General features: G+C 49.4%; 2 protein-coding genes across 2 annotated transcripts in view; both read left to right on the top strand.

The window, feature by feature from the left end:
- The window catches only part of LOC135912081 (uncharacterized), a 19,076-nt gene extending 10,169 nt beyond the window's left edge, over positions 1-8,907 (top strand). The window contains exons 3-6 of the mRNA XM_065444462.2: positions 190-392; positions 2,351-2,652; positions 4,094-4,282; positions 8,790-8,907. Of these exons, the coding sequence (XP_065300534.2) occupies positions 190-392; positions 2,351-2,652; positions 4,094-4,247 (659 nt within the window). The 3' untranslated portion in view covers positions 4,248-4,282; positions 8,790-8,907. The remainder of the gene's footprint in view (positions 1-189; positions 393-2,350; positions 2,653-4,093; positions 4,283-8,789) is intronic.
- A 39,036-nt stretch (positions 8,908-47,943) lies between these two features.
- On the top strand, positions 47,944-67,242 carry LOC135912107 (uncharacterized). Its single transcript, XM_065444490.2, has 5 exons — positions 47,944-49,018; positions 61,162-61,236; positions 62,155-62,356; positions 64,383-64,589; positions 65,555-67,242. Exons 1-5 carry the CDS (start codon positions 48,907-48,909, stop codon positions 65,697-65,699), a joined length of 741 nt encoding a protein of 246 aa, XP_065300562.1. The 5' UTR covers positions 47,944-48,906; the 3' UTR covers positions 65,700-67,242.
- The last annotated feature ends 4,636 nt before the right edge of the window (positions 67,243-71,878 follow it).

Below are 71,878 nucleotides of genomic sequence, written 5' to 3'. Positions count from 1 at the left end.
GCTACAACCCCGAACTTCAGGAAGCTATCCTGAGGTGGGCTGAGGTGGTAGAGGAGGCCTACCGCGAGTAGGATAACCTCCCTCGCCTTCTTCCCGCACTTCCTTTCCCTTTAAGATGGGATAAATAAAGTTGTCTCTCTCTCTCTCTCTCTCTCTCGCGTCGCTTCCGACGCCATCACCTGTGTGCAGCGTACACCGATGAGCTCATCCGGGACCTGGGCGACAGCCCCGCGCTGAGACTGAGCGAGTCGCAGGCCGAAGTCGTGCGCCAGCGGCTGGGTCGTCTCTACGAGCACGTGCGCCGCCACCCGGCTCTCCACCAGCGCTACCTGTGGGTGGGACGGGACAGGCCCCGGGCCAGCCCCGACGAGCCGCCTGCCGGATACGAGCCCGTAAGTGTCCCAGGACGCGCACGCGCCCCTCGTTCAATCCGTGTTGCCACAGACCCAACGGTTCATCTCCGCTAGAATAGCAGCTTGGGCTTGTTGGTTACGGTTTGCGCTGTTAACACCAGGGTTGGTCTCCGCCTTGCCATTGCACGTTGACAGCGCGAAACGCGCAAGAGCTCGAGAGTGAACGAGCAAGCCGCCTGGCATGTACTTTGTAAAGTGAGTCGAGGATGTCAGCCTGGTTATACTCATTGTAACGTGACAGCTCATATAACAATGCATGCAGATCCAGCGGATATCTTGGTATTTATTTGAAGCTGTTAAACAAATGCTATAAGCTTTTTCCAGTTTCGTTCATGTATCTCTGACGTAAACAGTCGCGCGGGCACCCGTGCTGTGGAATGTGACACTCTCAGTACGATCGTCTCAATGGGCTAGTTGGAGTTAATTGGCACGTCCGAAGTATACGTGTGATTGTGGCCTAATGGTGAGACTATAGGGCTGCTACCATAGGGAACCTAGGTTCGATCCCACCATCGGGCAAATAATTATCGTTAATTTTCTTCAGGTGTGGGGCTATTCTGGAAGACAAAAGCACCTAGCAGCAGCCACAATCAGAAAAGTTAGCGAGGGTTCGCGAAGAAAGCTTCGCCTTCACATACGCGTAAGGAAACACTCAACGAACCGCGGTTGGTTTCTGCTTGTGTGAAATCACATCTATTCAACTTTTCAGATACGGAGGTAACATTCCTCAGAAAGTGAACCGAGAATGTGACGGGGTGATAAATAGCTGCACATACAAGTCGCTGATTATGAACTTTCTGTTTTGCAGTTTGGGCTCTCGTGCCATTTCTTCTGTGCGTCCCTGCGCTACGATTTATCATAAAAGCATGTTGACAACCTAACGTATCCACAATAATGTAGCAGATTAGGGCCTGAAACAATGGATTATTTTAGCGTAGCGTTACCGCCCTGCCGTTTCTGTTACTGACCACGGCTGCCACGATTTTACCGGGCGCATTTACCAGGCTCACGGAACTTGCGGCTATCGTCCGGGAAGTTTCCCAGCGCGATGCCCATGAAAGTAGGGGACACTTCGAGAAAATTTCGCGCACCCGTATCCAAGACGAGGCAAAGCAATGACAAACGCTGTGATGCCATCTGGTAGATAGAAATGAAAAGACTTCTTGGGCTAGATATGGCGTCCTTTCTTAGGCTTAACAGAATCAAAACAAACAGCTCAATAGCAACGACAAAAAATCTCATTGATAACGAGAAAGCATTGTTAATACTTTGCTCTTAAAACGAGATAAGGACAAACGAAGGCTTATTTCCTTTATAAAAATTGCTATTGAAATGTTGACAGATTCCTGAGGAAATGACTTCATATCATTTCAAGAATGCCTCAACAGTTATTGAATGTACACAACAATAACTCAACAAAAAGTTGAGGAGCACTTCACAGCCGTAATGTTAATAAATAAATACTGCTGACTAATTGTTGAATGATATAGAGTATTTTGAACTTATTAGGCAATATTGAGATTCGAAATATATGTGAAAAACACATATATGTATATGTGTACGTATACGCCTTGGTTAAAGTTACGTGACTTGCCACCCCACGCCAATTCTGAATGTGGGAGGGGGTTGCAAGTGCCCCTCCCCCTAACACTTATATTTACCACTTATTACTGCCAGGACAAAGGGCAAATACGGAGGGCAGATTAGGATCGAAGCAGACAGCCTGGACGTTGCAATGTTGTTACGCAACCACGATAGCCCGCGGAAGCCGTCCAAGTAAACTTGCAGGACAGTACAGTGGTTCACACTGGTTTCCCGATAAACTCCGCGCATGCGCAGTCGAGGAGGCAGCCGGTGTCGACACCGGTAAGATTTCAACTGCGTACGCTGACTCCCCCTTCCGCGCTCGCGTTCCCCCCCCCCCCCCCCCCCCGCAGCCTTCGACGGTGAGCAAGCGTGGCGACAGCGGCAGCCGCCAGCTGCGGTCCTCCCCCCCACGGATGCCCGAGGGCGGCGAGCGTGGCAGCGTGCGGGGCGTGAAGAGGACCCCTCCGGAGACGCCGATAACGGCCCTGTCGGAGGAGATATGCCGCACGAGCACCGCGTGGGAGAGGCTCAACGAGACGGTCGACTCGTTCGGCAACGCCGTAGAGGTGGTCCAGGACGAGGCCTTTCCCCAGTGGGTCTTCTCGTACCGCTGCGCCACGCAGGGCACGCCCTGCGTCGGCATTGACGCCATGTGGGTACCCTCCACCCCCCCCCCCCCCTCCCACGCTACGTCACACGTGGGAATGACACGTGCGGACGAACTGCTTAAGAGCACGCGTTCGCGTTCGTCGCTTCGCTTTTCACGCGTCGAGATACGATGCGGAAGTCCCGTTCTGCAGTGTGTTTGCTGTCAGTGTCGAGATTGGAATTCGCGCTTGACTTTCCGCCCGCGGAAAGCGGCAGAGTAGATAAACGGCTGGATGGGTGAGTGGCTGGGCGAGTGGTCGGGTCAGAAAAATAGCTGTTTTTAATAGCGAAACTGAAAAAAAAAAAGAACTCCGAGGACGCTTAAGCACTCTTATGAGTCGTAAATGGGAAAGCATTAATGCCCAATTGGACGCCGCTCAGCGGTCCTACGAATTTCGCGCGGCGAGTAATGTTTTCGAGTTTTGCTGCGGGGTATGTTATAGAGTTTTCCGATTAAACTGGTACAGGGTTTTTTATTGGTAGTTTCTAATTTAGCATTTTGGCTGTACAGCGGAATCACTTGGATGATATTGCTGAGAAATCAAGGACGCTGCATGCCTCCGACGTCCTGCGCGACTAAACACCGATGAAGCACCAAGCGGCCACCAAGGCCGGCAGGCACGCGCTGCAGCTAACACCAGTGTGGGAGAGAGAGCGAGATACGGACCGGGCGCGCCGGCTTCCGAGAGCGAGACGGCGGCACCCGCACGCGCGCGTCACGTGACCGCCTCACCGACAACAATCCGCCTCGACCCGCGGCGTCACGTCGTTGCATCTGCTCCGTCGAGGCGCGTTGATGACGTGGCGTCGCGGCCACGCCCTCTCCCTTCACGCAACGCCTGGCGCGCCAATGCGCAGCAGGTGTTCCAATTCGTCTGCTTTATTCCGTCGAGGCGCCCCCGCGACGTCACGTGGCATCGCAGCCAATGGGAACTTAGGTGCCGCGTAACTGCTACAGACGCTGGCTTTTATGCGAAGCATACTAGCCGCACAACCACGTTCTTCCTTGCTGCGCCGCGCGCGGCCGCGTAGCTACCGTATGACGTCATAACAGCTGCAAAAGCGGAGGCTCAACTCGTGCGCTCGCTTGCGGCCGCGTAGCTACATAGCCGGGTCTCAGCTCGTGCGCTCGCCTGCATGAGTTGTTTCTTCGTCTAGCCGAACCAAATATAGCCAAGCAACAGCAGTTCACCAGGCTAAACAGTGCTTCAACAACTAAAATAAAGGCTAGTAAGCTTCGCATCCTGGGCTTAACCTTAGCTAAGCCACATCCATTTTTTCGCTCAGTGGGCCGTTCGGTGTTTGAATATGTTGTCAGCCCCCTGCTTTTGCATACAGCTTTCGTTCAGCAGTTCGTTTCCCCCGCGTGCCCAGTTTTAGGAACAGCGTGCACGGCGGCGACGTGCAAGCCGGCTCTCGTTGGAAATACGCGCGTAACGGTGCAGGTACAACAGCGAGTGCACGGAGCGTTCGGGCTTCATGATCCTGTACCACCGGAAGAGTGGCGCCGCCAGCGACAGCCTGCCAGCGTGGGGCGCGGTTGAGGTGCCGCACCACTGCACCTGCAAGATCACCCCCAAGGTGATCACCGAGTCCTGAGCCGTCCACTGGATCCGCCCGAAGCTGCCGAACGGGTAAAACATCTCAATGGCGTTTTCTTGCGCTCTACGTTTAAACGGCACGCTGAAAAAAAAAAATCACTCGATAATCCGTCCACACTACCCGCCATGGTTGCTCAGTGGCTATGGTGTTGGGCTGTTGAGCACGAGGTCGCGGGATCGAATCCCGGCCACGGCGGCCGCATTTCGATGGGGGCGAAATGCGAAAACACCCGTGTACTTAGACTTAGGTGCACGTTAAAGATCCCCAGGTGGTCGAAATTTCCGGAGTCCTCCACTACGACGTGCCTCATAATCAGAAAGTGGTTTTGGCACGTTAAACCCCATAATTTAATTTTTTTCCGTCCACACTACGAAAAAAAAAAAGAACTCACTTTTGCAGTATAACTGAACGTAAAAAAGTAGGCAGCGTCGATTCTCCCGGCCGCCGGGAGAATTTGTGATACGAATTTCTCCGCGCACTCACCTCCTATTGGTGCAGAGAAATCACGTGCCAAACTGCTGGGAAAAACTACCGGCAGGTGTGCACGAGAGCCCGCAGGTGTGCCCTTACCTAACCTAACTTAGGGCGCTATAACGTAAAACTATTCCAAACTTTTCTATTCCAATTCTGCTATCAGCCCTCCGCGATTGGTCAAAAAATTTTTTCGACCACCCCCCATTTAACCTGTCTGTCACGCGACGTACAAAAACCGCAACACCTCCCCATCTGATATGATGTGTGCACACTGATTATGCATGATTTGACAGAAAAAAGAAAAACAGTTATTTCTGATTCGACCCCTTTTCACCATTAGCCCTCGGCTATTGGTAAAAAGTTTTCGGGCTGCACCCACTTCACCTGCCTGTCACGCGACGTCACAAAACCGCACAAACTCACCGCGTCAAAGTGACGTGTACGCGATAAAGATGCATTAATATGCCGAACAAAACTGAATTTTTTTCGGAATAGCCGCACGCTGCCCCGTTCCGAAAGGAATAAAAGATAGCTGCCGCCGATCACTGAGACGCTGGCTACTCGCACCTGCCGGAGAGCATGGGTGTATTTGCGTATAATAAAACTGCTTGCGTGACCGTGTAACGTTTTTAAGCACTTTCGACACGTTTACTACCTCATTCTGCCAACTCTTCTTTGCTGAGGGTCAATTTTAGCGTCATTCTTCAGCTTCCGTTGCATGCCGCCGCGATTTTCGACCAGCCACCACAAGCTAAGTAAGGGAAAGCCGACCAATCGCAGACGCCGGCACCACCCTCTTCATCCGGTTATCGGTTTTCAGTGCACTGGCTCTGCCCTAGCGAATCCCTCTCCACTTGAGCGTTCTCCTCGCCTCTTGCCGGCCAATTAGATACAACAAGCCGCTCAGTGTAGGCAATGTTATTCGTTTTTCAAGCAAACAAAAGGGACCTGCTATGAACGAGGAGAGCGTTCGATTGGTCTGTTGAGACAACCCTATGGGTGACCGCCCGGTGCTTGCGTCGGTGGTTACGCAAATTTGACGTCAGGAAATTGGAATAGAAACATATTGGAATAGTTTTACGTTATAGGGCCCTTAATCTAAACTAACCTAATATTCCGAGAGCCAATAGGAGGTGACTGCCGGGAGAAATTCGTTTAAGAAATTCTCCCGGTTGCTGGGAGAATAGACACTTAACTAAATAGTACGTAGACCGTTCCATTTCACGAAGAGCAGAGGGAGTCTACGTAAAATGAAAGAAAACACACACAAAAAAAGCAGACGTGAGTTCTGTTCTTGAAATACGGGGAGGCTGTCCGTAATTTAATGTGGTGGGAAAGCAAACATTCGAAAACGAAAAATCAACATGCAAAGAAGATAAAAAAAAGCACTGTATACTCTCACCACTGGTTACATAATGTCACCACAGATAACGCTGCTTGAGACGCTGCTTGAGCTACATCCACAGGCCAATAGTAAAAACACGATAAAAAATTACCGACGATTACGTTACTTCCTAATGCGAAATTTGAGCGCAGCAAATAAGCTGTTTCACCTTTTCGATAGATTGAGGCAAAGAAATCGAGCAACACATGTATGCGCTGTCACAGAATTTTTTTTTTATTTTTCACACGTATTCCTTTAACAAAGACTCCATTAACAGTTCTTGACAGTCATGAAGGAAGCTTTGTGGTCGGAGAAATAGACTGATATATGTTCGACTTGGTACACCAATGCTTGATTCTCAAAGACGAGATCTATACAAGTGCGTCGCGAGGTTGTCACAGCCGTGGGACGCGTTACGAGCGAGAGGAACGGGATGTTCTCCCGCATAAGTGTTAGGAAATTGCTGTTTGTCTTTATGTCAACATTAAAGTCCCCCACTACTAACATCGGTGTGGATCGATGGACGGTTAATGCGAGTTGCAGGAAGTGCACGACGTCTTTCGTGAGTGCGGTAGCGGACTCACGAAAGCGGTATCAGTCGGTCGCTGCTAGCGCTGGGGGGATGAAAGGGGGGCGGAGCTGGTTATGAGGCCGACGACAACGCGAAACCCAGGAACGGACGCCAAAGAGCCATTTGTGTAGCCAGCCCTCCTCCACAGTCTCTCCTCCTCCCTTCCATCATCCTCCCTCGCCCGGAGAGCCGACAGCGCGCATGCGCGGCGGCGGAGCAGCGGCGCATGCGCGGCGGCGGAGCGCGGCGGCGGAGGCGAGCTGGTTACGAGGCCGACGCCGTCGACGACGACGCCGACGACGACGACGCCGACGACGACGCGAAACCCAGGAACGGACGCCAAAGAGCTGCGCTCTAAAACATAATTTATTGAGTGATGCTGCTGTTAATAGACTTGCTGAGCGGCGTTTCCAAACTCTTTTCGTTACCATGCATGTAAAAAAAACAAAGAAAAAAAAGGGTCGAGTTAGCCAATAAAGTTAAGGCATAATTTCTCTGACTTGAATTTCACCCCGAAACCTCGGCACTGGTCGGTATCTTGGCGTCGCGAATTTGGTATTTTCTCGTATATTTGGACCGTGACGGCGTAGGACGAGTTACAGAAATTTGCTGCGTTTATTTATTAATATACTCTGGAGCTTTACGTGTCATAACCATGACATGCTTATAAGGCACGCCACAGGGAGGGGGGGGGGGCAGGTTTTAATTCTGACCCATCTGAGGTTCTTTAACGCACGCCCAATGCTCTGTACTCACGGGCTTCAGCATAGTCCTGAACAGAGTTTAGTGAGAGGCGATTGGATGTTTGGTGGAAGAAAACTAGGGAGACCACAAACAACGGAGGCATACAAAAAACAATGTTCCCAGTAGTGGTTCAGAAAACTTGATGCTGGGAATTCTTGGGTGTGTCTTTTTGTCTTCTTTAGAACGACAGGTAAGACAGGCCAATAAGCAAAATAAGAACAAGAGCTTGGTGGCGCAACCTGCCACCCCTTTTCAAAGCGGACGCTCATAGCATCCATCCATCCATCCATCCATCCATCCATCCATCCATGGATGGATATCACTTAGCACATTCTAATGCCACATAGCACTTAGCACATCCTAATGGAATGCGAAGGGATTCTTCCAGTGAGACCCGGAGGTAAAGTACACCTTGTCTTTAATGTGGACGCAATCATCAAACGGTCAGCAGTCGAGATATATAAGATACGTTAAAAGTATTGCTGGAAAAGAAAGCCGTGAAGGAATTCATACAACTGGATCTGTTACAGGCATACGTAGTGATACAAAATAGAGAAGTTCTGAGGAAAAAAAAGATTATAGCGATGTATACAAAAATGCTAAAATGAAAAACATGTACAGTACACCTGATTAACAGAAGGAGGCTTGGTCAATATTTGTCACCGCCCCGTTTCGAAGGGGATTCCAATAAATCATCATCATAATAAAGTGCACATTCATGAAAACGGTGGGTATGAGTATATGCGACACGATAAATTAGTACGATACGTTTTTACCGTATTAATGTAAACGCGGCTACGGCTAGTGTCTTCATGCTGCGGCTCCCCTTAAACATGGTGGATTTGCGGAAAGCTGCCAATAGATGGCAGCAGGTTCTGCATAAGATCGATTCGCAAGACATGCCTACTGTATAAAATATTTTTGAATGTTGTTGCCGATTCTATACCGAGAGAGTCCTGTCCACGGCCCCGTGTAATCAGATTGCGTGCATAGGTTTACCGTGAACGACAGGACGGCATGTGGATAGACAGCAGGGCCCCACGAGACAGCTATCCCTGACTTTGACAATCATACGCAATGGCTTATGCCACATTTTTTTTTAAAGAGCTGACCTGTTTGGTCGTGTCTTTCGCTGGACCAGTCATTCGACATTGTAGGCTAGCGGTCCCTACCGACTTGGAATCTTTCCCTGTAGTGTTTCAGTAGAATAGGCAGCTTGATTAATAGCACCAAGTTTAACATTTCGCTAAACTCGCCAAGCGACTGCGGTGTTATCGCATTTTCATCATTCGCTCCACGTATGTGCAACGCAGAATTTTCAACTACTGTCTCCTGCTTACTTTTTTTTCTGCTTTTTTTTTTACAGAGACGAGGATCTTCGACAATGAAGAGTAGCAAGCTTCCGGGAGGCGCGCACAACACAATGAAGACTGCAGACAAGAAGCCTACAGTGCAGGCAAAAACAAATAAAAAATGTCGGGTGCTGAAGAAAGCACCACTTCCGGTTTCGTCCGGTATTAAGCAAACTTCGTGGCCCATCTTTACTACAGCAATCGACCTTTCCTTGCGGAATATGTCGGTTCTCGTCATGTGACTGATGCTACACTTGCGGATGACTTTCTGCTACTGAGGCAAAGCGGTCCACAAAAGTGATCAAGAAAAGTCCGTGGTTCTCATGCGTGATAGCCTGAGCTGGGGAAAGAAAAACAAACAGCCTATTTACAACAGCAAAGTTAGGCAAAATGCACAAGTGAGCGTTAAATTTGATTTACTTCTCTCTTGCGCATTTGAGCGAATACGACACTGTCGCACGTTAAACATACGTTGTTTCAGCATATCTTACAAGAAACCGAAAGCGCTGCCAAACTCTGCTGGGCTTAACTTGGCGCAGTTGTACACGTGCAGAAGCAACACCCCTGCAGCCTTCCTTTCACTGCTGTTGAAAGTTGTCTGCGAGCCGTCCCTGGTCGGCGTACGAGAAGGAGAGAACCTAGAAACACAGAGGACTAATGGTTTCCCATCTACTGCTGAATAGGTCAGGGCAGTCAGTGTGAGTCCGTAGGCATGTGTCCGTGGCAGGACATGTCAGCACTTCAGACCTGCACTATTTTATTACATTTTTACGCACCACAACCAGCTTTTTTTCTTCATTGCAAGAACATGCCTTGCAGCTCAGTAATATGAAAAGTCTGGGCGACTTGATTGATCATCATACCGTGTTGGCGAAACAGCGCACTGACCAATACAAGGCGGAGAGTGTCGTCTCTTCTTGTGTCTCTCCTTGTCCTGGTCAGTGTGCTGCTTCACCAACACGGTATGATGATGCCCTGCAGCGTAAGTTGCTACCTAAATAGAAGCGTGTAGGTTCTCCTTACGTAAGCATTGAAGTAAGGTCTTATAGAACTCTACATTAATGAGCCAACGCGCGTAACTGTTAGTCTTGTCAGTTGGTAACTGTTCCAGCTTTTAGAGAATTTTTTCTTGTGTAGCCTTTGTGCCTGGACATAGCCGCAAGAGTAGTCCAGCTGACAGGTGCTGGAGCAGAACACTTGGGACCGCTTACCGGGTCTTCAGGTGTTGGATACTAGTGCCAGGTGACGGTAGGTGTGGGACGCTAGGACGGAAAATTGGGATTGCTGATTTAGAATCTTCAGGGCAAAGTCATGGAAATGATGACGTGTGTCAGTGTACTCGTTTGTCGTCGTCGTTTTGGTGCCTCTTTCCTGAAGACAGTGTGATGGTCGCCACAGCCTGAATTCTTGGGAGACACTTCCTCCGCCCAAGAAAAATAACGGGTAAGCGATCGAGCAGACACACGGAGGTAATAAGGCGTGTCTGTGCCGAAGGAGAATATATTTTCGGGCTAAAAGAATGAAGCAAGGGCCTGCAGGGAGGGAAGGAGTTGGAATTTCTGGAGTGGCAATATAATGTGCATTCCGTCCGCCAGGGCATTGTTCTAGTTCTGGCTGTGTACGCACACACAACGTACAACGGCGATGAATGCTGAAGGCCGATGATACTATATAGTTGTACTACATGTAGTATTGTAACTGGTTCCTGGAGACTTTTGTTTGAAGCCTCTTGTGCGTCATATGTGCCTCCGAGATGTCTGTTGACGCAAAACTTTACTTGCAGTATCAAGTTACACGTAATGCTTGCACCGGTTAGTGATGGCTTGTCTGATGCCCATCTGATAACGGCTTGTGGGATGGGCTAATCTCGCAAAAAAAGCAAACAAACAAACAGAAATAACAAAAACAAGAAGAAGGATGCTAAGTCGTGCATGGTATTCTCGAATGCAACAGCCGTAACTCTCCGACTTAAAGCTAGATGGCGCCGCAATAACGCCCCGCTGAAAACTTGTGGGCCTGAACAAGGCGCAGAGTAATCTGCGCCTTGTTAGAGAAAGCTCGTCAACTCGTACGTCAGCACGTACGTCAGCGGCACGGTGTACACGATAGACATGAGCATGCTATCACAAGTCCTTGTATTCAGAATTTTATGCGAAGAATACTACGTGCTGCCGGGCTAATTGGTTCATGGTCTAAACTTTGAAGCTGAAGATTACCGCATGTCCTATCGTTCACGTCCATGTCGTTTTTGTACTCTTACGTCTAAATTATGCGTAGGGCATTCCACTTCTTAAAGTTTTTTTTCCTGCCCCACGGCAGCGCTTTATCGCAGAAAGAAAATACGCTCATTGCAAATGGCGCTGGCAATTGGAGGTATGGACAATCTTTAACCCTGTATACTCTATAGTCGTTCTAGCCGTTTGTACCAATATCGCCAAACACGAGCCATACTCGTCCACATCACAAAATCTACTGTGTTTGCCAGAGACGAGCGACGCTCGTCAACCGAGTTCGCGTGCGGCATCTGAGTTTCACTACTTGAACATATTATTTAATGTTTTCGATACCATTCGTTATCGGAAGTTCAGTTAATTACGCTCGAACCCGACGGAAATTTGTTTTTTTCAGCGCGTACGCCTCTGATTAACATTTCAAACAAATATAAGAACTAAGCAGGACCTTTCATATATTACCTGAAAGCGAATATATTCTGCAGATTTGTTGAAACATGTTGAAAAATTTGTGCACATGTGAAAGAAGTTGTGAATTTGGGATAGCGTCAAAACCCATGTTTACATATGACATTTTCGACGGGCCATCTTAAAGCTCGCTCTAATGGGGTGAGCTCGAGTTACTGCATATGCGACCCTTGGTAGCCTACAAACTAACTCTATGATTAAGGAGCGTACGAAGTCCCACTCCCTTCGCCAAGGTTTGCTTGAGCGGAAAGCGCCACAGCAGAGCCGATCCCGCCGAGCCCGATTCCTGCCGCCCACGAAAGCGTCGTCGTCTCGTCTCTGGCCAATCAGCATGCGCAGAAGCAATGTTACCTGCGACAATACGTCATCTAAGCAAGCTACGCGTACAGACTCGACTCGCCGACCATGGCGGACGACAGATATGGCAGCGGAGCCGCGTCGTGTGATCGTAATAAAAATAAGGACCGTGCGAAATAAATTACGCAGACTTGACATTAGAACCATCTTGAAATAGCGCGCAACGGGACGGCACAGACGGGATTGGACACGAAGTTAATGGTAAAAATTTGAAAGCTGTGGATAAATTAACGGCAGTACAAAAACTATCAATCCGCTGCGGAGTGACCAGACGGGCGGCATTACTTTAAAGCTACGACAAATGCTTGCAGCTGGAACTTTGCAAGGGGATAGTTAAAATCCATGTACGAACCGATATGAGCATCGAAAATTGCGTTAAAATATTGAAACTAACTTATTAGCCACGTTATCCAGATCTGGGTGTTCTGAGTGGAGGCAAGGGCGGCAGCTGCTGCTGCTGAAGGAAATGAATAAGAGGAGGACTCATGTGAGCAGCGCGCGTTGCGAGAAAGTAATGTTTTGAGGCAACAACAACAACTTAATGGGCAGGGTGCATCGCAAAGGCATGATTTACTTTGCCAAGAAAGTGGGACAGTCTTTACTCGTCTTTGACGTACAAATCAGTGAGGACCCGCTGCTGCTGAAGACTATTTCAAGGACCGTGGCACGTATCCAAGAAGAGACATTGCCAAAGAATCAGGAGGTATAGGCACAAATAATTATTAGAACATAGTTTCGAAAGGTTTGTGTCTACACGTGGACACGATCCTGGAGGAACTAGCGCTTACAGCTTCGCTGTAAAAATGAATTCAACAATCATTTTGAGGAAATGCACGACGGAAATTACTACTGAAGTTTGTCACTGCACTGCACACATTTCTGTCAATGTGCTTCAGCGTGGATGCTCCAAAAGAAAGCAGAACAGGAACACAAGGGATTTCGCACAGGAATTTCTGCAGCCCTTCTCTTCACGAGGGGAGGAAGAAGTGAAGAGAGGGAGAGAGGGAAAAGAAAAGATCAATTGATTTCGGTGTCCTTGCGCGACAGGCACAATAGAAAGAGCCACGTCATATGCGCCTATAAACTAAAAACTAACTAACTAACTAAAAAAAACTAACTAAAAGTTCTTTTTTTCTTCTCTTGCGGCCGGAATGCCTTGGGCAAGTTTTTTCGCGATGATCCTTCCGCATGCATTACGCAACAGTTGCTGATTCGCTGGTATATTTCAATGTTTCAAATATTATGTCACTGTTAGCACAGGAATCATTATGATTTTTATGACCAAATATAGAGAAAGAAGAAGAAAACGTCAGCTTTCTTGACTAATTGCAATAAGAATTGTGCCGTCGATGGTTGGAAAATCTAAAATAAGTTACGTTGCCAGCAGAAATAAACAGGTACGCCATCAAAACGATTACACTCAGAAACTGACCGTCATCGTTTTTATTCTTTCGTAAAGAAACGGATGCAGTTACTTGCGTCAGCAAAAGCTTCGACACACCTGAGAATGCGCGTCACACGTGCTACGGCGTCCTGGAGGGCTTAGGATGTTCTCGAGAGAAACGTCAGGATTTTTTTTCGAGCACCATACGGAATATGCATACGTCGACGAGAGACTACGGCGATAAGAACGGCACGCGTACAGGGGGTCCTCAAGAGCAAGCCACTCATAAGCGTGCGAGAACGTGTACGCACTGACACACACTTGTCGTTGCATGCGAAATCTGCGGCAGACAAGCGTTTTTCTGCAAGGGCGCCTCCAAATGCTCAACTTCTCTGCGAAGACTGACTTTTTCTTGGCGGCAACAATATTTTCTGCAGTCAAGTCGGAAGCGAATTCCCATTCAAGAAAAAAAAAGAAAGAAAGAAAGAGAGAAAGAAGGAAAGAAAGAAAGAAAGGAAGGAAAATAATGCTACTTCGTCAATGATTCGATATTTCGTTCATTCTCTACCGTTGTTGCGTGGTATATTTCTTCTTTATAAAATTACAATTCCAAGAAAAAAGAAATTGAGGAATCGGGTACAAAACCTGGGATGTAGCACTTATCACATCCTTTCTTTGCTCTCGCATAATATTTTTACATCTACATTTTCTTTTGCGAGGCTGACTAAAGTCTTACAAATGTATTGATGTTATTTTCACTTGTTTATTCCTTTATAGTCGAACCTGGATATATCGAATCTGAAGGGGATCAAAAGAAAGTTTGATATATAGTTAATTCAAAGTATGAAATAAAAATGTTATACAAACACGTTCAAGGGGATTTTCCGGCTGTTGGATGTACGAAATAATTCATTATATGTGGGTTCAATATATCCGGCTTCGACTGTATTCTTGTCCTCGAAATACCATCGCATTGTAACCTATCCCCCAGAGTAGATTTAGGTCATTGGTGCGCTGACAACCTAAGAGGATTGTGCTGACATCTGCCTCATATCCGCTAACCACTAAGTGTGCGCATCATGTGAGGATTGGGGGGTCAATTCCATTGCTCGTAATTAGTTGTCAAGATTGGAGTCGGGCATAAATTAGATGGTAGCTGGCCCATGCTGTCGTCCAACTTATCCACGCTGAGGACGTTGTTGAAGGGAAGGACTGCTTCTCACAGAGAACGAGGAATATGGGTTTATTTACAGTATCTACATCAGGACGTTGCTTTTCACCAGTATAGCATGACTGCGAGAGAAAGTACACTGAGCAGCCGCACAATAGCGGTTTATAAACACTCGGTCCTCCCTCGATCCCAAGGTGAGGGAAACGTTCGACCAGGCACCATAGACGAGGGCTTACACACGCACCTCTTTGCGCGAGGTTCACGGTCCCCAACCGACGTCAGACGGCCTTCGAAGAACTCGGAGCTGACGTCAGGAACGGCACATGCGATTCCACGAGCTGACCCCCGCAGCGCGGCCGCCGGTTGTCCATTGTCTTGCGTCTTGAACGTCGCGTGGGAAGGGGCCTCCGGAGACGTTCCCTCGGGAACTCCCCCACTCATAGCAGATCAGATCGGCGGTGGCGGGTTCAGTAACAATAGTTGGTCCGCCGATCGCGTTTAGTCACAACGGCGCCGAGGCTAGAGCGTAATGGTGGCTTTCCAAGAAAAGTTGACGCTGCTGTCGCAACAGGCTGCCAAAACTTGCACCTCAGCGGGCCGTTCTTAACAATCATCTGATTATGTGCTATTCAAGGGCTGTTAATAAGAAAAATAGACGATTATCAGTCCTGCATTCTTTGCCGAGATTGTTACAGTAGTATATGCCGTCATATTTGTAGCCAACTTAGCGAAAGTGAAATTTCGTTGCTGTTAACCTTTCAAGAGCATCAAAAGTGTGGCACAAGAGTGTTTTTGTAGTCCGCCTCTGTCAGAACATGGTCGCTGCGCCGAGTAATCAAGCCTGCGACGCTGTGCTCAATGGCAGAACACCACAGTGACTGAGCTATAGCGGCGTTTGTTTAGCAACCTATAGCTGGCGTTCTCGAAAAGAACAAGTGCAGATGTTGAGAAGCCGGGCAACCTCCACATGTCCGACAATATATGTGCGCAGTGTACAATGGAGTGGATAAGGCGGTCAGTTAAGCAGTCCGTCAAAGCCTGATCACGAAGGGCTGCTCTGTGGCCTTGAGACAAAAGAAATGATCTGGGATCTCCGAGTCGGAATTTCTGTGTTAAAGTGGGCCGATGCTTTCCGATGCCAGGTAGGTATCGACAAAAAAACATAACAGCGATAAGCTTCCAACCTGGCAAAAGCGGACACTAGCCAGGAACAGACACAAACAAACGCCGTCGGTTCTCGTTCTTGCCCGTTTTCATCGCGCCGGCTATATACCATGGCATCTAATCACCGATTCCACCAGAAACGAGCTTTGGCTTAAGCATCACAGCTCGCTTGCCAGCGTGAAAGCTGTAGCGTGTGCGATGCATATCTCACATGTGGGACCTAATGGTTCCGGCGCTCCGGTGCTTGCGCTTTGTAAAAGATGTTAGCGCCCGGCGTTAACAAGGAGGGCTACGATAAGGATGCTGTTTTTTGGGCGAGTTCGTAGGTCATACTATGCGGGGGTGGGCTATAAGAAGACGCGGATTGTTAGTGAGTCACACAGACACAATCGGCAGCGCTTTTTTCTGTGCCATACCAACATTATGTGCCCTTGAGCCTATCCGCACACAGAGGGGTGCGACGACTGATAAGACGAGGAAGAACGCTGATAAAGCAAACAGTGATCTGAGCACGCACGTGTGATATACACTCATGTTGAAGTAATTGGTCTCACCCATTATAGGGAGAAAGAGAGACAGAGAGAGGCAGAAGTGGAAAGAGATAGAAAAGAGGAGCTTTAATTAAAACACAGACTGCTATTTTAGCGCGTTCGTAAGTGCCTACAACCTTCTGTGCGTAGGAAGAGAGATCCCTTGAGAGATAATTCACAGTCAACACGCTCCTGGACGCGTTAAGTTCGGGTTGGGGAAGTGCAAATCTCAAGAAATCACGCTAACGCCCCAAGGAGCCCTGCGGATTGGTCCAACGCGTAAGACCAGATTGCTTCTGGCCAGATTGCTTCTGGCCACTTGCACTTGTTCAAAAGCTCCGAAAATATCAGTGCTGAGGCTTCCTATTAAGCTATATCATTCGTATAAAGTATAGAACATCACACAGGTGCAATGATGAGGCGCCTGACAACAAGTTTTTCACGGAGACCCGACATGTTGACCGCAAGTAGACATATCATAGCAGACAACTAAACTTTCGTTCGAAGAGAGACAGTGGTATAACATCACCTCTGATACCGTCGTTCTTTGACGAGGAGAGACGTTCGGAGAGAAGGCTACTTGGCACATTATCACGTGTCTGGCTCAAATCCACTCGTCACGGCTAAACGTTGCTTAAAAACAAATTCCGTGTTCGCTTTCGTAGGGCTGCTTACGAGTGCAGGAATCAGCGACACCTTTTCACGCCATCCCATGCTCAGACTTAAGCGCTATAAAACTAGTCCCTGCGCTAGAACGCGGTGGCCTCAGTTAACCGGCCGGGCGAAATATCAAGCATTTAATCTTCACGATAGTGAGCATGCCATCTTCAGGAATAGAAGAATGGTAGCGTTGAGAGTGAATAAGAAGAGAGAGAGAGATAGACGAATGGAAGAATAAAAGCACGGAGGTTACGCGGAACGAGAAATAAAGCTTTCAAGCTTAAACAAGGGCGGGGGAGGGGGAAGCAGAAAGATAAGGAAAAACAAAGCGCGCGTGCGATATATATATATATATATATATATATATATATATATATATATATATATATATATATATATATATATAGAGAGAGAGAGAGAGAGAGAGAGAGCACTTGCACACGATCACAGCCACTGACAGCACAAGATAACAGTTTGCGCTTTTGTCATTGCTAGAGTCACTTGTGCAGGTTTTTGTGCAGGAAGGCTGAGCGCCTATTACGAGCGGTCAAACTAGAAGAACGAAAAGTACGACTCAAGTGTTTCCCGGCGCACGCGGGCGACGCGTCGGAACGCAATTAGAACCGAGACGGCACACGCAGCGGCGCGAGCGCTAAGCAACCGCGCCCCGGCGACAGACCGTCCGACGTGGTTCGGAACCAAGGACCGCATGACGGATTACAATGAAATCATTAAGTCCTACCGCCTGGCTTGCAGGACTCTCCCAGCCGCGCACCCGAGGCTGAGTTGAGCGGAGGCGGTAGTACTGAGACAGCTCCAGACCGGAACGCTACCCAGCCCGAGACTGATGAATCGCATGTACCCCGAGACATATCCGACAGATATGTGCAGAGTCTGCCGGAGGGAGACCGCAGACTACACGCACATCTTGTGGGACTGCGTTAAATATCCAGAAGAAGCAAAATCACGAACGCTCCCACCACGGCTCGAGGCAGCCGCGAAGAGCTACGACCGAGACGATCAGCTCTGGGCCGTCCAGCAGGTCCTCGAGGCGCTCGAAAGGCACGGACCCAGCGAGCCGGCAACGGCGAGCGGAGACCCGCGCCGAGTAACGGCGACTTCGAGGATGACGTAGGCCCTCGTCGGGGCGCGCGTGCGCCCAACTGCAGGCACAAATAAAGTTGGCTCCAATCCAATCCATTGTCCTTAAGAAGCAATCGGAAAATATTATTAAAACTAAATAACTCGGGTTCAGCAACAGTACGCCATAGCCATTAAGTCCCCGTCGTAGGCCAATGGGTATGCGGCTGCCACAAGGAGCTGTCGAACCAGCGACCTCGCGCTAGGGAAGACACCGTCGTAGTCGCTGCGCTGCCATGATTACGTAAAGCTACATCAACGGCGAAGATGCATCAGCTGCAGGCAAAGGACGCGTCGGAAATAGGCACCGAAACGCTCGGCCTCTACTCCGTCCTCCCGACTATGGACAGCGAAGGCTTTTAGGCAACAGCGATACATTCGTGTCTCTCTCGCAGACTGAAAGCGGAGTTCTTCAGGAAGCAAGCATTTCAAGAACACAAGGCCAGCTGCGGGGTCAAGTTTAGTGGCGTGACACGAGGGGCCACGCTGACGTGCTAGCTCAGGCGCGCTCGGCTGACAAGGTCGATCGCCGAAGACACAGAGCAGACCGCGCCGGGTGTCTTTCACAAGCGGCACTCCTCGGAAAGGAAGCTATACATACCTAGCCAAATGTAAGCAACAGAACGTGTTCCTGGCTTCGGGAACGCGGATTGCTCAGAATTGCCGGATGCTCAATGAGAGAAAAAAAAGGGGAGAGAGAGAGAAGGGTCTGCCGTGCGTGACGTCACACTGAGGGACAGACCCCCCCCGGGCGTACGGATGACGTGTGTTCGTTTCCGAACCTGAATTTGTACCGGCTGCGGAGTCCATCACGCAGCCCGCCTTGCAAAACAAGTGACTCAGCTGGGAGCAATCCCCCTCTCCAGTCTAGTACTGTATACAAAAGCAGGCATAGGACCGTGGCTTTGGTGTGCAGTTCTGTGCAGTATACTGTCAGCTGCATGCGGCATTGTTGCCGTCGGCGGGTTAAGGACAACTTTGCGGACGACTTTGCAGTCTTACGGCGTTTGTGGTCCCTCATCTTAGGGCTTTAAGGAGGACCTGAACACCTCAAATCGAATGGTTGGTCCAGTCGGTTTGAAAGTTGTGCGAGGGAATGCAAGCGCCAGAAGAAGACACGTAATGGTGTGTGCGATGATGACCATAAGACAATCACACGGCGCCTAAAATCGTTTTGCTGTTATCTTCTGTCCCTTGAGTTCGCTGGCTTCCTCCTCATGCAGGTAACTTGTGCCATCCTCCAACAAAAGTCACAACTCCTTTCGTTTTCATTTCTAAGCGCTACCTTCCACACATGCCAAGTGGTAGACCAGATTTCGTGCAGTCTAACCGCCTTGAGCGTCTTCCCAGTTAGCTATCTGTGGGCGAAGCTTTACGTGAACAAAGCGCTATAAGCTGCTGCATAGAGCTTATTGAAGAACACGTGAGTGGTTTGTGATACTATATAACCACTTACTGCTTGGCTACCGATGCCGCACTGCACTTGACAACCATGTTGAAGCTTTCCCGTTGTCGGATGACCTAAGGATTCCTTTCCTGTGGGCTCAAGAAAGACAACTTATACCTCAAATTACGAAATGTGCACGTGCTTTATTAGGTGAGGAAAGCTGGACACAACATTTTAGTGTCAGTATTTCTCGAATAGCACTACAAACGCTTGCGTCATGCTCAACGCGAAAGCTTAGTTTGGGGTCCTGAGTACCACGTACATTGAGAAGTTTCTGTGTTAAGTTGAGCGTTCTGAAAACTCTCACTGTGAATGTGGCAATGCAGATGACGTTTAGAACATATTCTTTTGGAACACCGCCGGTACACAGCACAAAGAAGTCGAATGATGTCACTACTGATGACGCTTGTTTGCATAACAGCGTGTCTAAAGAGGCAGTTGGGACCGTAGCCAACAGCTACACTTGGGAAACGTGCGCTTGCTGCTCTGAAAAAGTGTTTTTTGGAGGTCTGTCATATTGGGGATAAACATTATGATAGTAAGTGTAAGGGCATTCTTGCTTACTGAAAATGACTTTGCACTTATATGCGACGCATATAGTAGGCATTACAGTTTAGCAATTTTACTTGTGATATTCTGCATATCTGTACTTCCCCTATAATGTTCCCGTCATGTTAAGCAGCATTTTGTCTATGGTGTCATATTGTAATCTGTTTTATCTTGTTCTTCCCTCAATGCGCGATTTGTGACACATTTTCAGGTTATTCACGTGAGAACGAGTAGCTGACCCGATGCCTTGGTGTCAACGTATCATTCATTCATGTCAATAAAAAAGAAATCGAGTTTCTTCCGCAGGTCTAAACACCGACAGATAGGTTTAGCTTGGCGCTTGAAGTCCTCGGTTGGTGCTTCACCTCTATGCATGCGCCACGTGTTGGCGTGACGCGGCACGCGAGGCAAACTATACTGCTACGCCAAAGAAACAGCGCCCCTGCAGCTTCCAGGCGTCTCAGAACGCTGGCGTCGCACCTCGACGGTGCACGAGACGAGACCGACGTGAAATCGCAAACCGTCGGCATTAGTCAGCTCCGAATGCAACGTTAGATCACGTTACCTCGACGCTTAGCTCATATTGGGGGTTTAGGGTCCATTCCGCTCAGACAAGTGCATACATACAGCGCAGCGGGTACGATATAAGGTACTTAGCAGTGCCCGTGTGAGCACGACGCTTAGCAGTGGAAGGCAGGACGGCGTCTCTGGCTGTGCTCAGCCAGCCGATTGAGAAGGAGCGTTCGAGTCCCATTTAATTGGTCGCTTTTTGTAGCGAAACGCGCTTATTGTCTCCGGAGACCCTCCCAGCCTGCGCGCACGTGAGCCGCGCATGCGCCGTCGATAGCGGAGCAGCACGACGGCGGCGGCATCACCCATAGTGGAATTGCTTCTCGAGGGCTCGCATCATTCATATAAAAAAAATGGCTGTGGCTTAGGTAAGGTTAAGCCCAGGATGCGAAGCATACTAGCCTTTATTTTGGTTGTTGAACCACTGTTTAGCCTGGTGAACTGCTGTTGCTTGGCTATATTTGGTTCGGCTAGACGAAGAAACAACTCATGCATTACTGCTTCGCCTTCAAGAGTGGAACGCGACAGCGTTCCCGTCGACCCGCCAAGGGGTGTAAGACAATGGGCTACAGGGCAGTGACTACGCGCCCCGCATTGGACGCGGTGAGCGTCGAGCAAAGCAGCGTTCGGCGCGGCAACGAAATGTGCACCTGAGCAAGAGACGCACGCCTTAGAAACAGCTCGTTTCTAAGGCAACACCGCATTCACTAGAGGCGCTTTTGTACCGCTTTGAAGCATCGTACTCGTGGCTCAGTGGTAGCGTCTCCGTCCCACACTCCGGAGACCCTGGTTCGATTCCCACCCACCCCGTCTTGCAAGAGTTGAGCCAAAGCCACTTCTCCTCTGTCGTGACGTCATGGTGTCACGTGGTTTCATGGCGACACCGCCGCGCCTGAGGAGCTGGGTTGAGCTCTCGTAATATGCTTCGCATAACAATAACGATAAAGAGAAACAAGTATATATCTATTCATGGGCCTCAAACGTTCCTTAGCGCGAAGTACGAATCAGGCCGTAATTGCACTGGAGCCTGAAAAGTTTGCGCGCGACATGTATGACGGGAGAACGCACCGTCAGTCCCAGTGAATACCGTACGAAAAAAATCACGAGGAGAAGCGAGAACCAAATCGAATGATGATGAAGTAAAATGTCGAAGCACTGAGTGGGCGAATCTGCCACAAGCAGAGTGGAAGCTCCCGCGACTCATTACAAGCAGAAGTGAAGGCTATACGCTTGGTCCTATAGTTCACCTCTGAAATGAAACTACGTCGCTTGGTATCCGTTTACAGGTAAAGTGCTTCGGACCTGCTAGCCAATTATAATATACAAGCTAGTTGTTCGCGATAAAAGATTATTGTCTTCGGAGCGTACCTATGACGTTATCGCCAGCAAAATTTGCCAAGATGTTTGGGCTTCATCCTAAAATCAGTAACACAAAAATACACGTCGACCAGCATCTGCACGGCAAAATTAAGCCAAGCCCCTCCTAAGATGGTGGCGTTCAAGCTTCATTCATGGGACATAATTTCCATTCCACCATTTCCATTCCATCAGTAAATATGTGCACCTCTTACGGTGAGGGCTTAACTACAAAATGTCGGTGAACCTTGGCCGGCGGAGAAGTTTATCCATGTCTGAGGCAACCGGCATGCCTTCACTGATTGCGAAGCACTGATTGCGCCGTTGCACCTAACTAACGACGCGGAACACAGGTGACGGCCGCCATCACTGCAGTGCCGACAGAAAAGAAGGGTTCAGCACGGTGGCCTCCCCTTGTTCTGTGCCGCCGCGGCCTTTTCGGCGCGGAGTCAAAAGCAACGACCGTGGTGCGGCTTACTTTGGCGAGGAATGCGCGTTTGTTTGGACAGCCCCTCTTGGTCGAAGATGCCGGTTCGGCAGGCCCTTGTTTACGCCCGCTCTTGACAAGCACGGCAGCGCTGCGCCGTCTGGTGAAAAGGAGCGGCCGTATCACGTTCTCGTGTGTAGCGGAGAGCAGCGCTGGTCAGTAAATGCCTTTATATATGAGGCCAGGAAATGCAGTTCGCGAGTCGGCTTGTTGCAAACAATTATCGGTGAGCTCGTGTAAACGATAGCGGGTAGGGCCCAGAAAGTGTCGAAGAGAGTTCTGTCAGCCTGCCTGCCTGTGAGGACCTGACTTAGATCGACCCGCTTGGCAACCCGCGCATGTCAATCGCGGATGAGTTGGGTCAACTCGACTTGTCGATCGACCCATTCGCGTCGTGTTCATGTAAATGAGGCTTATTCCGGCCGGTTTATGCAGCGCACGACTGTTGCGGCTTTTTTTTGCAGCGAAGCTGAATATGGCTACCCTCCGGCGGTGGTAGACGTCCATCCGTCTGTACGCGCCGCGTCGACACGAAAAAAAATTTTCATCTCCAGTTTCTCGCGAATGCTCTGTAACTGTCAATCTAATGTAGGCATCTTGGAAAAAAAATCATGCTGAAATTGGTCGCGAAGACGACTCTATCATTGTGCCGAGTTTCATTTACATATCATAATTAGTTAGTCCCATAGTGAAGCTGTCAATGTTGCAGAATTAGTGTCTGCTCTCAATACATGGCCGTCTAAGCGCCCTAGGGGCCAGTTCTCGCCGCTGATCGTCGAAGGATGCCAGTTCCTCGAGGGAACTCAGAACGCGTCGCCATCCGATCCGTTTTCCGAGAATGAATTGAACGGAAACGAAGCCGGCGCAGCGCACGCGAGACCCTGTTCTTCCCTTTCCCTCGCTGGCGGAAGCGAAACGGCTATGAGTGGTAGCGCGCGTGGCGTGAGCGCGCGCCTATGCAGCTGGAATCCTTGCGCATAGCGCATGACTAGCGCTCCGGCGCCGGCGCAGCTGTCATGAAACCACCCTTTCCCGCAGGTGCTCTGCTCTGGAAGCAACTGGGTTTTTGCGTGACCAGACTGGCACCGAAATTGTGAGCCAATACAAGCTTCGGTTGAAAAATACTTCACAGATATATGCGAATCCGAGCAACTTATACACGAAAGGCTGTGAGCTGTATAAGGTTGTTTTGACACCCTTCGGTAGTCACGAGACTCTGGTTTTTCACGGCCCGAAAGCTACCCAAGGCTTTTCTAACGCTTCACTATATCCGGTGTGATACATTTCCATGGTCTCCGCTACAACCGACGCATGGTGGTGGAGGGGTTGTGGCTATACAAGTGGAATTAGCTTGGCAGACCTGGCCGGCCACTGCTTCGATGGAGCGTCTCTTTATGCGTCAAATATGTCACCATTTGCCCATGAATCCTGCCACTCGCAGTAATGTGAGAAGATTACGCGGCACCTTCTGGAAAGAATAATTGTTCGAGACGTTCGTGAGCATATAGTTACTACACTGACTCTAGAGGAAAAGCTAGGCTAGAAAAGTGACAACCGCGAACGCGCCGCCATATTGTTATCTCTCGTTACTGTAACGCTAAATATAATAAAAATACGATACAAAACAAGCTTCAAACGAAGTGCACATGTTGGTATAATATAATATATAACGTTCCATATGTTTTTCAGAAACTTTCCCTGGCCATTTCAAAAAATGTGATGTAAAATTGACCATACGTGAAAGGATGCGTTTGCAGGCGCCTGCACTATATGGCGCCACCATATAAAAGAGAGGAAAATTCGGGATCGTGTTGATTGCGCGTCTCGTCTGAATGGCATCTCTTCTGCCCCTGAGCCCGTGCACAGAGTAGCAACATGGCGGCGCCTTTGCGGTTACCTATTTCAATGCATGGGCGCTAAGGGAGCTCTTCTTCTAGAGTTGGCGGCAGTGATTCCATGTTCATGAGGAGGTCCTCTTCTTCCACAGGCATGTGGTGCTATTTAGGACTTTGTCAAATTCCACCATGTTGTCAGCTCTGCTTGGCCCACAAGACTGTTGCGGCCTCTCTGATTGGCTCGAAATGCCGCATGTACAGAATTTGAGAATACAGCCGAATTTGACGATATCCAAAATACCAGCCTTAATTGTATATACAGCCGCTACTGGTGGCGATGTAGGTTGCGCATCCTTTATTGAGTGGCCCTTCCTATCTTCCACTTCTGTGTTGCTTTCACCTCCATTCTGAAGAAAAGGCAGGCGTTGTGCCCCTCCCGGTGGCAGTTGCCAGCCTGCTCCTCGCTTTCCCTTTCCTGTTAACTGCATATATGTATTCAAAAGAAATAATAATATTGCTACGGGGTAGCATTCCCAATGACGAAGAGCCGAGAGGGAAGAAGACGAAGACGACGTTTGGAAGCTAGCGCGGGCTGTTGCCTCTTGGTCAACTGCGGCGTATTGCCTTGTAAATATACTTGTAAATAGCTTTTCGTCGGTGTCTTCCTACGTAACATATTTGGTGGAGGTGGACGTTCCCTGTACCTCGTCACGGAGCTTCGCAGTGGACGGTACGTCGAGCCTACCTTCATGGCTCCCGGCGACGCCAACCCGACTCCACCGGCTCCGACACCTGCTGCCACTTCGACGACTTACATCACCCTCTCCGCTCCCCGTGATCCTGGCGTATTCTCGGCAAAAGATGGGGACGACGTCGAGGACTGGATCAGCCTTTACGAACACGTCAGCCGCAATAACCGGTGGGACCCAACTATCATGCTCGCCAACGTTGTCTTTTACCTCAGTGGCACACCTCGAGTTTGGTATCGGACGCACGAAGATGAGCTGACCAGTTGGGATTCGCTTAAGCAAAAGCTTCGAGACTTGTTCGGCAACCCCTACGGTCACCAACTTGCCGCGCAGAAGGCGCTTTCCGGTCGTGTGCAGACGTCAACGGAGCCCTACGTCACGTACATTCAGGACGTCTCGGCGCTATGCCGCAAAGTTGACGCACACATGACTGAGTCCGACAAGGTCTCCCACATCCTCAAAGGCATTGCCGATGACGCCTTCAACTTGCTCGTATTTAACAACGTCGCGACGGTGGATGCAGTTATCAAAGAGTGCCGCCGCCTGGAATTCGCTAAAAGCCGACGTATCGACCAACAGTTTGCCCGTCTGCCCAACACCCCAGCGACATCTTCCTGTGCCGACGCTCCTCGTCCCAACAGCACTGGCGATGTTACCAGGATTGTCCGGCGTGAGATCGAGGCCGCCTATCCGGCTGCGTTCGACTCCAGCCCCTCCAATGCACCTGTAGTCACTGTTTCCCTGATCCAGGCAGTTGTCCGCCAGGAGTTCGCCAACATGGGTATTCACACCATCTGCTCGGCCCATCGCCCTGATCCCCACCCGGCATCTTCGATTCCACCCCGTCCCGCACCTTCTTACCCACCACGTTCCCGCAACCCCTCTGAATGGCGCACTGCAGACGACAAGCCAATTTGTTTTCACTGCCATCGAATTGGGCACATTTCTCGGCACTGCCGCAGTCGCTGGAGTTCCCTGAACCAGTCTGCATATACTGCCTACTCTCGCCCCCCAGGTGGCCTTTCTCGTCCTTATGCTGCCCGCTCAGATAATTCCGCCACCGATTCTCCTGCGCCGAACCGCCCCTATTCTCGTTCGCCTTCGCCCCAACGACGACGATCTCGCTCTCCCCAGCCCCGTCGTTCCTATTCGCCGACTCCCTTCGGACGCCGCTCCCAGCCGGAAAACTAGACGATGCAGCGCCTCGAGGTGACGCTGCATTGCTCCCTACGCCGCCAAATCCTCTCCTGACTTTGCCCACTCATCTGAACCTTCTTGCCGTGCAAGTCGACGGTGTTCCTGTATCAGCTCTCATAGACACTGGGGCGCATTTGTCGGTAATGAGCGCGGATCTTCGTAACCGGCTGAGGAAAATAATCACGCCCGCCACGACGCCTGTTGTCCGTGTCGCCGACGGCGGAACAGCCCCCGTAATTGGTATGTGTGCCGCCCGCGTCTCCTTCGCCGACCGCTCCACTACCGTGCTCTTCACAGTCATCGCTCACTGTCCCCACGACATCATCCTCGGCCTCGACTTCCTCTCCGCACATTCTGCTCTCATCGATTGCTCCGCCAGTACTCTCCGCCTCGACCTGCCTGTTCTGGATCCCGCTGAACAACACCTTCCTCGCCTCAGTTCCGTCGACTTCGTTCGCTTGCCGCCTTCGGCACTGACTTACGTTGACTTCGTGTCATCCCCACCAGTGCCCGACGGTCACTACATCGCGGCTCCTATGCAAGACGTCCTCCTTACGCACGGGATCACACTACCTCATACTATTTTATCTATTACGGCGAATTGCGTCTGCCTGCCAGTGGTCAATTTTGCCTTGACGACACAAGTGCTGCCACGCGGGATGTCTCTGGCCCAACTTTGCTCATTCGAGGTTCACTCTGTAGCATCGATTTCAGTAGACGACAATTCAACCGATCCTCCTCTACCATCGCAGTCGGCAACTTATACCATCGCCAACTTACAGAAAATGATTGCACCCGACATGCCGTCCGAGCACGCTCGTGCGCTCTACCGCGTTCTGATTTCCTACCAAGATATTTTTGACTTTAACGATCGTCCTTTGGCCCAAACAACAGCTGTTAAACATCGCATTAATACCGGAGATGCCCCTCCTATTCATCGCCGCCCGTATCGAGTATCACCGGCTGAGCGTCAAGTGATTCACACCGAAGTTCGCAAAATGCTTGCCAAGAACATTATTGAACCGTCATGTAGTCCTTGGGCGTCTCCGGTTGTGCTGGTAAAAAAGAAGGATGGCTCATGGCGCTTTTGCGTGGATTATCGGCACCTTAACAGGGTTACCAAAAAGGACGTGTATCCCCTACCTCGGATTGATGACGCCCTTGACTGCCTCCACGGTGCTCGCTATTTCTCCTCTATTGACCTTCGCTCCGGCTATTGGCAGATTGCCGTGGACGATCTCGACCGCGAGAAGACTGCCTTTGTAACACCCGACGGTCTTTATCAATTCAAGGTGATGCCGTTCGGCCTATGTAACGCTCCTGCCACTTTTGAACGCATGATGGACTCCCTTCTTCACGGTTTCAAATGGTCCACGTGCCTGTGCTACTTGGACGACGTTATAGTATTCTCCCCAACATTCGCTACGCACCTCGAGCGCCTCTCAGCAGTCCTGGACGTTTTTCGGCGAGCCGGTCTGCAACTCAACGCATCGAAGTGCCAATTCGGCCGTCGCCAGATTACCGTCCTTGGACATCTCGTTGACGCGAACGGAGTGCAACCGGACCCAGGCAAGATCCATGCTGTTACGCACTTCCCTGTTCCGAAGTGTGTCAAGGATGTGCGCAGCTTCATCGGCCTTTGGTCGTACTTCCGCCGTTTCGTCAAAAATTTCGCGGCCATAGCACGACCACTAACCGAGCTTTTGAAAAAAGACGCCCCTTTCCAGTGGGGCGATAGCGAGGCCTCTGCATTCTCGCTTCTCATCGATCTTCTCACAACGCCTCCCGTTCTGGCCCATTTCGATCCTTCTGCGCCTACCGAAGTCCGTACTGATGCCAGCGGTCACGGAATTGGCGCAGTACTGGCACAACGCCAGCGTGGCCACGACCGTGTTATCGCTTACGCCAGCAGGCTCCTCTCGCCCGCGGAGCGCAACTATTCCATCACTGAGCGTGAGTGTCTGGCCCTAGTTTGGGCGGTTGCGAAGTTCCGCCCATACTTATATGGCCGACCCTTTTCCGTTATCACAGACCATCACGCGCTTTGTTGGTTATGCTCATTGAAAGACCCTTCAGGAAGACTTGGTCGCTGGGCCTTACGCCTCCAAGAATATTCATTCTCTGTCACCTACAAATCTGGCCGACTACACAAGGACGCTGACTGCCTGTCTCGCTACCCGGTAGACGAGCCTGACGGCGCCGACAGTAGTACCGCCGACGGCATTTTCTCTGTGTCTGCCTTCGCTAACATCGCCGATGAGCAGTACCGAGACCTATCGCTGCGAGTACTCATCGAGCGTCTGCGCTCTACACCTACCGACGCATCCGTTCGCCGATATGTCCTCCAGGGCGGCATTCTGTACCGAAGGAGCTTCCTCCCTGATGGCCCTGATCTTCTTCTTGTCGTGCCAAGACATCTACGACAGACTGTGCTCTTTCAGATGCATGACGCACCCACTGCAGGACATCTTGACGTAACCCGCACGTACGACCGCGTCCGCCGCCGCTTCTATTGGCCTGGTCTTGCTCGCTCCGTCCGACGCTATGTTGCTGCCTGTGATCCCTGCCAGCGTCGGAAAACGCCTCAGGTGCTACCTTCCGGCCATCTCCAGCCGATCCCCGTCCCTGTGGAACCGTTTTTTCGTGTTGGATTAGACCTCCTCGGTCCCTTTCCCACGTCATCCTCTGAGAACAAATGGGTAGCCGTCGCAACTGATTACGCCACCCGATACGCTATCACGCGGGCTCTACCTACCAGTTGCGCCACTGACGTCGCGGACTTTCTCTTGCGTGACATTATCTTAGTGCATGGCGCCCCGCGACAGCTGCTTACTGACCGTGGTCGTAACTTCCTATCGAAAGTTATCGCCGACATTGTGCGTTCCTGCTCTATTCAACACAAGCTGACTACCTCATACCATCCTCAAACCAATGGCCTGACAGAGCGTTTAAACCGTACTCTTACCGACATGCTGTCCAAGTACGTTTCGAAGGACCACCACGACTGGGACGTTGCCCTTCCTTACGTCACCTTTGCTTACAATTCTTCCCGGCACGACACCGCCGGATTTTCTCCATTTTATCTACTCTACGGTCGCGAACCGACCTTGCCCCTTGACACGGTACTTCCTCCTGCTGCGACCTCAACAACCGAGTATGCGCGCGACGCCATCGCCCTCGCCGATCATGCACGCCAGCTTGCCCGTGCTCGACTGACGGACTCGCAAACCACGCAGCAGCGTCAGTACAACGCCCGCCACCGTGACGTACAGTTTTCGCCTGGTGCACTCGTGCTCCTGTGGTCGCCCTGTCGTCACGTTGGACTTTCCGAAAAGCTCCTTTCGCGATACACAGGGCCCTACCGCGTGCTGCGTCAGGTGACGCCTGTGACTTATGAAATTGCTCCTGTGAGCTCAACCTCGTCAACTACTCTGGCGTCTAGTGATGTCGTGCACGTCAGTAGGCTCAAGCGCTACTACACTGCTTCAGAGTCCAGCCTTTAGTCGCTCCGGGACGGCGCTTTTGCCGCCGGGGGTAGTGCTACGGGGTAGCATTCCCAATGACGAAGAGCCGAGAGGGAAGAAGACGAAGACGACGTTTGGAAGCTAGCGCGGGCTGTTGCCTCTTGGTCAACTGCGGCGTATTGCCTTGTAAATATACTTGTAAATAGCTTTTCGTCGGTGTCTTCCTACGTAACAATATTAATGTAGGCTGCGCATCCTTTATTGACATTTGATACGGACCACGCCCCCGGCCTTCGCCGGGTTATGCCACCGTAGGAAAACCATTGTGAAACATTCATGCACAGCTTTTGTTGTACTTATTTTAGAGCGCAGCTCTTAGTCGCCTGTTCCCGCGTTGAGCGTCGGCATGTCTCGGCATCGCTCGTAACCTTGCGAACGAGCAGAGCGAAGGATGAAAGTGCGAACGCGGAGCGGAGCGGGCGATAAAAGACGACGATAGCGAAGCGAGCGCGAGAAGGAAAGCGGAGGAGAAGGTGATAGCGAAAGCGCCAGAAGAAACGCGTAGTGCCGCGCAAGACGGGCTTTGCGGGGATGATGGCTACGAGATGGCGCCAGAGTGGCGCGCGTCAGACATATGGAAGCGCTGCATGAGCGGAGGTCTGTCTGCGGTGGCCGATGTGAATCGCCGCCACGCGTCACCCACGCGCCACTTCTAGCGACCTCCCGATTAGCGAGGCAGATGAGCCACACTTCGCTCCGTTTCCAACGCGCCGCACGAGACAGATTGTCCGCACCAGCCAATATATCGTGAAATGGAAACACGTGCAGAGATGCGCTCAAATTTCGCACTAGGGAGTATCGTAATTGTTGGTGAACGTTTTTTTTTTAACTTTCTTTACATATTTTGCTGTGTCAGACTTGAGACATTGCGGGAATGGGTACAGAAAAGGGAAACAATGCATAAAAACAACAAAAAATGGCTACACAATATTTGCATGCACGGTATGTGAAATTATGCAGTACAGCGTCTGGGTTGTTCTATACTTTTGAATTGTCTATAGAAAAAATGGCTGTGGCTTAGGTAAGGTTAAGCCCAGGATGCGAAGCATACTAGCCTTTATTTTAGTTGTTGAACCACTGTTTAGCCTGGTGAACTGCTGTTGCTTGGCTATATTTGGTTCGGCTAGACGAAGAAACAACTCATGCATTACTTCTTCGCCTTCAAGAGTGGAACGCGACAGCGTTCCCGTCGACCCGCCAAGGGGTGTAAGACAATGGGCTACAGGGCAGCGACTACGCGCCCCGCATTGGACGCGGTGAGCGTCGAGCAAAGCAGCGTTCGGCGCGGCAACGAAATGTGCGCCTGAGCAAGAGACGCACGCCTTAGAAACAGCGCGTTTCTAAGGCAACACCGCATTCACTAGAGGCGCTTTTGTACCGCTTTGAAGCGTTGTACTCGTGGCTCAGTGGTAGCATCTCCGTCCCACACTCCGGAGACCCTGGTTCGATTCCCACCCAGCCCGTCTTGCAAGAGTTGAGCCAAAGCCACTTCTCCTCTGTCGTGACGTCACGGTGTCACGTGATTTCATGGTCACCGCCGCGCCTGAGGAGCTGGGTTGAGCCCTCGTTCTCCTCTGTCGTGACGTCACGGTGTCACGTGATTTCATGGTCACCGCCGCGCCTGAGGAGCTGGGTTGAGCCCTCGTAATATGCTTCGCATAAAAGAATGACAACCGTAAGCAGTCCAAGCGCCACCTAAAAGGAATAATGTAAAGCGTGTCTGTTCTACGGGCAGAACGTGTGGAGGGGCTGAAAGACGCAAAAGGAACGTTAACGCATATTGAACAGTGTACAATTTTGTGCAGCATGCTTTATTCGTTCACAAGCCCGTCTGTTAGCCAACGGTTCAAGTGGAGCGCAATGAAGGGGATAATTACGATCATACCAATTAAAAGTGAACGAGACTTTCTTTTTTTGCACAGATTCGAGCCTCGATATTTCGGATGTAGTACATTGAGGTGACCAAACAACTGACGCGTACTGAAAAACAGGCCTCACAAGGGGCTTATAAGCTGCCAGTTTACATTTCTTAGTTGCTGTTTTTAGGGTTATCTTCTAGTAGCCCAGCTTACTAAGCGACTGTACATATACTGAGTGGACATGTTTGTTAACATGGACTTCAGGTCGGGGGAATACGTTACGCCGAGTTATTTGAAAAGACTTACGCGGTCTAAGGTGTGTTCGTAACTATTGCGTGTCAAAGTGAGGTGCTCTTTATTTTTAATTGACGCCGTTGCTGCTATGTTTAAGTTGATTTTCATCTGTCACCTCTCGCACGACTCACAGGAAGATGCAAACACATTATTTAATAAAAATTGGTCATTAGTGTAAGCGATATTATTGTACAAAACAAGGTCATCTGCGTAGAGCCGGAGTTTGACTGTAGTGCCACGAGTAACATATGCTAAATCATTAGCACAAATAAAGAGGCACAAGCACAGATCCTTTGGAGCACATCAGAAGACAGACTGACAGCAGATGAACATTGGCGAATGAAGTTGAGAGAGAAGGTGAGTAACGTTGTGTCCAACCTAGCAATCCTCTTTCGTAATTACCACAGAGAACAGCACCTGCTACACTAAAACACATGCTCTGGGAATGTGAGGCAAAGACTAAAGACACTAATGCCGATGTTCTATCGGCGAGGTGAGCCGATGCCCTGCACAGCTCCACGCTCGCTGACCAAGTCTGGGCCGTCCAGCAGGTCCACGAAATTGCGACTATAGACAACGCTTGGACGTACCGACGTGGGAGACCTGAGCCCGGGTCATCAATCTGCAGGACACTCAATATAGGCTTTTACCAACCAACAGTCTCTGGCTTTAGAAGAAGTTCGCTATGACACACCATGTGAAACGCCTTCGAGTAGTCAATAAATATCGGTTGGGATGATGCCTTGTCGTGCGTAAATTTCAATAGCTGCGTAATTGTTCAAGAACCAGTTCGGAAACCGTGCTGCTGTTGAGAAAAAAGTATGATCATATCTGAGGAATTGCATTGCGTGCTTGTGGATTATATGCACTAATAGTGTACAGCACGTCGATAGCAACGATAATGGCCTGTAATTAGCCATCAGTTGTCTATTAAGGGATTTAAATTTTGGTGCAATCTCAGCAGTGGGTGCCTGTATACCAGTGGGTCTCCGAACGTCACAGAGAAGGCACGGTTGCGAGCAGACAACGCGGCACCGCATGAAGATATCTTGAGGGGCATAAACGCCCTTGCTGTTGTCCGAAGAGGCTGTAAGGAGCTACTGAGATATACTACCTAAAACCTGTTGTCCCACTGTCTCATTCATGTAAGCGCTCCCGGCCTACGTTTTGACGAGTTGGTCACGTGATCTTACGGTACACGCGGGAATCTTTGGTGAGCAAAAAGCAAGCCGGAAGCGCGTTGGCACCGCTGATAGCTCCGGCTATCGCGGGTGTCCATTTTTTTTCAACATTCGAACATTTCACATATATGTGCAGTGTGTGAAGCTGGTCCGATGTCTGTGAAGTTGGTCACGTGGCAGAGGTGGAGAGGGTATGAGAGAGCTTAGAAGAGCAAGGACGGTAAAGAAGCCAGTCGGAGCTAGGAAGGAGGGAGAGAGAGCAGCGCGGCAGCGAATCGATGCTCGAGAGAGAGAAATGGCGGCGGCGCTGGGGCACTGGCGCCTGAGCCCGCTGCAAACCACCGCCAGCTCCACTTCGCTCCAAAAAGGCAGGACATATGTCAAGTGAGAAATAAAACAGACCCGTAGTATAATTTGCGAAGCCAATGAGGTGCTAGCACATTTCTGTCGTATTTACCGCTCATTCACCGCTATATTTATTGCGATAGCACTTATATGGACACTCCTGGCCTATTTTCGTCATCGCCGTCGCCGTTATGTTCCGTATAAAGTCCAAGGGCGATAACACAGTCGCCGCGCGTCGTATGCTGCATGTGCGAGTGAAAGAACGCGAGGGAAGCCGCAGATCGCGGTTCAATTTGGCGCGCGAGAAGGAAGAAAGCGGAGACCAAGCGCGCCGTCTTCCGTCGCGCGAAAGGCCATGGGGTGATAGGAGGGAGGGAGCGGGGCGGTCTTGTGCTCGCGAGTCGAACATATTATGTCGCCGCCTCTCACGTTCGGCCAACATCCGATCGTTTTCCACAGCTATCTGCGAGGAAAGGATTGGGGCACAGTTCGTCGCAGGCGAAGAGCGTCCCGATGTAGCGCTGACCGGCAGATTTTGGCAGCGAACTCACGTACTCGGACAAATCCACTGCGGCAGATGCCATGGTACAGCCATAGCGTGCGAGAAGCCTTTTGCCCACCAGGTCTCTGCATATGACGCGCGCACTGCGCTTGGCGCGGGGCCCATGACGTCACACTGCTTACGAGAGGGACAGGCCCATAGAGCACTATCGCATATCGTGACTCAACGCACCTGCCGATTCGGAAGGCGCGGAATGTGGCCAAACGACGTCAAACAGACGACACGGGTGAACACGTCTGAGGAACATTTACCTCACCTATTTGTTAAAGAGTCCTGCAGCTCTCACTGCGCTGCAAGGAGTGTCTCAACTATAGCACACAACTTACACTGTTTAAAGAACTTTGAAAAGAAAAGATTCAGATAAATGATCGTTAAAGCAAAGCCTCGTTGTCACCATCTGCATCTGTCTCCATTACAGGATTCGGGTTACACGCAACGTTACCATTTGCAACAAGACAATCATCGACTAGCAAAAGCTACAAGCCACAGAAACACGCATTTGCAGAAGCCAAATGGGAGAACGACTACATCGCTTCTAAAGATGACGCCGTGCTTACGCTTCGGTCGCTATTCTTGCGCTGTTCCATAAAGAACGCAATAAGCTGTCGTAGCAGTGCATGTTTTTGTAGGTGATTGAAAATATCTTCTGGAGGCAGGACTGAGTTCGGCGAACTGACTACCCACTCCGGTGAAAGTTGAACATGTAAGAGGAAGAAAAAAAAAGATGGAGTGAAGACACGTGCGGACACACTCGAGGGTATACCTTTTTGTAACATGCGAGAATTGTAATCCGCGGGCTCAAAGAACGTAGTAGTTGCCTTGTGGATTTCGGCATGGTCTTTCAGCGTTTAAAACCTACCAGCGCCACTAGAGGATTAACACCAATTAGAGCACAGAACTTTTTAAAGCTTTCTCAGCATCCCCCATTCCAGGTAGAATCGGCTTCGAGGAGTCGTTGATGCATGTGGACTCCTTAAAGGTACCCTTAAATGGTACGGTCTAGGACAACACGAAAGCTTCGAGGCTGGCGCTACGGGAGCGGTCGTCCCGCATTCGAGAGACAACTGCGCACCAACAGCAGCAGCAGCACTGGGAATGTGCGTTGCCAGCTGTCTCCGCTCCACTGAGGCGCGCAGAGCTCGGGAAGCTGCGCAAGGCTCCCATCGCGTGGACGGACCCTCCGCATTCCGAGGCCCTGGACTCCACGGACGCTCGCCTGTCCGGCCGCCGGAGTGACGTGTGCGCCGCTGCCCGCAAGCGGTTTAAACATAGCCGCGGCTCCCCTAACTCGTGTGGGGGGTGGAGTGCACCCTCCCCCACCCCCTTTCCGGCTCTGACTGCAGGACAGGCGTCAAGCAGTCTGCTGGCCTCGCAGCCCGACAGCCGCAAGTCTTCTGCGCGCTCCTTTCTTTAGACTCTTTCCGGTTCCCCCTCCCCCTCCTCACTTCCGAATGCGCACCCAGGGACGACGACGTCACATATTTTTGCCCGGCGAGCGAGGCATGCCGGGAAAGTGGCGGGCGTTTGAGGAGGCCGGCTAGGTCGGTGCTCGTGAGAGGGCATGTGGCGAAGACGAGGAGGCGGGCTCTGCGAAGATTCCAGAAGTGCCCACTGAAATCTGCCGCCTCGAGAACGCTGTGGCTCTGCGGTGAAGCGATGACGAGGAGCGTGCAGCAAGGAGAGGCTTAACTACACAGTGCTGGTTCTGTGGGCCGCGACGCAGCGGTTAGCTGATGGTTTTGCCTTAATTTAGGTCAGAGACTGGCTGTGTTTAGAACCACACAACTCGAGCGTCGGCGCGTTATGAGACGGGTCAAACAGTCCGCGAGAATCGCTGACACACGCGATACGCTGGTTATCTCTAACGAGGTTACATAAACGCACGTCTAGTTTTGTAGGTTGCACAGGAGGTCCGGAGTGACGTAATCATGCGCGATAGGGTTGCGCTCTAAGTTGATCGTATCCTCCTGAAGCAGTTCTAAGGTTGGGGCCTCCACCGGTTTCTTTTTTCGCGGCACAGCAGGTTTTTTTTTTCCCAGCACAGCCGGTGTTTTCCTAACGATGCCGGCTGCCAGATCAGCCCCCACACAGACAGGCCATTTGTGAGTTTTCTGGTTCTTTATATTTGAATCACCAAACAACTTATGTTGCTAATGAGCCGGCAGGCGTTCATGCATAGAAGATACCTTAATTGTTGTTAACAGATTTTTTCCTCCGTTGTTAAGCTTTGCACATGTTTGAAGGCCTGTGTGCTGCGCCAATATAACCTCATGCCAACTTACACGATAATGGTATACGGGACATGTGAGTCTTTTCCAATAAGGGAGCTTTCTCTGAGCCCAAGAGCACCTTCTCACTTATCGCTGTGCTCAACAAGTTCAATGATCGACCTCTGTCAGAAGAGACAACCCTCCATGCATAGACATGAATATATATTGTATCAGAAGACTGTTAAGGCATTGTTGTGCTTTCTTGCAATCTAGCGGGCTCAGTGAGCACCTGTTGTACTACCCATATTTTTTAAAGAAAAGGTCTTCTTCGCTGACTGCATTTCTTGGACCTGGCTACCTTGTAACTACACACAGAAGAAAAAAAGCGGTTGGTTAGCTGACTTGTAGTTGTCGTAGGGAACATGAAAATGGTATCAAATGGTACCATAAATTGTACCATGGTTCGATAGAAATGGTATTACAGTGCACAGTGGCGTTCAAATATTGAGAAATCTTGAGAGTTTAGTATTTAAACACTCGTTCGGTTGTACGACTTGGGCTGCTGAATCCCCTGAAGGGGCACACTGCAGAGGCGCTCCTTAGCGATGCCATTGACTCGCGCCTGCCGTGTCTGGCTTTTGTTTCCCGCATGGTGAACGTCTCGTAGACTGCAGCAGACGTGACATATACCTCGCTATACACCGCAGCGCTTGCCTGATTGATAACGCCGGCGTTTTTCTCTATCGGCAGGATAGCTGAGCTGTCTCATTCTACTGCCCTTATCGTACCGAACGTCTGGCGCGCGTTTACGCCGCCGACGTTCGACGCGTAAGCATCAATAAATTCCGCAGCTCTTGTCTCCGTGGAATCTCTGTTTACGTCTTCGACCGCAGGCATCAACGTCAGTAAGCAAACAGCGCTCTTTCAGTCGCGCCGCCGCTTTTATCACCACAGGGGTGCACCGTAAGTGCTTGTAAGCACCGTAAGGCATTCGGAGTCTATAGCGGCGCAGAATCCAATTCGGCGGCTGCGGATTACGCCGAGAAACGCCCCTCCCCCCCCCCCCCCCCCCCCAGCGTAGATCGGTTTCAGGCCAATTTCTGCTGCCGCTGCTGTTCGAATACCTCGCCGTGGACCAATCAGAACACGAGCCAGCAACTGAGCCTTTCCCCGCGGAAGTCTGCAAATGGCTCAAGTAAAACTCTTGCTTGGGCTAGTTGGTTCATGCTTGAAGTAGTAAAGGCAAGGCGCAGAAGACCAGGACTCAAGAAGAACACAAACGGCGCCGGTGCTGTCGTTTGTGTTCTTCTTCCCGAGTCCTGGACTTCTGCGCCTTGCCTTTACTACTGCAAATGGCGCCGATCGCGTTCGAATTCGGTATCTTGCAGTCCACTCGTAGTTGTCTCAAAAGCCCGTGTCGAGTGCCGAGATAGTGGCTGCGTTATTGGAGGCCGTAGATAATTAGCTAGTTCGGTACGACAAGAAAGACGCCAAGCACAAGTATAACGGGAGGCTACAAGCTTGAACGCCAGTATCACTGACGTGAACAATAAAAAAAAAGCTCTACGCGAGCGCAGAAAACCGGAAAAAGAAGAGAAAAAGAAGCACTCTGGGCCGATAAGACTGTGCGGCCATGTTAGCGCATACTCGGCAGATCGCGCTAGAAGTAACATATCGCGCTCTCTCCTTGTTTTTTGTAGTGGTTCAAGAGATGGCATGAGGCATTTGGCCGGCAAAACGTTACACGATACCCCAGACGCCGATTGTTCCATTGTGAACGAGCCATAAAGCTTCAGCAACCGCTGCGACTCTGCCCACCAGTCGCTTATTGTTTGCAACATAGCGTGATTTCGGCATGTCTCTCCGTTTTACAACATGAGCTTTTAAGGAAACCAGCCTCGACTTGCCCCTTGGTTCAGGGTATTTTTCTTTTTTTGAAAGCGGAGTTCTTAGGCGTCCGTTCCTGCGTTGAGCGTCGGCATGCCTCGGGGTTGTTGTACCTCGTAACCGAGGGAACGAGCACAGCGAAAGATGAAAGCGAACACGGAGTGCAGCGGGAGACGAAAGAAGAGAGCGCAAGGAGGAAGGTGGAGTGGGAGGCTACAGTGAAAGCATAGGCGGAAGGCGGAGGAGGATAGCATGACGAAAGGGGGGAGGAGGAAAGCTGAGTGCCGCACGAGACTACGACATGGCGCCATAGTACAAAGGCTAAAACCTTAGACGGCTCATGAGACGAGAAATCTGATATCCAGCGCTACGCCGTGCAGCGTTGTAGCACCAAAGTTCACAGGGAGTCGAGCCCTCGACCTTTGGCCGGAGCCGAACCCACTACCTGTGGTGTTAACTAAGACGAATTTCGTTAAGATCCACGACCTTTGGTGGAAGTGAGAGGCCATCAATTGGGTGAACTACGCCATCAATTGCTTTATAAGGAAGCGTGAAGCCGAGGCGAAGTGTCAGCATGAACTAGGGTGTTAATTAAGGCAAATTTAATCAAGAAACAGTTAATTAAGATAGAGATAATTAAGCCACTCGAACCCACGACCTTTGGTGGCAGTCGAAACCACTTGGAGATATAGGCGAACCGGTCATTTCTCCCCGTTGGATTCCAATTGACATTGTGAACGTCGAGAGTCGGACCCTCCATCTTTGGTGGGAGTTGAACTCATGACCTTTGGTGTTAATTAAGGCGGAGTTAATTAAGGCACAGTTCATAATGATATAGTTAATTAAGGCACTCGAACTATGGACCTTTGGTGGGAGTCGAACCCACGTGGAGATATCGGCTAACCGGCGATATCTCCAAGTTGGATTTCAACTGACTTCGTGAAGGCCGAACCGGCGACCTTTGGTGTTTATTTATTTATTTATTTATTTATTTATTTCACGTACTTTCAAGGCCCGAAGGCGTTACAGAAAGGAGTGGAGTCAAAACAAGAAGTAATGCAGTAAAAAATACAAACAAAAAAATTACCGACGATTACGTTACTTCCTAATGCGAAATTTGAGCGCAGCAAATAAGCTGTTTCACCTTTTCGATAGCTCTGCTTCGGCGACGCGTACTCCTGGATCATCTCGACGGCGGCGACGGTAAGCTTCTGCTTCGGCGGCACGCACCTCTGGATTCTGACAGCGACGGCGCTGGGCCTCTGCTCTGGCAGCTCGTTTAGCAGCAGCAGCAGCAGCAGCAGACGGAGGACTTCCATCGGTCGTCTCGCTCATGGCTCAGAAAGAACTGGCAGATAATTTCGCAGTGGCGAACGGCAGCGGCAATTTCGGCTCGGGCGGTGCACATATACAGATCCGCCGCCACCGATCTGGCTCTCTGATTGCCACCACACAGGGCGAACGGCAGCGGCAATTTCGGCTCGGGCGGTGCACATATACAGATCCGCCGCCACCGATCTGGCTCTGATTGCCACCGCACAGGGGTTGCATTGGAGGAGGAGCGAAGAAAGGAATTAAGTTCGAGCCGGCGCTTTGACAACCGGAGACTCGCAGGAAGAGGGGGGAGGGGGGCGGCGTGTACACCCAGCGGCAAACGATGGGGGCAGAAGCGCGCGCAGCAAGCGGACAACACGATAAAGGGAGGAGGGAAGAGATAGCAGCGACTGACTGATGCCGCTGACGCCGATAGTGAGTCAACCCCAGCTGCGGAGTTGGTTTCAGGGACAACGCCGCCGATGCCGACACAAACAATATGATACCCTCGCTTCCGCAGCGCTAAGAACCAGGTCTAGCCGTGGGAAGGTGGTCACGTATTCGTCGACGTGCCGGGGCCTACGTGAAATAACCGGCGCGTCGGCAACTGAAGAGCACCCTATCCGCCACACAAGAACAGGGGGGGGGGACCCTTTCCTCCTCTTTCTGCATGGCGGCGACGGTGTTCTATGCAGTCACGTTATCTTGACTCTCTAGCGGCGTCAGCGGCATCCAGCGGTATCAGTCGGTCGCTGCTAGCGCTGGGGGGATGAAAGGGGGGCGGAGCTGGTTACGAGGCCGACGACAACGCCGACGACGACGCGAAACCAGGAACGGACGCCAAAGAGCTGCGCTCTAAAAAGTATTAACAAAAAATATTAACAAAAGGCATTCTGAACGGCGGTCTTGAAGTTAGTAGGGTCGGTGATGAGTGCGATTGAGGCGGGAAGGCGATTCCAGTCCGTGCTTGTCCTGGGGATGAAGGAGTCGCCGTACCGCTTAGTACGGCACAATGGCACCCCGATTTTAAGGCTGTGGTCAGTGCGGGCAGAAATCACTCGAACCTACGACACAACATGGAGATATGGGTGAACGGGCCATATCTCTAAGTTGGATTCCAACGCACATTGTGAAGGACGAGAGTCGAAACATCTAACTTTGGTGTTAAGGCGAAGTTCAATAAGACAAGGTTAATTAAGATATAGTTAATTAGGACACTCGCACCCACAGCCATTGGTGGGAGTGGAACCCGCGGCCTTTCGTGCTAATTAGGGCCAATGTAATTAAGGCACAGTTAATTAAAGCACGCGAATCCACGACCTCTGGTGGGAAAAAAGAATAGGAAGTAACAATGCATTCGAATGAAAATGTCAAGTAATGTAAATAATTAAGCGGGCAGGCTTTCACCTTCATCCTCTCTAGCACATGCTAAAGTGAGTGTCAACTTTGGAAACCCGATTATATGAGCGACGCGAATTGTGTAGTACTTTCTGCAAGCCACGCGATTACCCTGGAACCTTCGACGAGTTGTGTGTGAAAGCCGACGTGCTTGACCCGCAGATCAGATTTTCGATTACCGCCGACTCTGCTCGCCGCTATCGTTGTGCTTGAGTGTTAGTTGTTTTGCAACGCTTCACTCCGTTTGCGACGGGCCGCATGAGACAGATGAAAACACGTATGGAAATACGCATGAAAACACGTATGGAGCTGCGCTCAAATTTCGCATTATAGGGAGTATGGCAATCGTCGGCGAATTTTTTTCGCCACTTCTGCGTCGCAGCCTCTTTCCATCGTGAAAGCAATTTTACGGACGCTCAAAGCGCACTGTCATGGTAGCAGCGCGCGTGCGTTGCCGCGCCTGGAGGGTTGAAAGGCCTCTAGAGACTCGAGACGAGCAGTGCGTTTGTCTGCAAAAGCGACAAAGCCGAGAGCATAGAGGCTCGAGAGACGAGCAGTGCGTTTGTCTGCAAAAGTGACAAAGCCGAGAGGACAGAGGCTCGAGAGACGAGCAGTGCGTTTGTCTGCAAAAGTGACAAAGCCGAGAGGACAGAGGCTCGAGAGACGAGCAGTGCATTTGTCTGCAAAAGTGACAAAGCCGAGAGGATAGAGGTTCGAGAGACGAGCAGTGCGTTTGTCTGCTGAAGTGACAAAGCCGAGAGGATAGAGGCTCGAGAGACGAGAAGTGCGTTTGTCTGCAAAAGTGACAAAGCCGAGAGGACGCACCGTCACGATCCGCTCAATCGGCTCTGCTAGAGTTTGCAGGGCAGCGTCGAGGCTCCTTCTGCGGGCACGAGCGTTGAGCGCATGCAAATAAGCGTTGCTGCACGCACTGCTGCATGCACGCCACACCGCGGTGATATCAAGATAAGTTTACGTAGTCCTTTCTTTGGGGACGCCCACCAACGCCGACGCTTATTCTTCGGTGTCATCTCGTGCACCATCGCGATGCGACGCCGCCAACGCCGCTGGCACGCTCGTTACCATGCCTGCGTTCGGAGACGCCTTCGGCGCGAAGCGAAACCTTGCCATCGCTTTTTTTTGGCCTTTGGGCGAAACTCTCAATTTGATTCGTACACGTGCAAGATCACGTGCGCACACGTGCACCTCTTGACGCATGCGCGCGCAGGCAAGAGCTTGCGGGTGACCTTGACATGATCGTCACAGCCGGGCGAGAGGACTTGGAAGACACCGAACAGACCCTGTGCATGTATTGGTGATGACTCTAATTAGTGCCCCATTAGAATACTAGAGCCCGTAATTGATTAGCAAGGTTTCGATCCTGCTAACGAGGGCAGGCGCCGTAGTGGCAGACCGCCATATTCTAAAGTCTTTCACTGGTCATCATGCAAATTGCGCACACTTTTGTCATCTCTTTGAAGGCTGAAGCGCAATCTAACGATTGCAATGAGAAAACTGATGCGGGGCTTTTGGGGTGGGGCTTGCTCTCAAATGATGCTGTACTGAATGTACATAAGCAATATTCTATGCTTGCGTCACTGATGTCAGCTTTGGAATAGAAGAACCTAAATCTCAATGGCTCTTAAGCAGGCACCGCAGTCACTCTGGTCAATATTACGCTCTGACTTGATTTTTTTCTACCTGTAGCTTGTAATCTTGAAGCCCTTTCAAACAGTGACGAAGAATTTCATCTGCAGGGCCCATCTTTCTTTCCAGCATCTGTAATACATACAATAGTAGAGTATAGTTTAGCATTTTATGTGTCAGCGAAGGATAGTGTTGGTGCTGAATTGACGACAGACAAATAGGGAGTTAGAGAGAGAATACTCTACAACTGTGCGCATGTGAGGTGAATTTTTCAGCGCGGACATTGCATAGCAGTAGGGAATAGGTCGGGCATGTTGATTATTCATCGTTACACAGTGCTTGTCCAGTCAAGACCTGTCCTTTGTTCTCACTGCACTTTGTATTCTATGTAACACTGCATAGCGTTGCTTTTAATATCGGACAGGTTTCGCCGGCTTATCGTTGACTGACAGCTAAGTCCGCCAATGTTTGTGAGAAAAGCGTTCCAGGTAATTGCTGTGCCAAGAGCTACCAAGCAAACTACTCCAAGCTGAAAAGCACAGAAGCACTGACGTGGACATGATAAATCTGGGTCGTAGCCCTTGGTCGTAGCCTTGCCTTTTCTCGTTCACCCTCGCCACTTAGGCTCAGATTCAGCCCCGCACCCGCCTCGTTCTGTGGGGTCCGCCGTGCAATGGCTTCTGACAACTTCACCGGGATGACGGACCCGCTCGTCAGCGGTTCGTGATACCACATGGCCATCTTCGACTCTCAGGAAGGGGGAGGGTGGAGGAGGGGGGGAAGGGAGGGGAACACGCGTTCTACTTTCGCGTGCTCTGGTGCATGAAAGATGTCGTAAGTATTGGTTCATTACACGTTCGAGGAACTGAGGCAGCATAACCCGATTATGGAGTCAACAGCTGTCAACAAAAGCAGAAATAAAAAGAAATGAGACCTACATTTGGTGTTACATTCATGTCCGTACTATTGTGAAAAACGAAGTGACAGCAGCACGTCTGTCGGTCAGGGTAGCTGGGTGCGACTGCTCATTACAACCACGTATTCCCTTGCCCGTGCGCGTGATGATGGCATGTTTCTTTCTCCTGTTCTCAAGATCATGAGTGCACGGTTCCTCGCTTCTTTCAAGTTTATTCATTGGGTTGCAAATTTCGGCCTTATATGTTTGAACTGGAAGGTGACATGTTCAGCATACTTTTCAAGATTACTGGTAAATTTTCGTTCAGCTTTGGCCATCGTGAAGCGGAAACAAGCTGCCGCCATTTACATTTAACAGTCTTAGTCTCTTTAACGTGCGCCCAAGTCGAATTACTGCACAAGAAATTTCGCTTACTTCCACAATTGAAACGAGGGCGCCATTTGAACCCGTGGCCTCGTGCACAGCAGCGCAGCAACTGAACATCACAGCCACGGAGCAACCGCGGTTAATCATAATGACGACTGAAGTGACCCGAGCAATGTCACCGATTGCTGGTATTCGCGTCAAACCCCAGCACAGGCTACTATTTAAAGTACCTAATCAAAACTAGCTGTTAGTTGTCGAGCTAAAGTGATCTACCATACTTTTGAACTGCTATTGAAGGCGTCAACGGATGTCTTGTTTATCCCTGCCCGTCAGCGCTCAAAATAAACCATCGCCTTTATTATGTTTGCTGGATGCGGCACCTTTGGGCGTCATGCGATGCTGTGGCGAAGAGACTTCAACGGGAGTGTCCCCCGTTGGGCAACAAATCGCCAAGTGTGCGAATCTCTCTGGCGAGTGCTTACTCTTACATTTTTCCCGTAGGCGTTATTCATTACTATGTCATGGTCTGGCATTATTGACAATTTCTGGCAAGCAGGATCTGCCGCGAGCAGTGACTTCCCTCTTCTATCTGAAGTGGTACGTGGAAAAGCGCCACACCGTTTATCTTCAGGGCGCTTGGCCGATTCTAAATTTGAACTTCGTGCCCAACGAAGGGCTTCAGAAAATTTTCCGCCCACTCAGGCCCGCGAACTGCGTGCGGCGACACTGATACACGACTCCTTTCTACGCTGTGTTAGAAATAGACGTGGACCTGTTTTATCGCTACCTCTCTTCTTGACTTGTATAGCGACAGTGTGCAACAAAAATGACAAAGAAATATTTGGGCACCTTCGGAATCGCATTTAGCAACTCCCACGAAAAATTATTGCCAGGGAAGGCCAGCTGTCGGTGATTTTCGCTAGGGTTGATCGTCCTAAAGCTAAAATTTCCATCATTAGCAAATCAGATCTGTCACCAAGGACGTCGAATTCATGTAATGAATAGTCTAAAAGCAAATGCTTTGCACAAATGCGAAGAATATTTCTACAAAAAACATTGTTTGTTTTTATTAAGTTGGAATGTCAGGAGAGCTTGTTGTCATTGACAAGATCGAGAAGCATTTATGGGCAGCATCTAGGAAGCTTCCCGGGAATTTCTAAGCCCTTTCACTGTCTTTTAAAGATTTCGGGTGCGCTTGTGTGTTGAAAGCTAGTGTTTATTTTCAGCAAGACTGAGATGTTTCGCGAACTCATGCGATATGCTCAGCTTAGTGTATCATGGTCTGGTGTTGTACCACTTCTCACTGACGAGGTACGGGATAACTTCGATCCGCCTTTGCGAAGTCGTGATCCGCGTTTGCGAAGTGTCGATCCATCCGCAGTGCTGTGCTAACAGTTCTTAAGCCGTGCATTTGGCAGATTTAGCTGTTCCTACTGGCTGCAAAGTGAATCGGCGAAGGCCTTTAGCAATGTACTCTTTTTCGACCGACTGACGTCCGACAAAGGGTACAGATCGCAATAGTCTGAGCTGGGCAGCTGACAGCCGAAGAAACAATCCCATATTACAGTGTCGTAGTGCTGATGTGAAAGAAGAAGGTGGTGTGCCAGAGCCCTGAGGTTCCTCCACCATCTGCTCCCGACGATGTGCGATTTCCAATTGGGGGACGCTTTTTGTACTGCATTGAAATCATTTAGGCATTCTGATCCACGGCTCCCCTATTGTTCCCGGCTGTCAATAGCCTGGATACGATCATGTTCTTTCTGAGAAAACGTAGACATCTGGCATAGGCGCTAAGCAAGTTCAAGTGTTTGTGTATCTAGGACGCGTAAGCTAGCGCTTTTTGAGATCCTTGAAGGTTCATCTTATGAAGAAGGCAAAAAGCAAAGCAATTTGCAACCTTTTACTTACGGTCATTGCACGGAATTTCTTCAGCCACGCCTCATACAAAAAATTTGAAAGCAGCCGATATACTCATGTGTTAGTGTTTGGGGTCCCGTCAGTACTGGAACTTGACGAGAAATAAACCTGTACCTGTATTCATAATGCTGTAGAAGCAGCCGCCGAATCACATGCACATATAGGGAGGTCCAAAGCTATACAAGAGTTACAACCCTGTGAAAGATTCTGCAACACCTTCATTCAACAAGAGGTAATCGTATTTGCATATGCATGTGATTGTTATTCCTCTGAGATAAGGACGACCAGTGTCCCAATTTTTCTCACGTATGTTAAAACCTCATTAGGTTATAATAGGACGCACCTCAGTTTGACACGATGTGGTGAATACCGAGGCCGATGATTCAGTATCCAGGTAAAAGTCTACTTTGGGTACATGATCCAAGGCCCATGCTTTGATTGACAGCATCTTCCTTGCCGTACAGCCGCTTCGTGTGCACCTCAGGAGGCACCAGCATCATCTCATATGTGCAGCGTTCAACAAACACGGCTGGATTCTCTTTCTTCAAGGCACATAATACTGTACAAATTTACGCCTTTTCGAATTTCAGTGACGACACTGTGGGATATGTTTAAAGTGCAGGTCCTTCACGCTGTGTCCAGAACACGGGGAATAAATTAAGAATGTTGAAAGGTGCTCTGAAACAGCTAATCCTGTCGCATATCAGAGCTAGATACAGTGCCACTTGCTCTTTACGGATGTCTCAGCCGCTCGCGTTTGAACCACTGCACTTGCGACACTTACAAATATCTCACGCCAATGCTTCAGATTGATCCCAGAAGGTCAACGTCGGTGGAGTAGACCGCGATCATTGAGGCACTGCTACTCATCTGTAACGACGTATCATGTCGGTGGATGTTGGGCAGCTGTCGGATTCTCAGTTAGCTATGCGAAAAGACAGATGCCGCATGAAGACAGGAAAGCAACTAGACCATGAGCATAGCGTTCCCGCATGCGGGTGCACTTGAAAATTGCCACTTCGTATACGGTTCCGTAGGTGCAATCAGCTAGGAGTTGAACATTTCATGCAGGATGCCCCGCGGCTATAAAAAAGACCGGCAGAAATTATGTCTACAACTGAAGACAGATGTAACACAATGCATCATACTTTGCGAAAAATTATCTGCTTTATCAATAACCGCATGCGACAGGTTTCAAACAACTTCTATCAGACTCCCGTAGGTTGCCACAGTTGGAACAACTGCCTTTCAGATGCTTCGCACGTCGTTCTGGACACAGTGTCGTACCACGTGTATTGTGCTTACTGCTCACTGAGGTAAATAGCTCGGGAAAGTTTACTACGCGTGCAAAATTGAAAGTGGAAGTATAATAAGTCTACATAGAACGTAGCGCAGGTCATACCCCTCAAGTGTGAGAAAATACCATGCCGGGTAGGCGGGGCCTTTGCGGCAATAATAGAGTGAGAAAGCATGATTACAATGACAAACGTGCACATAAAGAATGGATTGCTGCCCCTCTGAAAAACCCGCCATCCCTCTCCCGTTGTCATTAAATTCGCAGTTTTGAGCATGCACAGGGATCACCTGACTCGGGAAATCATCGGAGTTGGAATGATCGCGCAAGTGGACAATACACTCTCATTTTACAGCTCATCAGCTGCAACTTTAAGTGCAGAAGCGAATTCTGGTATGCCCGTGATTACAAATATGGATATATTCCTCGCACAGTGTGTTGTGTGTCAGCTCTCCTGTCCGTCGTGTATCCCTGTGCTGTGTATCTAATTTTGCATCCCTAACAAGTACAACTGTACTGTCCTAATTCACTGAGATGTCGAGAATAATGAAGTAGTGGCCGCCATGCAGGTCAAGGGAGCACTACAACGTGCTCTCGTGTCCTTGCAGTGCCACGCAAGCTCTGTCACGTCGCGCGAATTACAACATGGATCCCTCGCCCACGGACAGGCACGACCGTTCTATGCGGCCCAATTGTTAACGGGACTCGATTGACGGTTGCACGTCCGCGACTTCAAGCATGAGTACACCCGTTGGTCTCACTCGTTCGGCGGGAGGGTTTTTCAGGAGAGTGGAGTCCGTGTCAGGAGGGTTCTTTCCCCGTTTTTCGAGCCGTACGTGTCATATCAGTCCAGCCGGCTTTATCTTGCCCTTCGCTTCTCCCAGGCATTTCACCCTGATCTCTTCGTCAACACTTTCTTTCGAGTAGGCATCCCTCTGTATCGAGTGGTCGAGAAGGAGCTAGTCTCTTTTTGTGTAAACAAGCCCACACCTACGCTAAAACGAAAAAAGAAGAGCGTTAAGCGCGTACTTGACGTTTGCTCTTCAGCAGCTCTTGCTCTCGTGACCCCTGTGAATGTCACGTGCTTCAGAGTGCTATAAAAGCGCAGTCCGACGGGCAGTCCCTCGATCGTTTGCTCCACAGATATTGTCCGTCCGGGCGTCCTTGCAACTACGTAAATATCGACGCTTCTCGTGATTGCTTGTCCTGGAGAACAGTGACCAGCGCTAACCTTTCTTCCTATTGGCCATCGACTGTCTGAACTAAAAGCTGCAACGCCTGTCCCAATGCATTGAACTTGGCCATTGAATCGATTAGCACCCAAGACTCGTACAGCGACCGAAGAGGCAAAGTTGACGGGCTGAAGGTGGTGTCCCTAGAGCGACCTCACGGGCGACGCAGAAGACCGCGACTACGTCATCGGCGAGTGGGTGAGGAGGCGCGTGCCCAAAAGACACGCGCCAAGCCGCGGGCCACGGCTGGCCGCTTCTCGAAGCCCGGCCGTCGCCATGCCCCGAGCGGCAAGCCCCGCCGTCCAAGTGCTGCAGCCGCCGGAGCTGCGTCAACAAACAAACCGGCCCACCGGGCGGGCGGGCGGCCCTAAGCGCCAGCAGCGACGCAGCAGCAGCAGCAACAGCACTCGCATCGGCGCAGTCCGACGGCTACTTCCAGCGTCGACGCAGCGCCCGTGACGCAGCCAACCCGGTTCGTGTGGTGCGACTCGCGTGAACCGAGGCGAGAGTTGGCGCGCTTTTTCAGACTCTACCCTTCGTCTTGCTTTTAGCCGATAGTGCGTGCGTGCGTGACGGGTGTTGTCGGAGGGAAGTGTGAGGCCCGGTGCGTGCGTGTGCGGGGCGTTTGTTTTGGCTGCGAGCCTCCTCGCTGGTGGTGCGTTGGACGAGACACCCGGCGGAGGGCGAGGGGACCGGAGGGGGTGGGGTGCTCACCCTGTCTTTCCCACCCGCGGTCGTCGGTGTGCGCCGCCAAACTGAACCCTCGTGTGTGCCCCGAGACGACGTGCTTCTTCCCTCCGCGTGTGACCGCGACTCAACCGACGGACTTCGATATTGTTCGACCGATCGCTTGAAGCTAGATCACATCGCTGCCTAGCTTGTACTTTTCGATGAGGCGACCTGACGGGAACGCGGCTGCTGCCAGCGCCGGCGTGAGTCGACGGACGTCTGCCGGTGCGCTGTTACTTCTCTGTGGATACCTGGCGGCCTCACTCGCGCAAGGTCAGTAGTTGATCTAGTCTTGCCCATTTTAGCTAGAGAAAGCTTCACAAGGAGCTAACAAATTACTTAATCAGATGTTGACGAAACAGAGGATGAGATAGGGAGAGCGTAAGCGTACTTGCCATTCAAAAAAGGGTTCATTTTGAATCTGGCCTTTGCGTAGAGTCACGTCAAGGTATTGGTGGTTTTGGCTTTGGCGTGTCCTGAAACTTGGGTGTGGTGATGGCGGCCTTTCCGAACGTGTTAAAGATGCTGGCTTGCTTTAGAACAACGTGTGAGACGAGCTGAAATTTTTTCTTTTGAGAGTGAACCGAAGATGTGCAACCCAGTGCTTTCAGTGTCACAGAAGCGAATTAGGAGTTTTTAAAAGCGCCAACACATCGCGGAATATTTCGTGTGGGATCGTAAGCTCGTGTTATACGGAAAACGAAACTTTGTCCTCTGAACGCAACTGTAAATGTAAAAAAAATATGGGGTTGTACTTGCCAAAACCACGATCTGATTATGAGGCACGCCGTGGGGGGGACTCCGGGAATTTTGAGCACCTGGAGTTCTTTAACGCGCACCTAAATCTAAGTACATGGCTGTTTTCGCATATAAAGTACTCATTCAAGCTGTTGACAGCTCGACAGTGTGCATAATCGACAGCTTGCACAGTCATATGTGAAGCTTTCTTCACCGTTGACTTTTAAATGTCTGCGGTACTTTGGTGGGACTAAAGGATGACACGACCTAAAGGACGACACTTCGAAAGAGACAAACGAGGCGCTACTCGCAACTAAGTTTAATTCAAGAAAAAGAAAGAATATGCACTCTTAAAACTACTTCGTGAATACGCATAACTGGGCATAGACGACAAGATATGGTGAGAACATATATAAAGCTAGGGAACCTGAAATTCAGAAAGCCAGAGAGAGAGATAAGAGCAAAGGAAGGACAGGGAGGTTCGAATGCCAGAGAATTGAATGCTGCAATCGGGTACCTTCTGGGAATACGAATTACTTAGGTACTGTTCTCGCAGCTTTCTTTCTAATAATGCGCGCTTGAGCGATACGCAAATAAGCCTCGGTGGTTCAGCCGTCAGGATAGGCAGTGAACGGTGAAGGCAAATTTTCCCACCTGCTCAGGGAAGTGGTTCGATGTGATAATGAAAGGTTGGCGCTATCTTCTGCAGCCCTTAAGGGAGCCCGGCTTAGTGCCCATACGACCTGCTCGTAAGACAGATAACAACCGCTCCTGTCCTCTTCCGTTCGGGTTCGTCCCTGCGGTGTCTGCGCGTACGTGCCACTTTGTACCACGTGTGATCGGGGCGGAGTCAGCCGTTATGAGCTCAGCCGCGCTCGTGAAACAGGGCCTGTGGGCGATTTAAGAACAATCGCGACAGGTATCCGTATTGGCCTGGAACTGTGCAGAAGCCAAATAGATCTTGTGCGCATGCGCGTATAGCTTAGAGCTAGAGTGCTCTGACGCTCTTTGGCCGTCACTGGTCCTTGCAGAACAAAACTCCGTACATCACCAACAGAGGGCCCTAAATGGGTGCTTGAAACCTTAAAGCTCGTAATGGCTTTTGTACGACCGCTCGACGGGTTAGCACTTTCTTTAAGAACCGCTTAGCGGGCCCATAGCTTTCAGAAAAGAGACAAACAGCATCCGACAGCGAAAACACGACGCAGATGAAATTACACAGTAGATGAAAAATGTGCATGAGGCATCAGAACAGACGTTTGATGCAACAGCGAAAACCCATTGTACAATTTACGCATTTGATGAATTAACAGTACCCTCGTAAACTACAACATAAACCAATAAGCGCGAAGAACGCATGCGTACTGCGGTAGACGGGGGGCGGGTGCCGCTCCGACCGGCTGCGAGCTGTATTTTTTCGTCCAGTGTGTTCTTCCCTTTCCTGATTGTTTCATTTCAATTAAGCATAACAGTTGATTTCCCTATGCCTTATTTGGCTACATTGCCTGTCTGCTTCATATGGCTATGACTAACAAATAAGCCAATGTATTGGACGCACGAAAAAAGGAACAGTATTCGCGCTCACAGAAAAAAAGAAAGAAAGTTGAACCAGAAGAAATATATGCTACGAATTACAATATCACTACAAGACGATGAGCGAAACGTGAACAAGGTGAATGCAGGAGCCAACGTTTCGACAAGTGGACTTGTCTTCTTCAAGGCCTTGTTCACGTTTTGCTCCCATCATCTTGAATTTCCATCTCCCGCATTCCCCGTCTTTTCTCTGAATATCGCTACAAGACCCATAAGCTGTGCTTAAGTAGGGCATTTCTACGCTGATAAGATGCCACAGAACAGAAACTGCAAAAATTATGCAGACGCAACACACATCTTGAAATCTTGGTAGAGCGAAGGTTTCGTGAGGAGGTTAGTGAAATGCTATACATTTCTCCATTCTCGTACTGCGTCTTTGGCGCAAAGGAAATTGGCGCGCGCGCGCCTTTTTTTCCCGCGCAACCGCGCTGCGCAACTATCAAAGAGCTAGTGACGTTGGCACAAGATAAGTGACCTCGAGATAAGTGACTAGTGATAAGTGATAAGTGACGAGATAAGTGACCACGAGATAAGTGATAAGTTGGCACGAGATGTGATCGTGACCTCTTGGTTACGGACTGCTTTTCTGGAGGGCCGAGGTTCCATCCCACCACCGGAAGCAGAATTCAAGTTCTTTTTTTTTAAATATGAGCTATTCGGTTAGAATGCAGCACGCAGCAGCCATGGTCAGCAAAGTCCGGGAAGGTTCGAGAAGAAAGCGTTGCTTTCAAATAGTTGGCGAAGTTAAATTTAGTTTAAAGTGTAATATATCATTAGTCAAATTAATTAGCAAAGTTAGATTGCAATGAACTCAGCTAAAGCGAGCGGACACCTTTACAGTCGGGATGGATGGACGGATGCAAAACTTTAATGAAGGTCCTGAGGTACGCGACTCAGCGAGCTGCGGGCCGCTCCCACGTTGGGACAGTCAGGCCATGCCCGTTCGCCGCGGGATAGATTTAATAAAATTTCTCACGATCTTCATGCAAAACGCGGCACAGTAGATTGACCACTGGGAACACTCCTGCATTAGCAGGACCTTTGGACATTTGTGCCTACTTATGCCTAATTTGCAAGCTCGCTTTGAACTGCCGCTTTTCTTGGAGTTTGTTTCTTTTTTACTTTTCGATGGCTCTAAGAATAAATTTTTTCCCCCTGGGCTTCTACGCAGAGACCGTGAATTTCTGCACAATACGTGCGTGTCCCAGCAGGCATTGTGAAGTGAAAATTTTTTTTGCAATGCTGAGCAGAGGAAGTCAGAATAGAAAGAGCCTAAACGTTAGGGATGTTAACCACAGAGGCGTCTTTTTGGCAACGCTACACAGGGAAGCCCCCATGCCTACACGCGCGCTTCTGAATAGTCGGGTGCGCTAAGCTCGGACGGGGCTCCAGAAACATCGAGCGCACCTGGGGCAATTGTGTTTTAGCCTCTGTGTACCCCTCGTGTCAGTACATGCGTATGTATGTATGCTGATCAGTTTATAGACTGATGTGGTTCAACGTCCCAGAGAAGAACGGAGGGTTTTAGGTAATTTTTGTGACTTTGGATTGCCCAACGTGCGCCAATACTATGGTACACACGATGTTACTAGCTTACTTACTAGCTTACTAGCTTAGAGGGTGAAATAATTGCGCCGAGGTTGACAACATTTCAGGGCATCTAAGCTTTCCTGACTTTCATCACACAAAAATGACCGTGGTGTCCTGAGGTGTGTAAAACCATGATGCAAGAACTTGACAAGTCAAGCGGGTGAAGCTAGCCGGTAGGTCCAGAAAGGTCACAGGGAAAGGCACGCTTTCCCCGTTTCCCCCTTTCCTTCCAGAAACCAGTCGCACGGCAATTTGGCGTGTATTCGCGGCCTTCTTTCACGCTCGGAAAAACACTTTCATGTTGCACGTATTGAGCAACAGAAACGCTGTATCGTGAGTTTCTCGTGTTGCTCTACAATTTTCTCTTCAACACTTTTCATCGAATATAATATTTGAGTACTTGATTAATTAATTAGTACCGAATATGTAATTAGGTGGAATACAAAAAATAATCGAGTATCCCCAAGCGACGGCAAACAACATTACCTTGGTTCTGTGCAGCTGCGCGGCATTTGCATATTTTTAAATTTTGGCGCGTAGAAATGATATTAGCGCTACATTTATCGTCACGTGTGTTTTAGCGAGCGACCCACTATGCTTACCGAAATGAAGGCTGCTTCACGTCAAAAGCGAGTGTCGACACAGCGCTCTACAAGCGCACGGGTGTCATGTGGTGGGTGGCCATTACGGGGGCAGTTAAAATTAAAGAAAATGATTAAAATATGGGATTTTAAGTGCCAAAAGCACGATCTGATTATGAGGCATGCCATAGTGGGGACTCCAGAGTAATTTGGACCACCCGGGGTTCTTTAACGTGCGCCTAAATCGAAGTACACGGGTGTTTTTTCGCATTTCGCCCCCATCGAAATGCAGCCGCCGTGGCTGGGATTCAATGCCGCGATCTTGTGCTTAGCAGCCCAACACCATACGGGCGTAGTTGGGGCCACAAACTCATCGTAACATATAATTAATCCGCCAATGTCTCGCGTAATTAATTCATTATTACTAGGAACGGTTAAGAAGGTTTACAGCTATAACACACGTCAATACTTCGATTAAGTTCAGTAGTGATGTAGTGGCGAGCATTAAAATCTGTTGCGCTCTGTCAGCGTTAACCAGGAATGTTAGCTACCTTCTCTAAATCGAATATTATAGCAACTGCAGTTGTTGTAAAGATTAAGTGGTATCATACCGAGAGCACTTTATGTTCTGGGGACTGCTGGGTACTCACAAGCATATACGTTCGTGAATTTTTTTTTTTTTACACTGCACCACTGTAGAAAACGTATATGTACGCTTTCTTAGTTGGAAATGCTCAGAATTGTGTGTTTTCATTTTTTTCACATTAGAATTTACCAATCTTTCTAAGAAACAACTTTTGCAAGTGACCACTTTTGCCACGTTTTTAACCGCCCGCGATGGCACTTCATATTGCAGGCAACATGTGTAAACTGGCGCCTAATTTTCCCCATCCTCTTCTTGATTGACTTGTCATTCTTTCACTTAGCTTACCTCGAAGACACTTACAACCACGGAAAAGAGCGGAAAGAAATGCAGTGGAACGAGAAGTTACATATTTTGAAGTCTCGCAGGGAAGCATCAGCACTTCTCAACACACCATCCTACACGCATTCGAGAGAGGACTTCTCAATCATACGAAAAGTACAAACACACACATTACTCGCACCACATATTACGCATTTATGTTAACAGGGACCCGGGCTCTCCCACTTGCAAACCGTGCGGGCGCCTATCCATCAAATAACCACACCTTGTGGGCGTGCCCTGCCAACTACATCTTCAGAGAGACAATATACTTTCTAAACTACTACCAAACCAGCGTCCCAGCAACTGGGAGGAGTGGACCACTCTCCCCCGAAAGCTCCAAGAACTATGGTGGCCACTTCTTGTGCAACTTAGAAGGGTGATGGCTCGGCCTAGTTGGTTTTCCATTTTTAGATCGTGTGCTACAGCGCGAAGCAGGGACAAGGGAAATAGAATTTCAGTTGGCAGTAAGCGCTTTTCCTGGTTTTTCTTGCATCCCTTGCCCCAGCTTCACGCTGTACCACACAATCTGGTGCAACTCCTCAAGAATGTGCTGTACCAGGAAGCATGAGCCTACCAGGAGGCCCGAACTGGGGTTTCAGCTTCTTTGGGAATAATAGATGTCATTCCTATCTCGCTCTTTCTCTCATCGCTAATTGGAAAATAGGATTCTGTGCCAGCCTGGCTTTAGTCTCTTTGCCCGAGCGCAGGTACACGTAAGGTTTCTACAGAAGTCCAGAATGAAAGCAGTTTAAACCGGCGGGCACTGGCTGCGGGGACTAATGGCTATGGTGTTGTGCTCATCTGGACGAGGTCTCGGGTGGTGGCGGCAGCATTCATTCCGATGGAACTAGAGTACACAAAAAAAAGAAACGAAAAACTATCACGAACAAAAGTTATGCTGAAGATGGAGGTTCAAGTAGGCAAACTGGTCAAAATTAACCTGTAATAACCTGAATCTATTACCTGAAGAAAAACTTTCGAATTGCAGTTAAAATACTCATGTGCAGAGTGAGAACATACAAAATTACACTTATGTCATTTGCTACCCCGGGTAAGACTTGCAGACTCGTTTATAGACTGCTGAAACGGGCATCTAGCGCAAACCAATGTCGAATTCGCATGCTTTGACACTATGAAGAAAGTCAGACTTGGCGGGTGAACCGTCTTGCATTTTATGGCAGTCCATGAAACAGTCGGTATTTCAGAGATGACCACTTCAATTCATGCTCCGGAATGGATGCCGCTCAACGAGTTTCTTGGAGTGTTCAACGTCGTTGGAACGATTCTGCACAAAGAGTTGTTTTCTGAGATAGAGTACGCTATCATGCATTTGCTTGATGTTCACACGTGACGTAAAAATCAGATTTTGTCTCGCCATAATGCTTCGTCTGGATTTATGAGCTCAGGTTCGGCATCTCGCGAAATCGCTACAACAGGCTAGAAGAGGTTAATCCGAAACTCTGTATTTACAGACCCTCTCAAGCCGAATAGAAGCTTGAGCTGAGCGCTGAACTCGAGCGTAAACTTGCACAGGGGTGAATGCTTAGCACTCGTGAGAGTAAACTTTTGAACATCAAGTTACTGGTTGATGAAGGTTCCACACAGGTGTTACTATTTTCTCATTCGACAAATTACTTTGCAACCATGTGCTGCCCTGTGCTTTAATTTTTTTATCTTTAGAAAATACCCCATGCAAGTTCTAGCGCAAACCAATGTTTGTGGTGTTTACGATGTCAAAGTTCATGAATCAGTAATCTTGTTTAAACTGGAGGAATTCGGGAACAGATTCCTGAATAGAAGTACACTGTTATCATTCTTTAAAGGTATCGGGGTTGTCTATTTAGGATGAGAACATTCATGGGCTTGAGTTTCTTTAGTGAAACCCTCTCGCCGAGAATAGTTCGCCCTATCTGCTTTTTCTTGTATCTGTAACCACGTCACAGTTAGGTAGCACTAACGTAACGTAATAGTTACCTTTGACACCAAAGAAGAGAGTCCGCGGGAGCGTCCTCGTGCTACTCGGAAGAAACAGAGAGGTGACATCTTTGCTTCCTAAAACAAAACCTGCCACCCTTTGTTGGATCAAGTTTTTCCGGAGCTCAGCTCCCTGCCAGCGGAGACACCTAGCAGACGACCGTTCCAAGGACACTTGCTCCTCGTCTTGGCTGCACCCAGACGAAGGAAAAACAACTACAGAAAGGTCCAAACAAGCTTAGAGCAAGCGACGGCTTTGACAAGAAGTGCTAGGCCACGTGATGCAGGGTGTCTGTGGGCTCAACGACTGCCCCGCCGTCGACAGCAGGCCAGATTTTGGCCAAAGCAAGAAGCGCAAAACTTTTCGAGCTTCGATGCAGACGACGACTCGCGCAAAGGGGGCAAAGCCATCGTCTGTACCCGTCCACAACTTGGCAACGGTGCCAAAGGAAAGACATGAGGCCGAACGCATCGCCTTCGCTCAACGAAACTGAGTTGCGAAAAAAAAAGAGCGATAGCAGTGAGCCGGGAGTCGTATACGTCCTTTGAGCCGTGAGAGACACGTCCGTAGACAGAAATAGACGTCGTCTCCCGTTGTCGACCCACCACAGAGACCAAAGCACTAGCTCCGGCCGGTTCAAAGAGCGTAGGAACCTCCCCACCACCGCTCCCACCTCCTTAAATCATCTCTCAAGACCGTCGCTAAACTCTGGGCGTTCGGGCGAAACGAAGAAGTACTAAAACACATCCGTGGCCTGTCGCTGGCAGGTTGCTTTAGCATCGCTTGAAAGCGCGCCCTCTTAGGCTTTCTTTTTGGTCAGTGGTTTGTTTAGTGCGTACGTATGAATGGATAAGTGGAAACTCTACGCCTGAATTGCATTTGAAGACCAGCTCGGCTTTAATGGTCATATCGGTCTGTTCGCATATTCCAGTAGCAACGCTGGTGTGAAAACTAGATTGTCAACATGTACTAGCATCCGTGTTACTTTTGTCAGGGAGGCAGAGCTGCTGCGCATTTCATATTGTTAAGTTCGGTTCGTGAATGAGCATCAGTTGAGAAACAGCAGAGTGTATACAAGATATATCCATCAATACCTGCAACAAAGTTGCTTATATGCTAGACACATATGCTGGTGGCACAAAAAAATTGCATTGCAGCGTTGTGGCATGCAAAACTTAGGTTTCTTAATTTTAACACCCAGCTGCGAGTTAGTAAACGCTGAGCATGCGTAAAGGTTGAATATCCAGAGGAGCTTTCTCATAGACTATTGTATTTGCGCCGGACGACGGAGCTCTACGTCGTAGCGTTGTACTGATAGCTTTACCGGCTCCACTACTCGTTCAAGTTCAGCAGCACAATTAACATTTTATTTAGAATTACAAATTGCTGTAATTGTGACCCCATCGTATGTAGGAACATACCGACTAGTGTGGACTGCGTTTCCTTGAAGTAAAACAAAACAAAACAATATCACGGCCCAAGCACTCCATACACCAAACATCTTCATACGGGTTAAGTGGTTAATGTGGGTAAGTAGCGAATCGTCGTCAGTTCATTAAACGACGGCTTGGTAGGCTGCCAGATACTTGGTACACAATTGCTGCTTGCGCTCCGCAGCACGAGGTTGTTTTTGTGCCCGGGCTGCAGCATCGGCATGGCGTAGACGAGCTCGTTCCCGGTTCTGCTCGCAGCGTTGCTGATGGAAAGCTGCCTGCTCTTCAGGAGTACGCATGACGCGTGGCCTACCCATTTCGGAACCAGAGAGAAACTTCTGCGCGCACGCTCCGCTGCGACGGAGAGCAATGACGTCACTACTGGCGCAGCCAATCGCTCGCCTTCCCTTTCTTCTTCGCGCATGCGCATAGGGTTGCGCCGGAGGAGTTTTCTACGCAAAGGCGACAGACGGATGGATGAACGGACGGGCGAATCCGCTAGCCATATACACCTTCGCTGTAAAAGGCTATAGAGGTTTTCGCGATATTTGCTAAATGATGCGCTAACAACAGCATTCCCTTGTAATGCGTGTATGATTCGTTTAAATTGCAAAGGCACCAGACACTATGCAAACTTTGTGGAACACTGTGGACACTGATCTACCTGTCACTTCGTTTAGGGGAACCCCGTTCTTGTTCTTGGCTGGATGAATGGTACAGATATAGCATCCAGCCTAAAGCAGCCCTATGCTACAAAGCAAATTCATGCGGGTCCTCCAGACAGGAAGAAAGCTTGACAACTGCAGGGTGATTCATTCTGGTCCTAGTATCGATTAGGATACTAGTGATATTCGGGAGCCGTCGTTAGTCCAACCAGGAAACTGGCACAGTGTTGGAAGAGATCACGTTAATAGGCAGCTCGAAGTGCTTAAATATTGATTAGGCAAACGCACTCTGCAAAAAACACGCAAGGTGGAGAAAAGAGGCGATTTTGAGTTCATTTACAGTACCATGACGAATTTTTCTTCAATATCGAAACATTCTTGCTGATGATCCCATGTGGGTGTACCTTGTAGCTTCACCATACTTAAAGGTCGATCCCAATTTTCCATTTGCTAAAATGTCCTGTGTATTACGTATTTCAAAATAACTCCTTTCTCTGCACTCCTTGTAATCGTGAGCGCTGCTTTTCGTGCGAAGATGAATCTTAATTTTTTCTTGCTGAAAGTAGTAGTTTTCTTGGTACATGTTGCTGCGCGTTGGTATCTCTGCTTTCTTTATCTTATTTTGTCTGCTTTGCCAGACGTCAACGAACACAGAATTTGCAGGGCTCCTGCACGCTAAGTGTCACCGTGACCTCTAGGTTGACACCTGTAATTCTGCAGGTCCAAGGGCGAAGGGACTTCACAAAGAATGCGCAAGAAATCTAGCAATTCCAGCTGTTGTCCTTCAACGTGTGGTGGAGGCGACGTTCGGCCATTTGATAGCAGTACTCCATTGTTCTTACAAGTAACACGCTATCATCTCATCCAGGCTAGCATAATCAGTTTTATCATTATACAAACGTACGCCCGTCCTTGATTACGTTATCACAAGTAGCATGAAATGCTATCAGCTTGACTATCGTCTCCATGCTTCTCAATAAAGTCGGCCTCTCATCCTATTCCAAAAAGTCACGTTTTTCGGTGCTTTGGAGCAAGGCCTACAGATTCGACCTCCACAAACATGTCGTCGGTTGTGTTGTTTAAGGCTAAGAACGATCGTCGTCTAAGTTTCGCAAAATTGAGCAACACGACGTTGCCGCTGAAAAAAATTTATGACTTCTGCCTTTCCGCAGTAAAATGTGCTTGGGGGTTGAAGGGACCGGTACAGTGGCCGTGGCGGAAGCTAGGTGTGTCCTTCGGGCTAAACTTTGAACTTTTGTCTGCTGGTTCCTCCCGGCCATAAGGGCTTCGGCCGTCTGAAGACAGTGAGTCGTAAACGTCACTTCTCGCGGCAAATCACTCGGCGACTCAGCAGCGGTCGTTATGAAAGCGGTTGCCGCTGTCGCAATCAGTGTAGGGTGTCGTCAAGTGCCGCGGCGGAAAAGCTTTTTGTGGTACCACCCTTGACGCTAAAGAAAGAGCACGAGACCACGAGCGCGAGGCCTTGCCAAACTTGAAGCCGCAAGCCCTGTCGACACGCAACAGGTTCGTGAAACCCAAGTGTCGCCCCTCCTGCCGAAGCCGCTTTGCGACGTATTCGTACGCGCATGTATACATGCCCCCTTGCGGAGCTGAGACGTCGCCGTCGCGATTCACGATAGCTATAGTGTAAAGGAGAATTTGCAGGCACTCAGCTTTGCTGAAGGGCCCGTCGCGTTCAGGCACGGAACAACATTATGATGCGGCGTTTCTAAGTCTGCCATGCACAAAAGTTTCCTTCTAGAAGAAGGCTGACTTATTACTCAAAAAAGCTGCTTTAGGATTACTTGATTTCTGTATTAGACTAGGTTATACCGATGAAGCAGCGGCCATTGAGTGCAACAGGAGCAGTGAAAGTTCCAAAAAGACTCTCACGTCTCAACGTTCAGCGACGAAAACACCCCGTGACTCGCTTGCCCGAGAGCAAGTACATTCCCTTAATGTAGGAGGTCTGATCATGAAAACATGAAAAGAGCTAAAGAAATCTAATCTTTGTACAACGAGTTGAAGAGTAAAAAAAGAAAAAGAAAAATCAGTTCCATTTATTAAAGGAATGACGCCCTTGACGGCGTATATCTCTTTCAGCGCGGACATTTAGTTAGCATTCGTTGTTTCGTTACGCAATTCCATAGACAACATATACGGGGACCGATGCATCAGTAGCGGTATAGCACAGACGGCGATGCGCATGTGCCCGCTATACACATGCGCGCTGCTGTGTGTTGAGCCTTGTCAGGCGATGACGCAGTTCTCGTCAAACAGAAGTATGCGGGAGACCTCGAGAAAAGTTATAATGATAGAGTACGGAAATAGAGCCGAATAAGTTTTGTAGGATTGTATCGGTGCAGCTGAGAAATACCAGCACGCGGTCGCCTAAACGACACAACGGGTTTGCAGGAAGGTGGAGTTTTCAACTTATCAACAGCCGAGGCTGTTACCTATGTTTACCTGTTCACCATCACCATCAACAGCCGAGGCCGAGGCTGAACACCGAGCGAGAGGCTAAATTTTAGCCCCGATCCCGACATGCGTGGAACGACAACGACGCCATCTTTGCAGTGATACGTACACGATCGAGTGATAGCTTCTTTCCTCTATTCAGCGACGCCAAAGTAAGGCGCGGGGGTAGCACGGTGGCAAAAATATAAGTGATATTATTGTTTCTTACTAGCCTTCCTCAGATGCGCTTTTAGCAAGCGACCCCCTACGCGGCCCGAAATGAAAGACGCTTCACCTCAAAATACAAGGTTTCCTAACTGTTCACTTTTGCAATGCAGCTGTCCGTAAGCGCAACGTGAAAACGCCAGCGATGTGAGCATGCTTAATATTTGTGTGCTTGTGTTCTTTTGCTCGCAGTGTCTGCTGCGCCGTCAAAAGGAGAAGAGCTGGGCAAGGGCTTTGAGGACGGTCGCTTGAAGCTCATAGTGAAAGGTGAGATTATTTGCCTCTCTGCCAATAACGACAAGTACTTACGTACACTTGAACTCCAGTGCGGTTTGTTAAGCCGAAAGTAGAAAAGGACCGGACGAAAGATTGCAGATCTTGTGACACTTAGACGAGCTCGCAGATTAGGCGCGACAACGCGTCGGCTCAGGTGTAACGTCCGCACTTTGTGCGGAGTGGTTACATGCACGAGCAGCCATCGCAGATAGAAACGTGAGGCATGCTCAGAAATTCAGAAACCTTGCTTTTTGTCCTGGATGCCCATACAATTTGACTTTTTTCAGCGTTTCAAAACGTAAGAGAACAGAAAATTTCATTTACACAGTGCCAGTTCACTATGTTGCATGGCTGGCATCACTTAAACCAAAAAAGCCCAACATCTTGCTTACGCCGAATTTGATGCCTAAAAACTTAGGCACTGGAATCCCAACGTAGAGTTCATGATAGCATTTTTGACATGATGTAGGCAGCTTTCAGATTGTGCATAGTTCAGCAAATCGATTACTTATAAAGTAATTGCCGTACTAAATATTTTTTACTGAATTATTATTTAACAGATTTTGTTTTTTTTCGTACCAAGATACTTTCCATGGCCAGTAGTAAATGGGAACAACCTGTTTTTATTGTGTTTGATCTGGAACAGCGTTCGCTCCTTGCGACGTTAGGAAAACTTGAGCGCCGAAGGGATTCGACATTTCTTTCACTTGTTCATAACCACGCAAAAAAAGAAAATATATATAGAAACAGAATTTTCACTCTTAAGCTGAGGTGGCGCGGTCGACGGCAGTCGCAAAGACGCGAACATTTGTGGGATCGATCGGTGTTATCATGCTTACGTATTATGTAATATTATTATGTAACATATGCATTACGGTGACGCGCGGACGTTTCGTTCCCGAACCGCAGCCTTCGCGGACCAGCTCGTGCGGGAGCTCTCCTCGGCGCTCGACCAGGGCCACTTGCAGCTGATCAAAGACAAACTGGGCAAGCTCTCGGACCACATCCAGGAGCACCCGGCCATCGGTCAGAAGCACCTGTGGGTGGGCAAGGGGAAGCCTCCCGCGCCCAAGGATGCCGAGAGGAAAGAGCGCCACGCCCTAGCCGCGAGGTGAGAGGGCTGCGTAGGGGCTCCCCTCTTTTTATGCGAAGCATACTAGCCGCACAACCACGCTCTTCCTTGCTGCGCCGCGCGCGGCCGCGTAGCTACCATATAACGTCATAACAGCTGCAAAAGCGGAGGCTCAACTCGTGCGCTCGCTTGCTGCCGCGTAGCTACATTGCCGGGTCTCAGCTCGCGAGCGCTCGCCGGCGCGTGACCGTGACGTCACGCGCCGGCGCAGCGCCCCTAGCGGGAGGAGCGGGAGTCAGGTGGTGACTGCGGCCGCGCGCGACCGCGCGAGTTGGGGCCCAGCTTTTCCTCCGGCTTTCGTGACGTCACGTCACGTGGTTAAATGGTGGCTGCCCGGCCGCGCCCAAGGGCTGAACTGAGTGATTGCAATATGCAACGCATAACAACTAAAACAAAGGCTAGTATGCTTCGCATCCTGGGCTTAACCTTAGCTAAGCCACAGCCATTTTTTTTAAAGCGAAAGCTTTAGTGGCCGCGAACTTGCGATTTCGCCGTGGCCGTGGTCCGCGAAGGCACACGACGTCACACCGCGTTCCTCGTCAGAACGCGTTCCTCGTCGTTGCGTTCGCCTCCGCACACTTCGTCAGCTGCGTCGCATGCCTGATAACATGTCGGAGGATTCAAAAGGAGGGCTTGCGTGCGCCGCAACCACAGTTGAGGCGCCAGTATGGACGGCGAAAATTATAAGCAGGAGGAGGCCTGGAATCGACATCGGAACGAGATGAAGAGCAAACGAATCGCCCAAGAAACGGACGAACAGCGCGCCGAACGACTGGCTAAACGCCGCAACACAGCTAGACAACCAGACTAACCTGGACTTGCAATCAAGATTAACCAAGGCTAACCATGCAACGCCTTAGCTTTCGCTACGTATATCCTGGCATAGCCGAGCTAAGCCGCTGCCAATTTTTTTTAAGAATGATTGACGCGGTGATGGGTTGGTACATACAAGTGGCACAATGAACGGGTGCGCAGCTGCGCGAATCGAGAAGAACGACGAACGATCGAGATGAATGAATTAAACTTGAGGAGTCGTGTCGGTAGAGCGTGCGTGCGGTGTGTACTAATTAGGAGGAGTTTGTTGGTTATGGTTGCGTTTTGTTTTTACTTTCCTGCAGGCCAACCAAATGCGCATTTGTATCAAGCACATGTACATGTATCCTTTGTTCCTGTTTAAGAGCTACGTATGCGATTACTTCGTGTATAAATAAATAAGTAAATAAATAAATAAATAAATAAATAAATGGAGCTGCGGTGCTTATACATCTCGTTAACTGAATCATAACAATAAGAAGCAATAGGATCGATCCCCACGTTCTTCTTTGACAACCGTATGGCCATGTACCGATAGTTGCACAATAATAATAAAGTAAACTACACGTGCAGAGACAGATATCGAGCCCGGGCCTCCTAGCGCGGGAACCCCCCCCCCCCCCCCCCCCAAGTAGTTGTTCCCGTTCCCGTCTCGCTAATGTGTCGTGCGCTGTACTAGAGATGGCGTTGGCGAGCCACAACAGTTGATGCCACCCGGAGATGCAGAAAGGTCGCTGCCGACGCAGAGTAGTCGAAATCGCTTACGAATTACCGGATCGTCCCACGCGCAGTGGCTAACGCTAAAGCCCTTTAAACTTCGTAAAGTAACGCCACACTTTGAAGAATGCCGCCTCCTCCTCGCGCGCTCTGGCCGAGGCCAACGCCGCGTCGTCATTGGCCTAATAGCATCACGTGGGCCCTCGCGCCGTGCTTCAGCGCCATTTTCGCTCGAGAAGCGCCTACGGAGTGGCGAGGAGCGCATGTTGGCTCCGTTGCTACGCTCGAGCGGTGTAGGCGGCGCCACGGTCGAGGAGGGAGCGTGAAAGAGAAGAGAAACGAGGAGGTGTGAAGGCGGAGGAGGAGGCTGTCGCTACTTTACGAAGTTTAAGGGGTTTAAGCTAATGCAGTTCCTTCGACCGCTCGCTTTCACTGCGCTCACATCGCTTTCTTTTTTTCGATCGTCCCGCCGCAGGCGCAAGTGGGCGATGCACAAGCGTGACGGCGCCCTGGTGCTGCCCTCGGAGGAGATCTGCCAGACGACCACCCAGTGGGAGCAGCTGAACCGCACGCAGGACTACGACGGCAACGAAGTGGAGATCGTGCAGGATGAGATACAGCAGTACGTGTTCTCCTATCGATGCGCCACCGCGCAGAACCCATGCACGGCCATCTCCGGACTGTGAGTATATGCCTTCACGAATCGTTGCTTCTCTCTTCCTCTTTGGAGCGCTACCATTACTTCCATTCGGGTTCGCAAGCTTCAAAACACCCTACAACTCACGGGCGCTCGACCACGTAGGAAGCACTCGACCTCTTCCAAGCGCTCCGAGTAAAATCTGTTGAAGACCAGACGATACTCCTGGGTTATTCCATTCGCATTATTTCTTAAAAGCGCTGGAAGCATTCAGTAATATCAAATTGCTTCCTTTGAGGACACACACGTGTCACTTTCTTTTTTTTCTTACGCTTAAACTGCAACCAATGGGTGTCTATTTAAACAAACTGCAAAGGTGTGAAAGTACCGTCCCCCCCCCTCCACCAAAAAAGAGGTGTTTATACCTACGCAAACACTCTGGAGTCTTTGGAGTCCTAATGCAGTCACAAAGCTATTGAAATGAAACATGCAGCCTGGTGTTACTTAGTCGCCGTATTCATTACAAAAGAAGTATTATTATCTCAAAGCTTTACATTTAAAAAAAGACGCTTTTATTTGGGTTATCACTTTAAGGCGGATAGGTAGAATTCTTTGTTTCTCTGGAAGCATCTAATGTCAAGTTTCCAACTAGCCCAACTTTATGTAATAATTACATCAAGATCGTTTAGCGATGTAAGTATATGTGTGTATGTAAGTTTCTTGTGTGAATACTCGCCGTCGGTGACGTTGATCAGACTCAAGACCTTAGGAAAGGCTGCAGTGAAGCCATGCGTATCTGAAAAGTACAACCGTTTGATGATGGATCATGGGTTTGTAGCGACACCGTCGCGGTTCCTGCGCAATGTAACGTTGAAAGCTTTTATTTGACTTAATTTGTTATTGTCGATCTATTTCCGGCAAATTCTCACCCCCCTCTCAAAAAATGGGAGCCGTTTTTCTGCTTGCAAAGTTAACTCGTTCGTTAATTGTTGCTCACGATTTCGATGCAGCTACGACAGCGAGTGCACGGAACGCAAGGGCTGGATGTACCTCTACTACCGACCGCTAGAGGGCGACAACCGAGTCGCCAAGTGGGGCTACGTTTCGGTCAACCACCACTGCGTCTGCAAGGTGACTCCGAAGGGCGCCCGCTAGCTGGCTGCCCAGCAAACCACCGAGACCGCCCTCTACAGCTTGCGCCGAGAGCCCCACTGCAACCGGCTGGCTACACTGGCTACCTGGCTACACACTGGCTACACTGGCTGCAACAGGCTACACCGCTTCGAAGAAAGCTGAACCTGCTCGAGTCATGCACCGGCCGTGTGCTGCATAGTTGCCGCCGAGAACTTGTACGAAAGTTTAATGAAGACGAGGCCGGAAAAAGTAGCAGTGAACGCATTGCAATTTCAGTGATCAAAGCTTAAAGACATTGAACTCTGGTAGTTAATCTTCCGTGCTTCCCATAAGTAGGCATATGTATTGCTTCATTTAAAAATGAAAGGTGGAACTAATAGGTGTTTATTAAAACCAAGTGTAAAGGTGTGAAATAACCTTACACCCCCACTAAAATGTAAAGGTGTTTGTTCACAGAGAAATACTGTGGCGTTTTGGTGCAGCCGCAGAGGTGTTAAAACCAAGCACGTGCCTGGTCTTACTTAGTCGCCGTCTTTATTAAGAAGGGAGAACTTATTAACTCAAGACATTACTGCGAGAAACGCTTCAGTCTAGAATATAACTTTAAGGTGGAATAGGTAGAATTCTTTGTTTATCATAGATGCCTCTTCCTTGCACAGAATTTTTTTTTCATGTAGACCTCAGGTTGCTGCTTAAGCAAAAAGGTTAACATTATTTCCGTTTGCTTTTCTCACGGTGGATCCCTGCGTAAGCAAACTTCTTTAGTACTGTCGCAGCTGATTATGTGTCATCAATTCCAATCGGATATCGTCTACTTGAACGTTTTTAGCAATCACATCCTTATTAAAGGCACTCGTTCAATCACATCCTTAAAGGCACTCGTGTTGAATATTCCAAAAGTAGTGTTTGTCAAATTGCAAAATTGCCATCCACCCGACTGTTCCATGAAGATACAAAGCAGTGTTTCTGGAACTGTGCACGCTGATGTGAAGCAGTGGCTTCAGGAACGTTATTACGCCTCGATGACACATTGTTAAACAAAAGCGTTTTTTTTTTCGATTGTATGCGACGCTTGTTAACAGCATGACGTGAACATTGATTGTTATCGTGAAATTTGAGGTCGCTTATTTAAAAATCTTCGCCCGCAAATCAATCCTGTTTCATTCGCACCCGCAACTAAGGCATTAAACGCAATTTTACATGTTTTCTTCGTTCAGTAATATTCATTCACGAACCGTCATTGAATGCATTGAATTCATTGTTTCAGAAAATTGCTCCACCATTGACGATCTGAATTTTGTCTTCAGTATTAAACATTTTCCCTACTCGAGATCACCGCCCACCACCTTTACGATTTTATGAAAATATTTATCTTTTTCCTTCTACGTCATCGATCACCCTTCATAGCTCATCTGTTGTCACTTGTTTACATCAGCGCAAATATAGAATGCATTCATCAACCTTTCCTTTTTCCCCGTGTGAAACATTTTGCCTGAATGTGTGTGTTGCACTTTGTATATGAGAATGAGGTGTTTACATAAAGCGGCGAGAGTTCGTAGTCTAATGTCTTGTGCTGTTTTCTTTCTTCGTGCCGGAAAGTCCTTCCAACAATGGCACTTTATAAAAAAAACTGACACACTGCCATGCACTCCTTTGCAAAGGTGTCGAAAGTTCGATGCTTCCCTGCGGGTTCAAAAGTCTAAACTCTAAACTTAAAGTTCGACACCTACTGTATAAAGCGATAGGTTAGCGCAGGAACATCGACAGTGCTTGATGCGTGCAATGCCTATTACGTAACGTACAACTACATTGAGGTATGTAATACACATAGAATGAAGTCTGAAACACTGCAAGGCGAGATCTCGTGTTACTCCTTACAAAAAAAGAGAGCGAAAAAAGGCTATTGCCGCAGGGGGCAAGTGTTGGCAAAGTGTTACATTCTCACAGAAATGTGGAGCTAAATACATGGATAAACAGTAGAACATCACTATAGTGTTGCAGAAACCACACAGGAATAAAAAAGCAAGCTCATACATATCCGGAGAAAGCGCACAACTCAAATTTAAATGAAGTTGTGGCAATATTTCTTGAAGTTAGCGGATAATAAATTTCTTAATAATCGTGATCTCGGCACTTATCGCCGTTATAAGGCGCTGACGTGCCAAGCAGTCGACGCTCGCGCGCTCACTGGAAAAGAAAAAACAGTGTACTAAAGTCAATATTGTTAAAATGCCGGGAGGCTGTACACTTCACTTCCAGTGCCCGCTGAGGGCGCTGGCTAACCTCCATGCCTTTCCTCTCTTCTGTTGCCCTCTATGTCTTGAGCTCTCCCCCAACCCCTTCTTTTTTTTGTGTGTGTGCGCCCTTCTAAGCGCTAATTCGCCTAAACTGTTATGCAAGACCAATTTGTCCAATGCATTGTACTTCTCACTACCACACCCCGCTTTAATCTACCAATGAACTAACACATCATTGCAATGGTAATTCTTCAGGATTCACTCATAACGAGATCCAGTAAACACATCTGGGGACACTGCCTGTAGACCAATAATGCGCCTTGAAATGCCGAGATTGCTAAGAAGTCGCGAATCTCCTCCGTTGGTCTTAAGCAGCTTATACGTTGTTTCTGTGCTGTACGGCGGCTCTCTACAAGCATACACAGATGAGTTCGTCACTTCGTGCGTTCCAGCAGAGGCCTTTGCGACCGCACGAGAGTTAAAATGGAACGCAGTATGACTTAGAAAAAGCTGCAGAATGAGCTGCCATACAAGATGCTGTTCAGTCTATCACCTGCCAGATATGCGGACTTTTGGGCTACAGGTGGTTCGTTGCAGTAATTGAGGTCATAGAAAATCGCACGTCCTGTGGTCTTTCTTGTCCGTGTGAATCCAGCGCTACGACCTCAATTACTGCCAGATACTCCGTAAATGGACAGCGTTCTCCGACACGAAATGAACGCACAAATATTTTACCATTTTATGAGAGGACCCCCTTTTAACTTGGTCCTGGGCGTATTGGAGTTACTCGACCTTGCTCACCAAATCGGTCACTCCCATTACGTTCCAACGGGAATCGTCACTGCGACTCAGATGGTAACGAAGCTAGCTGATGCTGAAGCAGCATCAGCTTTTACCGAAGCCTCAGCTGTAGGGGCGCCGTATTCACAAACGGAAGCGAATTCCTTTACTTATGCAGTACTGCGCGTTGTCCTACCCTGCTCAGCCAAGCACTTGTTACAGGCGCGTGCGGGAAATGATCCATGACAGGACCTTCCACCTTCCCGTTAAAGCCAAGCGGGGTCAAGCAAGCGTGCTCCATCTAATTCGCCGTGACGTCACCTTCACTCGATGCTACGCACATCTCAACGGCCGTGCAAACTGCCCGAACGGCGAATACCGTCACGTGCCTGAGACTGTGTGGCATGCATTTAGCGACTGCCCTTCCTACGTGAGAGCGCGGGTGGACGTTGGCCTCTGCGCTGGCAAGCATAGGAAAGCAACCATTATCGGAGGCTGTTTGTTATTGCCGGTACTTGTCGTAACCGCATGGGGACAAAATAGCTATGAGTGCTCTTTACAGACTATCTGTACAACAGTGGACTCGACTCAATGCTTTACAGACCACTGTGTTACGTGGTTATTGTAAACGCATATCCATTCCTCCTATCCTAATCATCATATTTCATCATTCTATTTGTCCCCTTTGCTCCTCCCTTGCAGTGTAGCAGGCTAGAAAGTGCTAGCACCAACGGTGCTATCTGCCGTTCGTATCATAAATTATCCATATCTTGACCACACGTTATCGAGGGCGATACATTTGTTCACTAAGTATGCGATGGAATGCCTAATAATTTGCATTTGAAAACAACATTGTCAGCATTGCGTTTTTTCCTGCGTCCCCCTTCCACCCTCCTTTCCTTTCAAAGTCACGCTTCAATCGCAAACGCTTCTTTGTGTGGGTTCGTGACCACTTCACCCAAGATCACCCCACGCGATGCTGGCATCAAAAGCGATCCAAAGTCACGCTAAAGGAGGAGTAGGAGGAGTAGATTTTAATGAAGAGAAAGGAGAGAGGTCGGCCTGGAGAGCGTGTCTCTAGCCTTCTACTCCTCACTGGGGAAAGGGGAAGTGGGAAATACAGGGAAAGGTAGGTGGCGGGTGATTATGTTATGGTACAATGAGCTACTATATACACGTTGTCCAATAAGCGGATGCGCACTGTAGACGCAATACACGAAAGAGTAATCATGTCCGCACAAGAAGTTATCGAGCACACTCATTTCGCACTCACTGCACGTCTCACAGGTTCTACAGGCGATCGTCTAAACCGGTCTCACGCAGACAGTTCAAAAGTGACATGTTCTATTCGTCCCACGCACGGCAGTGGAGCTCGGTAGGTTAATCAATTTAAAAACAAGTTTATGGGATTTTACGTGCCAAAACCACTTTCTGATTATGAGGCACGCCATAGTGGAGAACTCCGGAAATTTCGACCACCTGGGGTTCTTTAACGTGCACCTAAATCTAAGTACACGGGTGTTTACGCATTTCGCCTCCATCGAAATGCGGCCGCCATGGCCGGGATTCAGGTTAGTGGATTTTGGCACGACCTGTGGATGCACGTCGCCAAATAAGCGCTTTCATCCACCTTCCCTGGGCGTCTTTGGTATCGGCACGGTGAACCTGTTTCACCGTTATCGCTTCTCCGGGACACGAATGGCGCCTCTCACATCTTATCTCCCTTCTTAACCTACCCCGGCGGCCTCGTTTTCCCGTGGCACGGTCGCGGTGTGGTTGCTGACCAGTGCGCGAAATCGATTGCCACCTTACGTACATCACGTTACGTCCCTGCACGTCATGTGACAAGACGTTTACCGCGCTACGACATGTCCAACATGTCCGACATGTCGTTGGACATGTCCGCGCTACGATGTCCAACGACATCATCTCATCAGCTTCGGAATCCGCGAGATATACGGAAATTGAGCGCGAAGCGTGTCACACCAAAAAGCTGGGTATTATTTTCTTTCAGCTTTATCTGCCACATACATCAAAAGCTCTCACGGTGAAATTAAATTGTAAAGACAACCCGAGGCAACTTCATCTCCGAGAACTGACCTCCACGCGTGCGTGTACCACTAAGGAGACCACAGTTGGTGGGCGTAAACGTCAGACGAGCGCGAAATAACTGCACAAATAATTAGTTACCGTCACGGGATACATCGGCCTCAACTCTGTCAACGGCGGTGCGCTTCCGAGAAGCTGTAGCACTTTGACGCAACAGCGACAAGTGTGCCGTGACAGGCATGCGGCTTCAGTGATGAAACTTTATATAAGCACGCCCTGTTCTTAAATGAGTGTACGCATGCCTTGCCCCTAAAACACGGGCTTGAAGGAAACGGCGCACACGTACTTGAGTGCAGAATCAGTGCGCGTACTAGTTAACCGCCATTTAACACCATTGTAATTGCTCGTACTTCAGACAATACACTGAAAGAAGAATAACACCAGCAGGCAAGAAAGAGTGGTGGCAAAAGTACTGCGCGGCGCAGTCTTACCTTAGCATACGGTGCAGGTGAAAAAAACCCTCTTGTGCGGGGTAGCGCAGGCCACCTTGTGCTTCCATCTTTAGCATGTGCAAGTACAGCATCTTCTCCGTTTGATAGTTTCCGGAAACTTTTGGCAGGCAACACGTGTTCGGCATTGCACGTTCAAATGTACACATCGCACACCGATAACACGTTGTAAAAGCGGTGACAGGAAACAATCCTGAACGGCTCGAACTCGTACACAGAAAACTGAACAAAGCTTCAGCATGGCTTACGCATGGTCGGGCTACTGCCGGAGCCGCAAAACTGGCGGAAGAAACTAATGTGAAGAATTTTGAGTGCAGACCTTCAAAGGTATTAGGGGCGGCAGTTCGCAAGGGTTCCTTTCCTCCGATTCTTTACACTTATCATTTGTCCCGCCGATGGACTGATGTCGGCGATAGCGTGAAAGAAGCTTCATCTGGGCTAAGGACGAATGGTAAAAAGGATTTAAAAAAAAAAATCACCGCCCCTTCTAGTCCGTCAAGACGGTCGAACAGCGAAGCTGGGTTGGGTACAAAGAGTGTTACATCATGCAAGTGAAACTTAGCAAGCAGTCTGCATTGTAAATGTTTTGTTTCACCATTCGCTCCTGCATGCTTCGCGTGGTGGG

This window comes from Dermacentor albipictus, chromosome 10, assembly GCF_038994185.2.
Source record: "Dermacentor albipictus isolate Rhodes 1998 colony chromosome 10, USDA_Dalb.pri_finalv2, whole genome shotgun sequence".
Taxonomy (NCBI): Eukaryota; Metazoa; Arthropoda; class Arachnida; order Ixodida; family Ixodidae; genus Dermacentor; species Dermacentor albipictus.
This window is presented reverse-complemented; position numbering and strand designations above follow the sequence as displayed.

Coding starts and splice junctions, on each gene's coding strand:
- LOC135912107 (XM_065444490.2), top strand. CDS start 48,907: ATGAGGCGACCTGACGGGAACGCGGCTGCTGCCAGCGCCGGCGTGAGT. Junction 61,237..62,154: donor CTTGAAGCTCATAGTGAAAG/GTGAGATTATTT, acceptor CCCGAACCGCAG/CCTTCGCGGACCAGCTCGTG. Junction 62,357..64,382: donor CGCCACGCCCTAGCCGCGAG/GTGAGAGGGCTG, acceptor GTCCCGCCGCAG/GCGCAAGTGGGCGATGCACA.